Source organism: Lissotriton helveticus, chromosome 4_1 (assembly GCF_964261635.1).
Source record: "Lissotriton helveticus chromosome 4_1, aLisHel1.1, whole genome shotgun sequence".
Classification (NCBI taxonomy): domain Eukaryota; kingdom Metazoa; phylum Chordata; class Amphibia; order Caudata; family Salamandridae; genus Lissotriton; species Lissotriton helveticus.
In genome coordinates this window covers 20417807-20489895 of record NC_136063.1, presented here as the reverse complement: position 1 = coordinate 20489895, position 72089 = coordinate 20417807, and the positions used below count along the sequence as shown (strand labels likewise).

At 44.3% G+C, this 72089-nt stretch overlaps 1 pseudogene across 1 annotated transcript; it reads right to left on the bottom strand.

The window, feature by feature from the left end:
- Window positions 1–20753: 20753 nt before the first annotated feature.
- On the bottom strand, window positions 20754–44998 carry LOC144828290 (uncharacterized; annotated as a pseudogene). Its single transcript, XR_013610415.1, has 5 exons — window positions 44947–44998; window positions 41615–41737; window positions 40524–40679; window positions 25274–25422; window positions 20754–20996 (listed from the first exon to the last, which is right to left on the bottom strand). The product of XR_013610415.1 is annotated as an uncharacterized LOC144828290 (transcript).
- Window positions 44999–72089: the final 27091 nt, after the last annotated feature.

Below are 72089 nucleotides of genomic sequence, written 5' to 3'. Positions count from 1 at the left end.
TGCGCAGGCCAGCAGCTGAGGGTGCCAAGGGAAACCTTAACTTTGTTATTCCAGCAATGAGGCCTAACCACTCTTAATCTGTGCCTCTATGCTTACTGTGCTCAGTTCTACTTTGAGCACTTCTTGGTCTACCCCACTCTCTTCCAGCCACACACAGCAGTGGGACATGATTCAGTGGCTCCATCCCCCTGGCCGCTGTGCTATTCAGTCTGTATAAACCATTGCTCACAGTAATAGACACTGTGACTTGTGTTCGCTGGGCCTGGGATAGCCTGTGAATTTGGGCCCATCTCTACTGCTTCTATACAACCACAATGCCACTTGCTCAGAGCCGTCAGCTTCCTCTGTTGGAGGAAGGGGGTCCTGTCAGCATGCACACTCATGGGGCTTCTCTTGTTTGGCAATCTCTACCTCAATTAGCATTTCATTATGACTCAAGGTGCAGAGAGTTGCCCCCTGTCCACTGACCTTGATGCCTTTCTGTATCACCAACTCCATGTCAACTTTCGCATGCTGCATACTGCAGTTTTAGTGCCCCCACACTTCACACCCTAGACGGTATACTCACAACCACCATTCTTCAGAGGCTTATAACCCACCTACATAATGTAAGGCAGGTAAAGGCACCTATGTGCATCCCTGGTACTCGGAGTGCCTGGGTATTTGAACACAACTCTCACTATTTCCAAAGTGCAATGGACAGACTGATGCACCCAATCTATGGCCCTCTCTCCAAACTATTGACTTAGACTTATTTATTTTAAGTTCTTATTAGACTGTACCTCACATCAGCTCAATTGTACAGAATGGGACTTGGAGAAGATGCCCATTGTCTGTGATGTGCCGTTCAGGTGGCAAGCTTTTGGGCTGGCATCTTCAGTGAGGCGACCCAGATCACTAGTCATCTCCTGGAGTGCACACCATTGGTGCCCCTGCTGGGGTTTATAAAGGGGATGACCCCGGAGAAATTGGTGACTCACTGCCATGCTCCTTCTTCTGGCCAAGAGGATAGTCGCCATCCACTAGGGTAGGCGAAAAATGGCAAAAATCTATGATTGGCCACAAGATGCTGTGTACTGTCAGGAACAGCTTACACACTACTGGAAACTCATGCTGTTTCAATCCAGGTCAAGGGATATCTGGGGGCATTTGGTCCTACACATGGGAAAGCAAAGAGGAGGTGGGGATCTGGGTGACGTGGAGGACATGGCAGTCCTGGATACTACCTCCCGATTGAGGAGACCCGTGCTGGGGCTCAGTGCCGAGACCCAGCCTCCCGCTCCCATCTTACATATTATACGGGATAGACTGGTTATCAGAGATTGGAAATGTTGCTTATTATGTGCTCTTTTACCTTTAATTTGACTCTTTGCTCATCCTTTCTACTGTAGCATGCGATTACATGACTCCCTAGGCATACTCACCCCTGTGTGTCCCCCTCCGATTTCCCTATCTTTTTATCCTTTTTTTTGGATGTTGTTGTAAAAATGCTAATTAAAATTAATAAACAAAAAGCAATGGACTGACCAAAAGCCAACTCTAAGCATTGGAAATTACACAATAAACCTTCAACAACTAACCCTTAAAGCTGTCTGGTGGTGATTGATTTGATTTACTATTTATAGAGCACATATGTTTGCCAAGGGGACATCTTGACACTGCTCATGACAGGTAACTAGAACCAGAAATTGAAGCAATGACTATTACTGCCTAAAAAGCCAGGTTGTTAACACCTTCCTGATCCTGGTGGCTGTTTTTAACTACAGGGCTCCTTGAACATTGTGGCCTCCACAGAGTCAGAGGGTGAACATAGAAAGCAGAAACAAGACTGATGAGTCACAGACCCAGGAGACACCCTTTAATGCAACCACTTATTAAAAAAGACTTACGACTGGGCTGGGACCATAAGATAGTGGAAGGCTGGTTCGGTGGCTGCGCTGCACAACTAATTATTGCACTCAAGCACCAGTACATCCTACTGATGTACTATCCACAAATCACTCTTCATGCAGAGCTGGGGGTGAGTAAATTGTCTTTACCACCTGATTACACCTAAACCATGACTATTCTGCTTTTTTAATTTACCTTTGTTTTTTTAATACATTTATTTTTATCATTTTTTTGTTTACAGTCATACAAACATGTACATTAACTTCCCACAAAGATTGTAAGTAGGGTATGGTAAAAACATCTTATCCAATACCAGAGGAGACCATTCGTAAACATGCATCATGGATAGACGGCCATAGTAGAGATTAAAAAACTAAAGGGGTTGACCACTGCTTTCTGATTACAAGGCACAACGTAGGGGACTGTTTATACAGTTGGTGGCATCCAGTACATCGTAGTAGGAGCAGCCGGGCACATTCCCATAATTCAATCTGGTCCTAAATTCTCTATGGAAAGCAAGTAGCCTTTAGATGGTTTCCAAATATCTTTTGGCCATCCTGAAGGGGGTTGTACTGTAGTGTAATCTCCACATGTATTGTCACTAAAAGGCATATTTACAGTAGAATGGAGAAGCATGGTGTTAAGCAAACGTTGATTACACCACACATTCTGAAAAAGCAGTGATGTGCCGTATTCATAAGAATGCTGAGCTCCCCTGCATGTCCCCGAGCGCTGGCGTGGAGTTCAGCTGCCTAGCGCCAATTCAAGCCCTCTTGCAACATAGTGTAAGGGTGTCTGCATAGAGGGGAAGATTGTTTGTGTGCAGGAGGTCAACCTTCCTGCCCATCAACAATCTTTAAATACGGTTTTGTAACTTCTGTGTAAGCTGCTTAATGCATCTCACTTACAAGTAGCAATACGACTTTTATTAAAAATGAGAGTTTATGTGCAGGGAAGGGGGGCCTTAGGTAAGACAGATAAAAGAGATAGGTCTCCCTAGTATGCAAACTGAGCAAATTCAGTGTGAAAAATATATATCGCGTGGATTTTAAATGTGTTAGAAGAATGAGAGGATCAAGTCGAAAAAGCCTAAGGAGAGTTGCAGGCATGCACCTTTGACTGTAAACCCCAAGGCACTAAGGAACTTTTAAGCAACAAAATCAAAATCAGAATCAAAGGGACTTTTATTAAGACCACCTTTAACTACAGATTATTTTGAAAGAGGGAGGCCAATATAACGTTTGACATGGTTTTCGATGTTCAGTATTCTACTTGTAAAATTCCCATGGTAGGCAGTCGTTGATCTCTATTTTTTGTGATAGCTTGTACATAACCCATGTGTCTACTTAACATTTAAGGGGAGTTGTACACAATAATAGTGGGACCCAGCACAGCAAACAAGTGGCTGTGCTGCTTAGTGCCAGGAGCAGAGAGCATGACTGTCCATACATATCTAGGTACCACCTGGCACTGGTGCTTTTTGAGGGTGCAAATGTAATGGTGTAATGTCTAGCATAGTTCTTATACTGATCGGTTACCCTTTTCAATGCATTTTAAGACTCACAACTGCCTATATTTGCTGAGTACAGCTATATGATGCACAAAAGGCAAATGTCATACCTGTCGGCCTTAGGGTGCTCTTCTCCCATTTTTTTGCGTCCTCCTCCATTTTTTTGACCTCGTTTGTGTTGGCCTTAAGACTCTGCATACTTTACCATTACTAAAAAAGTGCTAAAGTGAATGTGCTTTCTCATCTAAACATAGTGATATTGGCTCATACAACAACTATGGAAACAACTGTTGTAAATGTTAATGGCAATCTGACTCGGTTCCGAAAGACTCAAGAAGCTGGTCGGCCAGTCAGAAAGGCCTCATAATCTCTACAGGACAGAGTTTGCTGTCGGAAAGTGTCTTCAGGGGCCCCTAGCAGGGCCCATTCCACCATGCCCTCCATATTTGACCTGGGGTGCACCATACATCCCTGCTCCATATTGCAGGCACCATGATGTTTTAAAACTTCTGTTTTTCAGTGGGAGCTTATGCTGCGAGTGGTTTCGGCACACTGCACGAGCTCAAATTGAAAAATGGAAGTTTGCTACTGCACCATCTATGGTTGCATTCTCATTGCGGTGTAAGAACCACTGACTTGATGTCCGTCAGAGATAACATCATAATCAGGGCTTCAGTGAGGTAGAAATACCACCCGGACTTCTTGGCCAGTGCTACATCTGGCATACGTTGGCAACTAATGTTGGCTTTACCTGAAGCCCAGATAATCCTGCCTGAGTCCACAGACCCCCTAATTGGTGGAGAGATAATCCTGAGGATGTGTTTGTTATTGGAATTTACCCTTAGGGGTCTTATGTTGCGGAATGTTTATGCACCAGGGATTGCGTCCTGGTCTAGAGAGTCCTAACTCCAATGATAGAAGGACCGGGGGATGATCAGATAATGCTGTCCATTAAATGCAAGATTCCCGAACGAGCTGATCCATTATGTGAGATACCAAAAAAAAGTCTAAGCGGGAAAATGTGCCATGATTAGTAGAGGAGAATGTATATTCTGTATCAGTCGGATGGCAAATGCGCCAGTAATCTATCAGCCTGTTATCCACCAATCTATCATTCATTAGTGCCTCTGTCAAAGGGACCCGTTTGATCTAAAATTGAATTTCTCATCAGATTTCAATCCCACCTAAAAGATACTGCGAGGCACCTACCTCTGTTATTAAGCGGCTCAATTGAAGAAGGAATGATTTTTTTTTGTTCCGGTTGGGGCGTAGACTGATCCCACCTAAACATGAGGGTCCACTATGTGCAGCTTAGTGAATGCATATCATCTATCTGGATCATTCCAAGTTTTGGACACTGTGGCTGGAAGACATTTGTGGATGAGGATTGCTACTCTACATTTGCAAAATATTAGTCTTTAAATGCGGATGGACTGATGCGTAAGGTTCTTTCTGGTGCTGCAAGGGAGGGTAGGAAAGAAGAGAGTAGGGGTTCGAGGTAAGTATATGGATGAAAGACAAGAGAGGGACCTTTGTTCACAACAGAGGTAATAATGTCCATTTCAGTGATCGCTGCTGGTAGTGTTAGAGTAAAAATCCTGGATTTAGAATGCGTGAGAGGTATTGTAGGATTTTGGTTTGTTAGAAAAAGGGACACAGAAAAGAAGAGGAGGTGGTGCTGTGAGAGGAATTGGGAATGTGTTGTGTAGACTGCTGTTAACCGCAGGTGAGGGCTCACTGGAGCACCGCCACAAGAAGGGGCCTCATCAGGAGGACAAGATTACAGGTAGGGCAAACACAAAAATAATTATATCCCATAGGACAGAGTATGTGTGATATAGGCTACTGGCTATGTTAAGTGTGTCTAGGCGTAATATGGAGTCATATGGTAATACATTAGGTATACTTGAAAGCACAAGATAGAATTACATATATTTTGCACAGTAAATTGATTTAGTGGCAGTGATGCCAATTAAATCAGTTGTGTTACTTTGACAAACATAACAAAGTTGTCATGAGCTAGATCTGAAAGTGGTACATACTGTGTGTATACCTCAGCATACTTTGAATATAGCTAGTGCAGTAAGTGTGGCAAGTATAATACATTGAAGAATATTACATTGGAAGTTAAAGTGTGATGAAATATAATATAATATGATATAACGTATTATAACATATTATATATGGCACTGATCTTAACTATAACAGTAGCAAGAACTGTAATCTACAACTGTAGCTTGGATCTTCATTGGAATCAATCCGAGTCTGAGGCGGACTTTAGAAGGGAGCTGGATGTGTTCCTATGCTTTTCTTGTGTAAAAACTGAAACACTTTTTAGGGGTGAAGTCTTATCCACCTGAGTGATGGTAGATCTTTCAAGTTTTCTGCCTCGGTTTTGGAAACTGCTGTTTTTTTGCCACCTAATGTCTGGTGTCTGCTGTGAAAGTCTAGAACCTGTTTTAGTTTGGTCCATCGGGGTATGCTGTGTGTCAGTCAGTTTTTTGTGGCGGAATGAAAGTTCTTGATCTCTGCTTTGTACTGAATCAAGATGGCCCTCCACTGCCCTTAGTCGTAAATCCAGTCCTTCAGCTCTTGTGTGAAACACCAAGTTGACTGCCCTTATCCCATACCTTCCAATCGATAGCTCACAGTTGAGATTTTCCTCAAGATGCGGTCCATGGTCTCAGCTTGAGTGGAGACTGTGGCAGCTGTGATGACCTGGGGCGAACTGCTTGCAGGACAGGTGTTTCCTTTTGTGGGGATATTACGTGATTGGTTAAGCACTTCTTTAAAAAGGAGTTGCTTAGGAGGTTTGTTCCCATGCTTGTTGTTAAACATTCATCCTTAACCCCGGGATAATGCGCTGTAGCAGCACAGGGGCAATTTCTTCACTTTCCTGCTCTTGACCAATTGTGTTTATCTTCCTTTGGCAAACTTTGGACGACCAGGGTATAATTGATGCAAGGGTAGGATTAAGGCATTGCAAAAATCCGGTAACTTTACCGCGAGGAATACCCTTCGCCTGCCAGCTCATGGGGCACGTAACATTTGTCGAACTAAGACCACAATAGGTCAATATTTTTCACGGTTTACCGAGGGCCAACTCATGCCCCGAAGCTCAAACAGGTGGCCAATTTTTGCTACCAGTTTGTAGGACTTTAGGCATACTACTTTATTATTATTATTATTATTATTATTATGCGTTCTTATATAGCGCTCGATTACCCGTAGGCATCTCGGCGCTTGCCTTGGGAACCCGTCCTGGCTTTTTCCCTGTGAGATACCCATACTGGGCATCCCCAAGGTGGAAGCCAGGCATCCCGCCGCGGGGGGGGGCCGTAGTGGAGATTAAGCAAGCTGATGCCCAGAGCTGCAGAGTGTGAACCCATGATTCGAGTAGGTACCGAAACGAGAATTATCAAGTCCGTGGATATTTGGGCTCAAGACCCTGCCGCGTCGGGAATTGAACCCTGGTCCCGGGTCTGACCTCTGCTTCAGAATCTACCTCCTCTAACCAGTGAGCCACACTTCTCCACTTTAGAACTGAGTATTATTTTGTAGGGACCACTAGAGGTCCTGATGAATAAGCAGTAGGGGACTGCTTATGAAACATGTCGACAAGGTAGCAGCTAATAGCTCTACCACAAAACCCCCTTTTTTAACGTTCCCAGCCAGAGAAGTCAATAAAATATATTTTTTCTACTAGCCAGGGAATTTTTATATATTTTTTATCTTGCACTCACAGATTTAGGTCCCTACACTTCACTGATAACACCTATACTGCACCAACACATAGACTTTTGTCACAACTAAATCAGTGCTCCCACGTAGCTCGTAGGTCTTAGCACGCCCCGCCCTGTGGAGGAACGGGAAGACCCCCATGATGAAGCATGACACTAAGGCATTCTTAGTGTGTGAGGGGTATTTTAAAAGCACATAGTGCCCTCGTCTTGTCATTCTAAGAGAGAGCCTAGTTCCACAATTATTTATATATTAGACATTCACCATAAAAACAAACAAAAATTAGTCACTATTACACATTGATAGAATCCTTTTGTTTATGTAGATTAGTTAGGAGGGTGATTCTATCATTACCTCTACCCTTCCTCTATTGTTGTTTTGGTATAATTGACAGACACCCGCATTTAGTGATTCTCTGTCACAGCTCTATTAGCGCTCACGGTGGGGGAAGTCATTTGTGTGATGTGTTTTTCTATAAATGTCTTTATCGGTCGTATTTCGAAGTAGTGCTGCCTTGGTTTCCACTATCTCATATTCTGGTGCCTTCCTGTGTAGGTGCTCCCTCCTGCCAGTCCAATGGAGGTAGAAAGAAGACTTTTTCTCTTAATTCTTCCTTTTTAACTAGTATTCTGGTGGTGGTGCTTGGTTGTGCTTGGTTGTGTGGTGGGCTGAACAAAGCCCTGATGATGCTGGCGGCGTGAGCGTGTTAGGGAGCAGATGCAAAATCAAATGAACTCAGTAGCTATGTGCGAAGAGGCACTATGGGTGGTTCAGACGGTAGGAGAGCTGGATTGATATATATGGTCTCAAGCTTAGTTCAACTCCTCAATTCTGCCCTTTAGAGCCTGACCTCCAGCATTCCCCTCACATTATTAAAGTGTTGAACGTTGGAAGGTGAGTTTAAGTTTTCTGGCACTCGGGCATACAAGAATTTTGATTATTCATTGGCTCCACTTGACTCAATCCGGCTTTCAATTTAAGCTACATTCAAAACCTGGAGGGCAAGCTAATATTTGTTAGTAGACAGTGGTCATAAGTCATTGAGCTTGCCTGCTGGGTGGGTGAAGAAAGTAGCCAGGAGACGTCTGTGGTTGACACCACTAACCGAAAGTCCAAATAATGAAATGACCCTTTGCCAGGGAAGATAAGGAATCACTAATGAGAGCCCATCGGATGCTATTTACTATTTAGGAGCAATGAGAAGATTTGAGTAATATGGAGAGCACGGACTCCATCAATGAAGGCCTTCAGGTGAGCTTCAGAATGCTGTGCGAAACAAGCCTCATAGGAAGCCCGGGTCCTGGTACTCACATGCCATGCAATGAGTAGGACACATTGTAACCGCTCACCTCCTTTCGTAATTCTGGACGCTGCAGCCAGGCTCAGCAAAGCTAATTTGCGAGTTTCAGAATGTGAGACCTCCTAAAGGCGCATGAGGCAGCTTCAATAGATACCCCCACAGGCTAAGGATTGCCCTCTATGCAGGAGCCACCACACGGAGGGCCCGATTCACAGAATGAACTTAAGACTCAATCCTAAACTTAGTACTATTTTGGTATTCACAGAATGAACTTACTAACTTTGGTATTCACAGAAGTTAGCATTTTGTCTTAAGTTTGTCTTAAGACAAACTTAAGACAGACTTAAGACAGACTTAAGACAAAATCCTAACTTCTGTGAATGCCAAAAGTAGTAAGTGCATTCTGTGAATACCAAAATAGTAGTAAGCTTAGGATTGAGTCTTAAGTTCATTCTCTGAATCGGGCCCTCAATCCCTAGCACTTCCAGCCTCCTGAATTTGGTCACCATTGCCAAAGGGAGCACCGCTTTGTTTGCCCAGAGCTCCGTATCACACGAGAGGCAAGCAGCACTGACCTACGCAGACAGATGCAAGGGGATCAGTGTCAGTGCACACAAAGGGCTCCTTCCTCCTTCCCCCTCTGGTCTCCACTTGTATCATTAGCGCGGGGATGCCTCCGGGTCACCAGGCGCTTTATAAATCGCTAAATAAATAATAAATAAATAAATAAGTAACATAAGGCCTGTACTGCCGCTATTCTCCTGAGAACCCCCCTCACTGGTTAGGGCCAGACTGGACATTATTTTTCCCTGACCAAGGGCCAATCATGCCTAGAGTCCCTAATGTTGTGTGGAACGCCATTATTTGAACCGTAATCATGCAAAAGAGGGCACCGTCTATGTCAGGCTCCTGATTCAGGTGGCCATTTTCCTTTGTGGCCAGACCATCCCCCCATGTAAATGTAGGTTTGCATCAAACCCATGGGTTGATGCAGAAAGCGCTTGTGCGCCACCCTTGATATTGTATATGTTCTTACATGGAAAGCATACAAATCAACAATTCTGTATCTTTGTAAATACCAAGCAGGACATTCCTTTGGAGCTGCATCAATAAAAGATGCAACTCTGAGGCTAAATCAATCTGCAGAGGAAATTACTTCACTGGACTTCCCATCATCCTTCGTCATGGAAGGAAACACTTTCCTGTACTTCCTGTAAGCTTTCGTACTGCTCTTACCCACACCCAGATTTCTCCCCATCAACAGCACCTAACAGCCCACTCTGTGACACTCACATGGTCCTATAACCACCAAACAGCATTCTGCAGACAAGCCATAGATATCTGCGACCGGCTGCATGATGATGCCCTTGGCCTGCTTTTCCTCATGGAAACTAGGTTAACTTTGTAACAGCACCTGACATTGCCATATTCATTCCCTTGGCTACAACATTGCCCAATAAGACAGACTTCACAAAACCAGAGGTGGAATTGTCATTATCCAGGACAACATCAGCCGCACACACAGAAAGGAGTCAGGCAAGGCAGCTCAAAGTGCTGTGTTGCATCACTCTGCTTCAAGGAGGCATTCCAGGAGCATTTTGGTGTGTGTTCCCATACAACACCCATGAATTTTGATGTCAACAGAGCATTTGTTTCTCCCTTTTTCTTCTTTTTTTCAGCACACATAGAACAAGGAAAATGCCTATCAGGACTGTTTTCATGTAGGAAGGTGCCCCTTCCTACACAAACACAATCGCACCAACAACACAGTTAAAGGCATCCAAAATGGCACCAGCCCATTGTGAAAGAAATGGAATGCACCATAAATACAGCCCATTCCTGCCCTTTCCTTTAGATGCATGGCAACGCAGCAAAGTGTTGCTGTGTTGCCCTGCACAAAAACTCAGAAATCTGGAATTAAATGTATGGCGTTTACCCCCCCAAAAGATGCTGGCTCACAAGAGGCTTGGGAGATACAGTATTGAAAAGGACCTCACAGCTTCAGTATCTGTGACTGGCGGACTCAAATGCATGGTGGGCACCAATTATCAGAAGCCAGCGTATGCTGAACCACAGGGCATCACAGAACGATTGTCCCCATATTCTATAATACCTGATGTCGATGTTTATAGGACTATACCTCTAAATCTGAGACCCATATTTTGCTGGGCATATATATGGCTAACAAGCAAGCTGTAACACTATACAAAATTCTTTCAAGATGTGCTAAGACCTGCTTCATCCAAATTACTTTGATACACTATTTGATGTCATAAATAGGCATTTTGGTTTTAAATGATTATGACTGCTCACCACATCAATCCCTCCTACTTGTCCTAAAATTATGAAATATAGGGAGCGTGTTTAAATGAATGAGTTACACTTTTCTCTGAACTTATTTTGAAGATTAAATATGAAGCTAAATTTGACTAGTTTCATGAGTTTGTGGATTATGCCGCATCTATCAAGGCCTTATACATGCAAGTTACACTACCCCCCACCTTTCTGATTTTACATGCTTTTGGGACAATAGTTATTGTTGAACACAATAATGCCTCTCATGCCAAAGTAAACAAGGAGCTTTTCTTGTACTTTTAGGGGGGAAATAAAACTCCAATAGGTAAATGGATTGTTTCATTATGCCGTTAATATGTGCAATATTCATTAATAGGGTTTGTCCGAGCAATCAGCTTGGAGGAGTGTGATACCTGGGCAGAAACCCACAGCAGACCCCGCCGACCTCAAGAACTACCGTCCCATCTCGCTCCTCCCGTTCCCGGCCAAAGTCATCGAGAAGACCGTCAACAAACAGCTGGCCGCCTTCCTCGAGACGAATGGATCCCTCGACCCCTCACAGTCGGGCTTCCGAGCGAACCACAGCACCGAGACCGCCCTCATCGCCGCCACCGATGACCTTCGAACTCTGATGGACAACGGAGAAACAGCGGCCCTCATCCTCCTGGACCTCTCCGCGGCTTTCGACACTGTCTGCCACCGCACCCTAGTACAGCGCCTCAGCAACATCGGAATCCAGGAGAAGGCACTGGAATGGATCACCTCCTTCCTCGACGGAAGAACACAGAGAGTCCGCCTACCACCGTACAAGTCAGAGGCCACCAAAGTCATCTGCGGCGTCCCTCAAGGATCCTCACTGAGCCCCACCCTCTTCAACGTCTACATGAGCCCCCTCGCGACCATCGCACGCCAACACAACCTCAACATAATCTCCTACGCCGACGACACCCAGCTGATCCTCTCCCTGACCAACGACCCCGCCAGAGCCAACCTGCACGAAGGGATAAGAGATGTAGCCGAGTGGATGACGACCAGCCGCCTGAAACTGAACTCGGACAAGACGGAGGTCCTCATCCTGGGCTCCTCGCCCTCCGCCTGGGACGACTCCTGGTGGCCCCCCGCCCTGGGCACCGCACCCAAACCGACGGACCACGCACGCAACCTGGGCTTCATCCTGGACTCCTCCCTCTCCATGACCAGACAAGTCAACGCCATCTCCTCGTCATGCTTCAACATCCTGCGCATGCTACGTAAGATCTTCCGGTGGATCCCCACCGAGACGAGGAAGACGGTCACCCAGGCCCTCGTCACCAGCCGACTGGACTACGGCAACGCCCTCTACGCCGGAACCACTGCCAAACTCCAGAAGAGACTCCAGCGGATCCAGAACGCCTCGGCGAGACTCATCCTCGACATCCCCCGACGCAGCCACATCTCCGGACACCTGAGAGATCTGCACTGGCTCCCGGTCAACAAGAGAATCACCTTCCGTCTCCTCACCCACGCGCACAAAGCCCTACACGACCAAGGCCCGAGCTACCTCAACAACCGGATCAACTTCTACACTCCCAAGCGCCTCCTCAGATCAACCAACCACGCCCTCGCCGCCGTCCCCCGCATCCGAAGAGCGACAACAGGAGGAAGATCCTTCTCCTACCTGGCCGCCAAGACCTGGAACTCACTCCCGACCGACCTGCGCCTGACCCAGGACCACCTCTCCTTCAGGAAGAAGCTCAAGACCTGGCTGTTCGAGCAGTAATGGCACCCCCCCCCACCCAGCGCCTTGAGACCCTACGGGTGAGTAGTGCGCTCTACAAATGACCTGATTGATTGATTGATTGATTGATTGATTGATTGGGAGGTAATGTGAGGTAAGAGGTATCATTAGAATAATCTGTATGTGTAGGAAATTGGTCTTTTTGTGTGGTTAGCCCTACATTTTTTGCTTTTTCCTCCTACTTTTTCCTGACCTGTGGTTTTTGGCATAAGGACTCTGGGCACTGTACCACTTCTGATCAGTGCTAAACATGCATATGATTTCCGAGTAAATTGTTATTGTGATTGGTTATCTATGCTTGGCAAAACACACAAGATGAAACACACAAGAAGATGGACGGAATGTTGCACAATGGCAAAACATTCACCTCCAGTCTCAGACATGGCCATATGTAAATCAGTCTTGACCCTGTGCCTCATGGGAACAGTCCAACAGAACTGCCAAGCCATGTCTTCCCTGAACCGGAATCAAGAATCCTAGGACCGGTTTCTGCCTATCAGCCTTCATCAGCCAGGATAGCTTGACTCCAGTGGCGCAGTGATTTCGGGACCCACATCTGGGCATACCCTTCCCACATGGGATGAACAGCAAAACACACAAGATGATGGATGGAATGTTGCATAATGGCAAAACATTGACCCCCAGTCACGGATCTGGGTTTAATCCATTCGATAATTTGCTCACCAAGCCACCCCAGTTTAGACATGGCCATATGTAAATCAGTCTTGACCATGTGCCTCATGGGAACAGTCCAGACCGAACTGCCAAGCCATGTCTTCCCTGGACCCGAATCAAGCATCCTACGACCGGTTTCTGGCTATCAGCCTTCATCAGCCAGGATAGGTTGACTCCAGTGGTGCAGTGAGGACGGGACCCACTGGGTTATCTATGATTGGCATATTTGATTTACCAGTAGATCCCTCGTAAAATGCACTGTGTGTGACAGGGCTGAAGACCCAAATTCTACTAGTGGGCTTGCAGCACTGATTCTTCCCCCCACATGACTATCCAAGAAAAGTTGTCTCAGTGTCTGTCGCAGTTTGTTAACTGCCATATTGACTTGGTAAAGGCACCTACTTGCCAGGCCTAACCCTTCCCGTTCTAACGTATTGGACACCCCTATGGTATGCCGAAGGTACCACCCTGGGCAGGGTACAGTGTATGTAAAAGGTAGGACATATACTGGTGTGTGCACCATGTCCTGATAGTGAAATACTGCCAATTTCGCTTTTCACTATTGAAAGGGCTATCTTGCCCATAGGACAGAATGGGGAATGCTGTCTAACATTGTAAAAGCATATCTTCCTATAGGAGTGAGATAGAAAAATGGACTCTGGTATCCCTGAACTCACAGTTTAGCAACACATCTTTTAGTAAGGTTGGTTTTTAAATTCTGAGTTTGAAAATAGCACTTTTAGAAGGTGGCTATTTCTTTTTATCACCTTTCTGTGTGCCTCTGCCTGGTTGTGGATTGGCTGTCTGGCTTTGGAGTGATATGGGCTGGTGTGGTTTCAGGAGTCTGGGTGAGTCAGCCTGGGCTGAATAGGTCTATGAATTTGGAGTGGTGGGAGGAGTAGTACCTGTCCCTGACTAGGGCTGTGCCTGCCTCCCCACAAACGACTGGCTTCACCTCCTGTGGTGCGTCTGAAGACCCTGGCCCACACTGACAAAGGAAGAAGTTGTGAACTGGCAGAGTACAACCAGAACTGGTTTGGACTGGGTTCAGGACCCCTTACACCTACACAACAAAGACAATTGGGGTATAAATATTAGAGCTGAACACCCTGAACCTTAGACTACCGTGTGATCAAAGAGGAACCTATGCGAAAAAAAATCATCTGAAGAGACTGAGGAGAAGAACTACCCTTGCTGTGTGTCTGGGGCTGGCCTGCAGTTTGCCGAAGCACTGAGGGTTTGTACCTGTGCTCAGCGCTGCTGAGACTGTTAACCTCGTGGCTCTAGCAGCGTGATCGCTGAGGCACGAGGAGCGCATATTTTCAAGCAGTGCTGCTGCGATTGTGACCCTTTTGGGGGCAGGTAGCATGACCGCCAAAGTACTTTGTGGGTGTTTTACTGTCACGGCCCGAGTCTGGAGAAGGAGCCGCGCTTAAGTAGGAAGTTGCGAGGCATCGCCTAACAATGAGGGGCTTGTCACCAGAGGAAGCCGTGCTGAAAGCAGAAAGTTGCTAGGTGTTGCCTAGCAAGGAGGCGCTCTTCACCAGGAGAAACTGCCGCTCATCGTGCCCCGACCAGCAGGTCACAGACAGCGACAATGAGGGAAGAGTGTCCTCCGCCGGGGCCTGAGTTCTGTACTACCTGGGGGGCGTCTGTGGTTCTGGCAGCTGCTCAGTGAAGGCCTAGGGTCGTGGGCGTAGTGGCCCTTTCGTCTCTGCACCGCCGACCGATGTTGTCAAGACTTCCTCCAGGTACGCAGATGCCCTAATCCAGCCTTGTATCACTGGAGAGGGTTCACCCGTACCTGACCCCAATCCGCGGGCTGCCCAGTGACTGTTGGGGGTACCTTCTAATACACGGCCCATACCAGCATAGTAGAGAGTTCGGTTCCGAGGCTCGTTCCACTGAACCTGTTTATTTTTTGTTCAGCATAATTTGGGGGCATATTATTAGTGCTACAATCCTCGCTACAGGAGCGGGATAAAGTCTGTTGAGGACAAGGGAACCGTGTAGAGGTCAACAAGGACAGGATCAGCAGTATTTTGAGTGCTTACCAAAGAGATATAACCTCTGCAGGTATCTTATTTTGCTAGTCTGAGACTGTTTTTGATCCCCTTATATTTTTCTCAAGGAAGACAGAAACTACACTTTTGTTTATGAAAGGAACATTCCAAGATTAATGTTTGCATTTTTGTCGTTTGGTCTTGCAGTATTTAGATAAAGACAACTTATTTTTATAACAACCTGTGTGGTGTCCATTTGTGGTGTTTCACTGTGTTACTGTGGGTGTTGATGCAAATAATTTACACATTGCATTGGGGATAAGTCTGTCTGCTCGTGCCAAGTTACCAAGGGGGTGAGCAAGGGTTATATATAGTGTGTTTCCCCCTTACCCTGACTAGAAACAAGGGTTCCTTTTGGTCAAAGGCACCTACTTATGCCCACTAGAGACTCCCATTTCTAACACTATGTCACACTAGTGGGTGGATTGTTGAAGAGGAAGGATATTAAATGTTCCCCAGAGGATCTGTTGAGATATGGATGAGGTATTCGTCAGGAATAAACATACCTTATTTTGAACATACTCTCGTGTGAGAAGATTATTAGATCCTTTCTGATTTTGGATCTTACAATAAGATATGAATAAAACAACTTTTAAATCTTTAAGACTGGTCATATTTTATTTTTCTTTCTTTTGGTAATATTTAAATTGTCATTAATATGACAATTACTTTTATCTTGTAGCATGCAATGTGTTAATGTTTCTTTAAACTATGCTGTATGTGTTTGTGAACATTTGTCCTATCTCTTAATTATAAAGTAATGAGACTCCCACTCCGACCCACGGATAATGCAACGAGGAAACAGAGCAGCACACAATAGCTGCCGTTCCAGTGGTGTCTGATGGGATGTCGTCTCTTGGTCCATAGTGCCCAGTTGTGAATGTTATGCACTTGGAGTTCACAACTATTTCCCACAAAGGGTTAAAGTTCACTGCATCACAATACATTACCCAATACATTACCTTCTTGAGTTTAAGGAAGGTGGGGTAATGTTTAATGATATGCAGGATACCAGTAACTCCTGAAAATGATTGTAGTGTTGTCCAGCAAACATTTTGATAATTGATTAGGAAGGAGCCATGAGTCACCCGCAAGCACTACCTAGTGTCAACCTTAAAGTTGTTTTGGTTTAATTTGTACTCAGGGCAAGGACGTGATTTCGGAGGTTGAGTGGGCTAAAATCCTGTTTTGCTGCATGGACACAGCAAGATGAAAAACACTTTGACCATGAAGAACAGTTCCATGGGCTTGCCGCGGACATGCACATCCCTGAAAGAACTACTCCTGAGGTATGCAAATCCTATGTGAATATTTGAAGGAAAAGGGACATCCAGATGACAGAAACCAATTACTACAGTGAATTCAACACGCCCTCCTTGGGCTAAAGAAACAAAATTATGCGGCTTAGGGACTACTTTGTAGAAGTAATTTGTATCCATTGGGAGCTTTGTGAGAAGAAGCCCATTAGAGTACAGCATGACATAATTCCCTGCTAAAAGAAGTATACCTCTCAAAAAAATGTTCACTCAATGCAAGACAGCAATGTACCTTGCTGCACGGCATGGAAGGGGCAGGGTGGGTATAGCACCATATTTCACATTATACAACATATTCCTGATCTCTGCCTGTGCTTTCACATAAAGTGCTGTCTTGCACCATGATGCAAGTTTGACCTGCATTGTAAGCAGCATTGTTTTTGTGCAGTGAGGGGCATCTTCCAGCACAAACAACAATCCTCTGAGGGTTTTTCCTCTTTCTAAGTATGCTGCGGAATATAGCACATCTAGAAGGAGGAGGAAACAAGGAGATATAGAGGTGTTCTGCTTTATTTTGTACTCAGGACAAGGAAGTGATTTCAGAGGGTGAGTGGGATGAAATCCTGCTTGACTACAGGGACACAAGAAGCTGAGCATCCCTTTGACCATGAATACATGTTCCCTGGGCTTGCCATCGACATGCAACTCCCTAAAAGATCTACTCCTGCAGTCTAAGAACCCTTTGTGAATAGTTGAAGGAAAAAGGACGTCCGGACGACAGAGACCAACTACTGCAGTGAATTCAACATACCCTCCCAGGGCTAAAGAAACAGTTATATGCGACTTGGAGCTTCTTTGCATAAGTAGGTCTTTTCCAGTGGGACCTAAGTGAGAAGAAGCCCATTAGAGTACATTATGCCATGCATGCTACAATAATGATACCTCTCAAAAATGTGTTCATATAATGCATGAAGGGAGTGGGCAGGATAGTGTCATATTTCACATTATACAACATATTCCTACTGTCTGCCTGTGCTTGCACAGAAAGTGCTGCCTTGCATCAAGATGCAAGTTTGTCGTGCATTGATAGCAGGATTGTTTTTGTGCCGGAAGGGACATTTTCTTGCACAAAACACAAACCTCGGATGGTGTTTCCTCTTTCTAAGTGTGCTGCAAAATATAACACGTATAGAAGGAGGAAGAAACAAGGGGATATAAAGGTAATTCTCCTTGCTATGCCACTCCTGGGGCGCTCAGCATTTTGACACAATCTGGGATTTCAAAGTGATCCATGGGTTGATGTGTGGGAATATACCTGCTCCACCCAAAGAACTGCTCCATGGGACAAAATAACGCAAAGCAGTGTTCCTCCACATTTACCAAGCCACCATGAGGCACGCTGGGTGCAAATGTCACTTGGCAGCTATCATTGTAGGTTATGGATTGCACTTTCATCCCCATGTGTTGCGAAAAACTATGCAGAATATGCCCAATTATCCTAATGTGGAAATCTGGCCTTCACAGATTTACCTAACGTACCATGCATCAACTTCTTTGACTGTAAAATGTTTATTTTTCCTGATTAGAGCTTTTACCTACAAAATCACCAAATTTATTCGGACCTTTCTCGATGCCACTCCAACTTCACTGAGATATTTCCTGATAAAGTCCGATGTCTTGCCCTGTTGAGGTATAGTGACTTCCATGTTGTACTCTTAGGGGCATATTATCAAGGATGGCCTTAAAATTATCGCTGGTTTAGTGGCAGAAAACTGCAGATAAATCGGCAATAATTGGCTGGATAATATGCCCTGGAGAATTCCAATAGAAGCCCATGTTCACAACCATATTATGAACTTCTATTGGATTTCTCAAGGGCATATTATCAAGGCCATTATCGCCGCTAGCTGCAGTTTTCTGCCGCTTAACCGAAGATAATTTTTAACGCCGTTCTTGATAATATGCCCCTTAGTCAGGAGGAAAAATCCTAGACCAGGCAGACCTGTTTGGTGTATCCAACCTCGAGGTCCATTTTGGTGCGCCATAAAGCCTGCTTAGGTCCCGGTGTACAATAGAATATTATTGCCACTAAAATGTACTTAACTTTTAAAATGTCATTCCTTTGATTCTCCTTATTTGATTTTGGTCATGTTGTTGACATTTTTTTTTTTTAATTCTATTTGGGTTTCATATTGTTCGGTATTTTGACTTTATTACTGTTTCAGTACTGCATAAATAATTTATGCATTTCCCTAGATTAAGCCTGTCTGCTCTGTGTCATTGGTACCAGGGGTTTGAGCTCATGTTTATTTTGTGACTCTTGCAGAACATCCTGGCAGTTGGTGTTAATATTCTGTAAGGGGGCGACTGACAGCCCCAGTTAACAATACACTTTCTTACAATATACCTGAGAGCATAGATGCATCCTTGCAGTATTATATAAAAATTAGCATATTTGGACTGTGGTGGTACAAGGGGGCTAGGAGCAGTGCAGGAACATTGTTTTTATGTACGGGCCACACAGGAGCAGCAGCAGCACCCCCACTCCCCAAAATCCAATGCTAATTGAAAATTGAAAAGAGCACTTTAAATCATCAAGGTCATTGGATTCCTGAACTGTGGAGCATTTATTTTGATCATTTCTTGCACTTGGAACAAAAAGATTAGAAATAAAGGTAATATAACTATGTTCCTCTTCATTTGCTTTCTGATTCTCCACTATAACCAATGTGTGCCACAGGTGGGTAAGACTTCTCCACATAAGGGGCCTCTATTTCAGCAAGGAAGTTGTTTTTTCTTTGTTATAGGTCAGCATCAGACCTAATAAGTTCTTGTTTTCCCCAGTCATGATAAGGAGATTTAAATCATGTTTTAAATGATCAATTCTGGCAGCAGCTTCAAAATAAATGTTAAGACCTAATCAGCTAACGGTAGACCCGGATTCCCAAACTGGAAATCACTTGTTGGAAACTGTAGTCAAGGAGTCAAGTTCATGGCAAACCTAAAGTCCACCATTTACTGATGTCTTGAACTTCACTTTGGTCCACCCCGTTCTCTTTCACAGTGATGGCAGTTTTGGCGTCTGCCATGGTTCTATGTCAATGAGGGTTCCATCAGAGGTCTAGTATATACGACTCTGGGTCTTCATTCCGTTGCCGGCATAGCGTTCATAGCATTGATGTTTCACTCTGTCTTCGAGATAAACTGTTCTATATGGGTGTCTATTTACCTTTATTGCTTTTACAGCACCTCTCCCATCAAACACTCAACCAACAGCAATCCATAAAAAACACAGACTCACAGTAGATGCAGCAGTGTCATTTTTTCAATGTAAATTCCAAAGCAGGTATATCTTTTTTAATGTAATAGGTTTTGCTACAGCATATAGCAGACCAATTCCAGGATTATAGAGGAAGTTAAAATAGTGGATATAACACATAACCCTTCTTTCTTCTGTTTTGGCATCTCGAACACCACGTGGTAGATATTTTGCATGATCTTATACTCCAAGAGGTGTCACCTCTAAGGCCAAGAAATAGAAGCAAGGCTGGAAAGGCTGGGAGCACCTGGAGTCCCACTGAAAGACACTGGTTAGATAGTTGGGAGTCTCCCGTGAGTGGTCACTGATGGCCTTCAATGTGGAAAGAAAGAAAGATGAACTCAAGGTCAGGTCTCAATGGCTGATCCAAAATTTCCAGCTGCATCTCAGATGGGAGGTGACACCTTGCCCTCTGGTTCAGGTACAGATGTGTTCATAATTAAACACCCTCCTGGTGGAAAGGAAGAGATAAAAGTGAAGGAGCCAGAGATTCAAAGTCAGCCAGTTTTCAAGCATGCTGAAGTGTGTTACACTCTTTGTGTATCACATGTCAACACAGGGACTTGACATGTGATATGCATTGATACTTATTTGCAGGATATACATTGACTGTACAATAATAATTTGGTGATGTTATTTAAAATAGGGAGGTGACACTAGGTTTCAGTTTAATCCATCCTTACAGATCAAGTCAGCATTGGTATCTTATCGGGAGGAGCACCTTTTTTGACCACAAGCCAATATCTATGGTTGGTTGAAGGGCCTGGTCATGGATCACTCAATGCATCAAACCATCTCATATACCCAGGAACCAAAGATGGCAATATATGGAGGTTGGTGGTCTGTAAACAGCCCAAACAGTACATAGCACACTGCCCACTTGTATTCCCAGGGAGGCTGACATGAGTTCATCTGCTTCCTTCTTACAGTGTTACACTTCACAAGTCCAGACTCTGCATGCCAGGCACTTGTAAAACTTTGAAAATGTTTCTACTGACAGCTACCAAGCTGGGGTATTACTGCGTCAGAGGTGTGACCAATGGTCTCACAGCTTCTTGGCAGGTGAGCACTGTAAATCATAAGTGAAAAATTGTGTCCCAACCATTTGGAATAATTGACAGTAATCGTGTGTAGAGCATCCTCTAATAGTATACTGTTTCACAACTTCACCTGTAGAAAAAACAAACAGACAATAATCAGTCATTAGTAATGCTGTAAGACGCACACACATGTCCGCCATGCGGGTATATCGTATGATCAATATTTAGTCACACCCAAAAGGTAAGAATTGCAAAGACTGAAAGTGTTACATTGTTTGTCTTCTACTTCTGCATCTTCTCGTCTCTTCCCCCATTAGGCAGGACAATTAAACATGACATAAACAGCAATCCTCTGAATTAATATTGATTAAAAGGAACAGAGTGGTGCCACTGACCTAAATTGCCCTACTTTGTATGGGTCCAGATAACTCTGGCAGCAGCAGGCTCTTCCTCCTATACCCATCCAAGATGGCTGACTCCCCTGGAGGGAACATGCCTTGCAGACATCTGGGCAAGCTTTGAGTCATATCACTGGCTCCCATGCCCTCCCCAGCCAATGTGGCCCTCAGACCTTTTTTTTTTGCAGAGTTTTTTATAGCGCGAACTAGACCCGAACTGAATCAGGTATCAGAGCGCTTTACATAGCACCAGTTACGTTACATGAGGACACACTTTCATTTTTGTTAGGCACGGGGAGATTAAGTGATTTGCCCAGAATCACAGGATGTTTGGTGTCGTTACCAAGACTCAAACCCAGATCCCCAGGTCCTTCTCTGCTTTTCGATGTCTGGACAGAACCCGCTGCCTGTGCCGCCCAATGAGATGAAATAATGCTGATTGTGGCAGGCACGACTACTGTCTCCACGCTCCTCAACAATGCCCTGTGGTGTTCTGAGAGTTGCACTCTGAGGGTCTGGGCATATTGGCTCCAGCACTGTCTACTAGAGGTGAGCTATACAATTTGATTCAATTCATTACCTTTTTTCAGCTAGTTCAATAACAGACATACAAGTGCATCAAGCATATTATAAACACTGTATGAAACTGTGTCCAAGTAACAGACATGATCATCAAAACAATGTTTAAGCATATCTAATACAAGTCAGGCGATTTGCTAATACATAACAATTTTCCTTAAATGTATGGCCTTCGGGATAAAACGAGCAACAGTGAAACACACAGAAGGGGAATTGAATGCTTCATAATGACATCAAATGTTCTTGGCAACTATTTTGGGTTTTAGATAAAAATGGCTACAGCTTAGAAACAAATTGCAAAACAGCAAAAACTGCAATGCAGTCTGTTTACTCTGACTATCACACATGCAAAAGATCATATCAGAGGGGCAGGACTTCATGTTAGGAAGAAACCAGCAAGTGATGCACTGCACCAAACCTTGTCAAAAGTGGGCAAGTCAGAGTTTGCAGATTTGTGTTACTCTGAACTCCAAAGTAGCTGGAAACTCCATTAGTTTGTGCCGTTTGCACTGATTTTTAGCACTTGGTGCCGCTCCTAGCACAAACGTCATAATGCACAGCTCAAGAGGACACTGCTTCTTTCTGCAGCTCAAGGGGATTTTCTCCTCGAGTGGCAGCTTCCTCAACGGGGATAGTTTCTGAACATGAGCAGTCGTGACCATCTTCAGCTGCTTGCAGTGGTCTAGCGTTGGACGTTACTTGCTCGCCAACGTTTCAGAGTGTACTTTTTCACAACTCTGTGTGATCAACAAAGCGCAAAATGCAGAAAACTCTGCAAACCCGGCGAACAGAGGGAAGTTCACCGCATAGGCCTAGTCAAAAGAAAATGGTACTGTATGTCGGTGACACAGGATAAATATATTTTGCAACCCTTTTCCAATTCAAGTGACGTATAAAAAGCAACCATAGATTTCATCATTTCAGTGCCCATTCTCCTTCCCAGTCTATGCTGGAAAAATGATCCTTTGATAGTTTTCTTAGTGAGTGACAGTACTTGGGTGGGGTCTGATAATATGGGCAGTTAAAAGAACAAACTAAAAGAAGATTTAATATATGCTAGCCGAGGGATATGTGATACACTATCCTGATTTAAGCCGTCAAGGATAATAGATTTGGAAACACTGGTTTCTTCTTTACCCCCTATAGAAAACTGTAATAACAAAGGCCTTGACAAGAGTCTGTCCTCCAAGTACTGTAGACCAACCTCCTGATGTTCGACCACAGGGAGGAATAATAATCATTTAAAAAACAAACCTATTTCCTCAACTTACAGTGCTGTACTAGGAGCAACGTGTTAGGCCAGTCCCATGGGAAGCAGAAGCCACCCCTCTAATGTGTCAGCTCCCTAGCTTAGATGAGAACCTATAAATCCCATTAGAGTTTCTGCTCATTTTGTCTTTGCCATTTAATATCTGTTGTGGCCAAGAGTCATTACCTGTACATAGAACCTCCAAGTAGGAAAAAGCATGTAAGTTAGAAATCAGATATTATCAGTAAAAAAAAATTACATTCTCTGGGTTTATGCCCACAGATCATTGCTAAAGTTGCAGATTTGTTGATCACCATATTTTTAGAAGACATAAACTCTTCAAAGGCACTCAACAATTTCTGCAGACCAACCGGAGTCCTAGACAGCAAGACAGCATCATCAGCATATAATAACACTGGTATAGGACGCCCAGCCACATAAGGAGCATCAGTTTGCAATGACTGCAAAGACTTATCCACCTCATTGATAAAAAGAGAAAACAGTAAAGAGGTCTAAACACAGCCGCGAGGAATGCCCTGCCCCACTGTGAAAGTGAGCGAGCACTAACCCTGTGAGCCAACCTGAACTTTTCTGGATACATTCACGTAAAGACTTGAAGGAAACCTATATTTGGCCTAGAAGCACCAAGGGAGATCAACAATTACCAAAGGATGGTATGGTGAACAAAATCAAATGTACTACTTGGATCTGCAAAACAAAGGTGCAACATTCTGATTTGGGATATTTCCGTATTAACAGGTCCAGCTTGACGTATTACCCGATAGTTCCAAGGCCTTTTCTGAAGCAAAACTTGTCTGTTGATAAAATAGAATATTCCTTAGAGCATTCCTGCAAACTTTTCATTAAGATCCTGTTCAACATGTTTACCAAAGTGTCCAGGAGCGAAATAGTACAATAGTTTTTGGGGCCTGATTTATGGCCATTGGCACATTAATAGAAGCACCCCAGGAGGGTGGTAATATGTTGACAGGAGCTACAATAAATACTCTTCAGAACAATGCACTTTTGTGTGTTGGGGTAGCTTGGGGAAATGGTTCATACTTTTTATCAAGAAGTTATGACCAGCAAATAGTGCTCTGGGGGGGTTATTTGCTGAAATATTTTCATTATGATAATGACTACACCTGGTTTGCTTTCAGATGTCCTTTATACATCCTAATTTATGATGTATAAGCTTTTTTTCCTGCCTCAGATACAAAGAAGACCCAGCTGGTAATTGAGCCTGATGACACTTTTGTAGTGCCGGTCACAAGCTATCTGGGTGTAGAATGGATGGAACAAGACACACATCTTTCAGGTGTCCTAGACTCAGTTTACCAATCACTGTGGTCGCTCTGAAGCTTAGCCTTAGTGTACTTTGCCTACGACCATGTATAGCACCTTTGTGACTTTTTGTCTGGGTTTGCACTAATCAAATACCACATCATCAGGGGATATTTGGTCAATGAGGGATGATTTCTACTTTAAATTTGGTGTAACCATTCAAGCTGGAGATATTCTGTTGGATGTTATGTAAATAATCACAACCAATTAGTGTGAACAGCATTTAGAGGTAGATTAGGATGGCGGACAGAGGAACATTAGACCACCATCATTGTAATAAGCAGACTTTCTGACAAGAGGTCAGTGGGCTCACCTACCAAATTAGGACTTAACTGCTGTGGAAGCGGTCAGAAACATGTCTATTTATATTGAGGCATGCTGTGCCTGTCACATGATGCAGGGATGTTTAGGGGGCACCAAGGTGTCCCCCCGGGTCCATAGTTGAGGGCCACATGGGTCAGGGGCCCTCCAAGGTGCCCCAAAAAAGCTTTCCACCAGCCATTTTTCACATTGGAAGACCTGACTTGAAATGGCTGGCAGAGAGGATGACCGTAATCCCCATGGCGGGGAATGTGATTGGACTGACTGCCCAATGGGCTCCTTGAGCCGGTCAGAAGCATTGGTCAGTCCCGGGGCTAATAGTGTTGGTCTGACCACATCCTAATGCAGCAATCTGACAGCAGTTAGAGATGACAGTGAGATCGACACTGACATCCTGTCAGTATCGGTCCCACAGACATCATAATCAGCCCCTTAGTTTGAAAAAAAGAACCACAAACCAAGAAGATTAGTGCAGTGGGATATAGAACTCATAAATACAAAATCTGTAAAGCTCACCAGGCCTGGAGGCAGTTCCAGTGAAGCTGGCACAGGTGTTGTGCTCCCCAGTGCACTGAACTTCTCCAGCTGCTGTACAGGTGTCGCAGACAGGCTAGTAAAACAAGACTCACAAGTATATCCATTGGGAGTCTCGTCTACAGCAGGCACTATAATAACACAGAACAGGAATTGAGAAGCTTAATTTTCCCACCCTAATAGCAATGACATTAAACACCCCACTTGTGGCACAGATTTGTTGATGTTATGCTTGCCCAGAATAACAATTATTTTCCACTTAACTGCTGTACAATTTAGTGTGCTTGAATTAAATCACTAGACCCGAACCCTTGCATTCTCCATGTCTGGGAGACGTGAGGGCAAAACCCCATCCACATATCAGCCATGCACCAGGTTGAGGTTAAAGTAAATAGTGTCAATGCCAATATATTGAGTGCGTTTTAAATGAACCAGTTAGCCCATGCTCCATGCCCCAAAATACCAAGATATTTTAAAGGAAGGGGAAAGTGGGCTCCAGATGTCAGGCAGCCCATCATTGCAGGCACCACAATGGACACACAGTAGGAGTCTTGATTTCCTCTTCAAAACATACTAATGTTACAGGTAAGTGTGCAATTTTGTTTAATGTCCTCTTTCTTATTGACATCTTTGTGACAAAGCAGGTGGCTTTATGTAAATACCACTTGTTCGTAGAGAGACAGGTGTTGCAAGGAGAAGAGACAAAGTGGTGTGAGAATGTGCAGCAAGTTGTGCTTTCACTTACTCTCTGGCCTTTGTTTCAAGGCAGCATCTTAAGCCCACACTGCTCATAAACATTCAGAACCTGATGAGAAGCTGATATCAGAGGAGGTTTTAGATCTAGCATATTCCTCTTCATTAAGATTGCCCTGAGAATAATCACCAGGATGAAGGTGGCAGCAGAACTCCTATTGAGGCAGAATAAAAAACAAATTGATGCTGACAGTGACAGTGTCTGTACTTGTGGACAGCATGGTAGTCTACTTTGACTACCAATCGATGAAGACTCTTTCATCATTTAAATTCCCACATGTCCTATTGTCAGCAGATAGAGCCTATTATGTGGGAGACAGGATTTTTATCTTTAGATGTTAGACAAAAGCCCCTGAGAATGACAATGTGGTGTTAACGCACATAACCTGCATTGGTCATATTAAATTAACGTATCCATAAAGGTCTGTTTCATGAACATATTCTGGCTTTAACTTCTCACTTAATGCATGAACTATAATGATGATAAAATTCAATATCTAATTTGGAACCTTTAAAGTCTAAATGTAGTCTAGGAAGGAAATTGGTGAAAGGTTACCATGATTGTATTTTTGATGTTTTTTGAAAGTCTATCTTGATGTGTCAAGGACCCCACAAGTCTTACTTGTGACCTGTAAGGCAATCCTGCAGAGACGACATGGACCACCACCGCCGGACCCACCTACCTCCCAAGCTGGCTATACACAGATTGAGGACGCTGATGGGCACGGGGAAGGAAGCCAAAAATGAATGTTGGATGGACCGGGGAGCTTGATGCTGTGTCTCCCTCTGTTTATGGGCGACACCCAACGTAAGGGCTCCCAGTGTGACCGTAGAAAAATCAGCAAGGCAAATGGTAAAACACGCTATGCACTCCTGCGCGATGGCAATGTAAGTGAATAACAAAATCAGCAAGGCAATAGGCAAAACAAGCGATGCGCTCCTGCGCGATGGCAATGTAAGTGAATAACAAAATCAGCAAGGCAATAGGCAAAACAAGCTATGCGCTCCTGCGCGGTGGCAATGTAAGTGAATAAAAAAATCAGCAAGGCAATAGGCAAAACAAGCTATGCGCTCCTGCGCGATGGCAATGTAAGTGGATAACAAAATCAGCAAGGCAATAGGCAAAACAAGCTATGCGCTCCTGCGCGGTGGCAATGTAAGTGAATAACAAAATCAGCAAGGCAATAGGCAAAACAAGCTATGCGCTCCTGCTCGGTAGCAATGTAAGTGAATAACAAAATCAGCAAGGCAATAGGCAAAACAAGCTATGCGCTCCTGCGCGGTGGCAATGTAAGTGAATAACAAAATCAGCAAGGCAATAGGCAAAACAAGCTATGCGCTCCTGCGCGATGGCAATGTAAGTGGATAACAAAATCAGCAAGGCAATAGGCAAAACAAGCTATGCGCTCCTGCGCGGTGGCAATGTAAGTGAATAACAAAATCAGCAAGGCGATAGGCAAATCAAGCTATGCGCTCCTGCTCGGTAGCAATGTAAGTGAATAACAAAATCAGCAAGGCAATAGGCAAAACAAGCTATGCGCTCCTGCGCGATGGAAATGTAAGGGAATAACAAAATCAGCAAGGCAATAGGCAAAACAAGCCATGCGCTCCTGCGCGGTGGCAATGTAAGGGAATAACAAAATCAGCAAGGCAGTAGCAAAACAAGCTATGCGCTCCTGCGCGATGGCAATGTAAGGGAATAACAAAATCAGCAAGGCAATAGGCAAAACAAGCTATGCGCTCCTGCGCAATGGCAATGTAAGTAATTAACAAAATCAGCAAGGCAATAGGCAAAACAAGCTATGCGCTCCTGCGCGGTGGCAATGTAACTGAATAACAAAATCAGCAAGGTAATAGGCAAAACAAACAATGCGCTTCTGCGCGATGGCAAAACAAACAATAGACGCACCCAGGTAAGCCAGCAAGACTACCGGTGCAGTAAGGCAGAGCGTCCTGAATGAAGTGGTTCCAAGAAGGCTCTTAGCGAAAGCGCGTCTCGGAGCGGTCGGGTACTCACGCTTCCGGGAAAGACGGGCTCGAGAAGAGAAGCGTGGCAGCGTTGCAAACGTCTCGGTGTAATGCAGGCAGGAACGCTGGCATATGGCTTCAGGAATCCAGAATCTAAAGCACAGAACGGGCAGAAACCACAGTTCTTAACTGGTTTCCCCCGGAAGTGCTTTGACGATGCCGGCGGCCTCCGGAGTACAGCTAGACCGCTAACTCCTTTAAACCGGAAACGAGGAATGCGCACATCGCTCGAGTACGGAGTTGAGCCCTCTCTGTCTGCATCCAGGAAACGCTGCCACAAGGTAAGGATGGAACATGACATGATGATCTTAAAGAATGTCACTACCTCACTATCATTGCTGGGAAGAAGGACAGCCCCTGAAAGAGTAGAGTAAGTGAAGAAGACAGTCATTCTTATATGCCTTTTCTGGGGCTAATGATTTCTACAGTTCAGTTGTTGGCACTGTTGAAGAACAGTCTAGTCCATAATATGATCAAGTCATGTAATCATACACATTATTTTCAGGAGATGCCAGAGGATCCAGAGAGGACATTTTTCCACTCAGCAAAATTCTAAGGGGAATTTTACCCCAGAAAGATAATATTCACATTAAACAACATGCTACATCAAAGTTTATAAAACATACACCCATACTCATTTAAACCTCCTTATTCAAGCAGTCCACAGCCACGACCTGCTGTACGTCTTTGTCTCTGGGTTGGCTTCTTCCACAGGATTCTCACAAGGGCTCTGGCTAATGTGATGAGGCAATGCATGATAGGGTGGTAAAGATGCACCTTTGCACTTTGACTTAATTGTGTATGCTCCAAGCAATGAACATGAGGAATATATATTGTATTACATTACATGATGTTTATTGGAATTCATAACACTCAAATGTCAGGGTTATATGCTCTTTTAGGAGGATACTGTTTCAGAAGTGTTGGATATAAAATTCATGTATGTGTAAGATTCAAAGACTTTTTTTATAGTTCGATTGACATGTTTTTCATGGGTGACAAGTTGCGCTAAAGAAAATATCCTTTGATTATTTAAGCACATTTCTGTTGTTTTGCTGAGACTGCAAGGTTAGATGCAGCCTAGAATATCTGTTTACAAATTTGTAGAAAGTGGTATTAATGATCATACTAATAGGTGTCATACTATTCGGAAGTGGAAATCATTGGCTCACAGGATGACTGTGAAGGAGGTATTGTCATATCGTTCCTTTCAAATGTGTGGTACAGTCAGTAGTTGATTCATTCCAGAGCTGTAACTCTTGCTTGTTATATGTGATATGCTTTCGCTGATGGAATCATGGTCTGTCCCATTTGAGTGTTCAGTGAGCAGTGGACTAGGCTTTAAAAGTGACCTGTCAAGCTATTGCCAGTAACTTGAAATGTGTCCTGGTGTGACTCGGCCCCACATCAGCAGAATAGGAAGCTGTATGGTAGATACATTTTTGTTTCACTATAGTTTCTTAAGTAATAAAATGAAAACATCACTATATAACCCATTGGAATACCCAAGGTGCCTGAAGTCATTACGCTGAGACAGGTAGATAAGGAGACTTCATGTTTAATGACCGTTTGCCTCCACAGCTCCCAGGAACTCACAGGCTCCTATCATTCAAACATGTACATTCTTTTGTCATGACAATGACATCACAGATGCCACTGAAGAGATAGAATAGATTATTACATCATCTCCTCTCTTCCTAATAACAACAAAACTAAGTGCAAAGGAGGCAAAGATAAAAACAAGAGAAACAGATCAGCAAGGAAGAAGACTACTAATAAATAAATAACGTGATAAGAAGATAAAGGATATGAATAAAGATAAAATGATACCAACTATTAGAACTAAAATACATTGGACAAAACATTTAGTTTACAAATCCATGCGATTAGGCGGAAGCATAATTGTACCACTCCACTCTACTCTACCATTCCATCACTGCTAAAGTGTCTGCCACATCTCCTGGCTCAAGGTCTTGTTGCTAAACTTCTCTTTTAGGAATTTTGTAGATCCTAGATAATTCTTCCCATTGACCCGGACAGAAACCGTGAAACAGCATTAACCTTAACAGGAGTACCAAACTTTGAAAGTCCTTTAGGGACGTTTAAAGGGGATTTAACTCTCACCCAATCTCCCACAGAAACATTAGATTCAACATTCTTAGAATTTTGAAGAACACACTGATCAACTGATCCAACTTTATCATGAGATTCTCCACACTTGGGCGGGGAGTCCCATTTCTTTATCAAAGCAGGGCACATGTGAAATGAAGCTTCTCTACCTCTGAGAAGTTTGAAAGGACTGGAACCTGTGATGGAGCTGGGAGTGGTACGATGTGCCCAGAGCATACTTTGAACAGCTTCTTTAATATCAGTCCTAGAAGAGATAGCCCATTGAGCACATTCAACTAGAATACGGTTGGCGCGCTCAATAAAACCATTAGCCTGTGGGTGATAGAGTGCCACACGCTTATAAGCAATACCAGACTGGCTCAAAAAATCAGACTTTTCTTTTGAGATAAATTGTACTCCATTGTCGGAGACAATCTCTTTGGGAAAACCCTCTCTTACAGAGAGACTCTGAAGAAACTTGATGACTTCCTGCGAATTGGGATCAGTCATAAATTGCACCTCCCACCATTTACTAAAATAATCAGCCACAACTAAAGCACATTTATACTTATTTGGTATAATGTTTAATGGCCCCACAAAATCAATGGCAAGCTTCAACCAAGGACCATTGGAACATACACTCTTGTACAGGAGGAGAGACAATGTGTATAACTTTGTTGCTGGAACAACATGTCACACAACCTTCAACAATTTGTCATTTCATGGAAGGCCACCAATAAGACAGCTCGGATACTTTTCTTGTATTGGTATGACCAAGATGGCCCTCACGGCCGTAGTCAATAATGCGACTTCTCAAAGACTCTGGAGGGATACATTTTCCCCCCAGATGATCATTTCTCCACCCTCCAAAGTAAGTTCATCTGCAAAAGGGTGAAGATGACCATCTACATGTTTTGAAATACAACTAAAACAGCAAACATCCACAGCAGCAATAAGACACTCCTCATCAGCATCATCATCAAGTTCTTGTTTATGCAAAGTACAAGGAAACTGGTGTTTCTTCCCCCAGTCATATGCGCAACCTCAAAATGATATTGTAAATTTTTAGACCTTAGTCTGACCAGCCAAGGCGTATGATTGTTTACAATTTTTCCCTCAAGAATAGGAATGAATGGTTTATGATCAGTCAGGAGACTAAACATCTTACCCCAAAGAAAACATTTGAACTTCTCCACTGCCCAACAGAATGCCAACAGCTCACGTTCAATAACTGAGTAATTCTTTTCACTTGGGCGTAGAGCCTGTGATGCAAATCCTACAGTGAATTATTTTTCCTGTTTAACTTGAGAAATCATGCCCCCCCAGACCATATAAACTGGTGTCAACAGACACAGTACACTGATAATTGGGATCACAAGGTTAAGGATCTTGCAAGGCCCTAATTCTTTCTTGAGCTGAGAAAACTTATCCATACAGACATCATCCCAAACGAACTTGAACTTTTTCTTAAGTAATTCTCTCATGTGTACAGTCTTGGCAGCAACATTGGGAATAAACTTTGTATAGAATTCACACATTCCAAAAACAAAGACATCAACTCTTTGGGAGAGGGAAAATGAGCATTCACAATGGCCTCGATAAGACCTTCTCTAGGAACAATTCATTCTACAGAAATACGATGCCCCAAATATTCAATGGAGTCTACACCAAAAACGCATTTAAGTCTATTGTCTACAATACATTTACCCTCTAACTTCTCTAAAACAGTGGCAAGATTTTGTTGTGAGATTCTTTGCAGTTACCAGCAACCAAAATGTCGTCTTGAAAAACTACTGTGTTAGTGACCCCTTCCAACACCTTTTCCATGATACGTTATAAAACTGAAGCTGCCGTGGCTAAACCGAAAGGCATCCTCCTAAACTGAAATGTCCCTTTGGGAGACACACAAGCGGTCAAATGCTTAGTGGCAGGGTCTAGTTCATTTTGATGATATGCTGATGCAAGATAGATTTTTGAAAAAAAGAATCTTGCACCAGTAAACTTGGACAGAATATCATCAATACGGGGAAGGGGATGTGAGTCCACCCAGATCTCTCTGTTCAAGCTGTGTAAGTCTATGCAAACTCAGAGACTCCTATTTTTTTTGCATGACAACAAGGGGGGACTACCAGTGGGAAGATTCAATAGGTTTGATGACCCCTGACTTACACATGCTCCTAAGTTCAGCTGAAAGATCATCTCTGACACTAAACGGCACATTACGTAACATGTGTTTGATTGGGACAGCACCTTCTTTGACCTTGATAAGATGCTTAAAACCTTTAATGCATCCCAAACTGTCACCAAAAACCCTAGGAAATATTTTGGACCAAGATATTAAAGTTTCCCCTTGATGAAAATCATTCACAACCAAAACTTGTACCGAAGTGCCAGGTCTAAGTGTCATGCCAAACAAGCCGTGATGGGACCACCCAAGAATGTTAAGACCTTTCTTTGCCACATACACTTCCCCACAGATTTGTCTGTCTTTAAATACAAGAGATGTTTAAAAAAAAACAGATAACTCAATTTTTCTGCCTTCATAGGAAACAAGACTTCTGACTGGAGGATTGCGGTGCCTGTACCCCCATGTCTTTTCAAATATTTCATCAGTGATCATTGTCATGCACGCACCGGAATCGACCAACAACTCAAGAGGCTTACCATCCACTACATCTTCAACAACAGGATCAACACAAACCTCAGAATCATCTTTTACAACCACTAATAAATCAGTTAATGAACTAACAACTTCACACACCGGAATACATTTGTTTTCTTCAGCATACACCACACTCACGCTGCAACGAAAACCACCCATCTTTGCAAAGTGACCTTCTTTGCCACATTTGCGGCACGAGGCATTCTTTGCTGGACACATCCTGGAATTTGGAAAATGAGAAGGAAAACCACATTTTGTACAAACATTTTTTGAAAACCCACTTCTCTTTTCATTTTTGTTTCTGATGTACCTAACTTGTTTTTGCTCCGATTGATTTGTGTCTTTATCCATGTGCGCTTTCTTAATTTTATCCTTACCCTCCCTAATAACACCTACAGCATTGTTCTCTGGTTTTAATTCCCGCGACGCTTTTTTGGAGAGCTCATTACTCTTAACTATGGAAATAGTTTCTTGTAACAATGGATTTTTCAGAGTAAGTAACTTTTCTTGGACTTTTTTATCGCTACAGTGAACAACAATCTGATCACGAATGAGTATACAATGCTCTTGTCATTGTCTTGTACTCTTGTGAAACATTTATGTCTGGCTACCATAAGACTTCTTTCCACATCAAATTGCTTCTGCAACAAACTGACTGCTTGTTCAAACTCATCTAGTATCTCTTCTCCTGGAACTACTTCCAAAGGAGGAAGATGCTCTAACACAGCTTGCCCCTCAAACCCAAAATTATGTTCTACACTGAATCGTTTTCTCTGCGCACTAAATGTGCTACCCCCATGGCACCTAAATATTTTTCAAATGCTCTGTACCAAACCTTCCACCTAACTGCAGGATCACATGTACGCTTTAAAAAGGGGGGAGAAAGTTGTACACTTTGCATGTTGAAAACTAAAATAATTTAAGAAATACCATGTTGAAAGTCCAACTGCAACGTAAAAGTTGGGTGTAATAAACAAACTTTTTTACTAAAGAAAATTAAGAGAAAAAAGAACTGTGAGGCAATGCTTGAAGACCTGAAAAGCAATAATTAGTTGTGAATAGCACACATTTTCCCAAAAGACAGGAATGCAATTATGAAAACAAACTGCAAAGGATCCATTTAGAGACTGAAAGTCACCTACAAAAAAAAAATTAACTGAAACAATAGTTTCTTAGATGTTGAAGCCACTGGAACCACTAATATCACTAGAATAACAAGCTAAGATGAAAAGATTCTTAAAAAGCGCCTTCCCACTACTACTAGTACAATTATCACTTTACTGAAGTTTGTCTATTACCTAAAATAAACACTTCAACGCCTCCTTAAATTCCACCACACTATCTTAATTAGATTAAATACGACACTTGAAGAAGTTCAAGTTACACACTTCACCACTTCCTGAAGAGCTTGAAAAATGTCACCTCTGTATTCCTTCAAAAAGAACTTTGCCGCTTTCAGCTTTCCTTCCTTGAAGAGAAATAATTACAGCAGTTTTTCTTTAAATAATGTCTCACTTCACCATCATCAAAAGGAGGAGGACGTGAGATGGAGAGGATCTCTGTGCCTTGAAATAGAAACAGCACAGATAGGAACCACCACGACTCAATGCAGCAAAACCAAGTCAGTAAAAAATACAAAAATCACACCAGGGATGGCCAGAAACGAGAAAAAAAAAAAACTCACAGTTTGGCAAAGTCTTCCGATTGCTGGCAAAGACACATTTAGCTTGAAACTTAAACAGCATGCAATGTCCTCGGTAAACTGGCAGTGACAAACTGTGCCTGAAACTTGAGATGCATCCGCACTCGACTGATTACCCACATAAAACACCGAGATGCGACATCCCATCGGTGTTAGAGACAGAAGGGTACAACTGAATGAATGGAGAAATGAGGAGGATGTCACCACGTAGAAAATGACAGCAAGCAGATGAAGTGGCGGAAGGACTAGGTTGTCAAATCGAGGCAAACAGAAAACAAGAGCAACACACGTGGGTAGAGGCACTCAACGGTCAGACAGATCGTCGCCAAAATGAAGTAATTATGCTGAGACAGGTAGATAAGAAGACTTCATGTTTAATGACCGTTTGCCTTTAAAGCTTCCAGGAACTGACAGCTCAAACATGTTTATATTTGAATGCACATCCCCCTCTTGAAGATTTCAGAGTCATAGACAGTACAGACCCTGAACATCCCATCTGTTACAGATGTTGTAGTCACAGACTGCACGTACCCTGAACATCCCATCTGTTACAGATGTTGTAGTCACAGACTGCACGTACCCTGAACATCCCATCTGTTACAGATGTTGGAGTCACCGACTGCATGCACTCTGCACATTGCCTCTGTTAAATGAGTCAGAGTCACAGGCTGTATGTATACTGTATACAACAAGGGGTGGTGATGGACAGAGTCTCTGAATTAAGCAGAGTACTCTCACCCAGTCAAAAGATCAGGGCTAGATCCAACACCGTTTTTTAGCTCATTGCACCATCCCAGTTTCAGAACCTGGCTGTATGCAAATTAGTCTGTCCCTGGCCCAGTGCATCATGGGAACAGGGCAGACCAGACTACAAAAGCCAATTCTTACACTGGGAAGGAAACAAGCTTCCGGGGACCGGTTTCTGCCATTTCAGGCGTCTTCGGCCCGGCTTGCTTGAATCCTGATGGTGCAATGAGCAAGGGACTCACATCTGAGTATACCCTTCCACGCTTAGGGTGGACAAAATTATATACAACAAGGGGTGGTGATGGACAGAGTCTCTGAATTAAGCAGAGTACTCTCACCCAGTCAAAAGATCAGGGCTAGATCCAACACCGTTTTTTAGCTCATTACACCATCCCAGTTTCAGAACCTGGCTGTATGCAAATTAGTCTGTCCCTGGCCCAGTGCATCATGGGAACAGGGCAGACCAGACTACAAAAGCCAATTCTTACACTGGGAAGGAAACAAGCTTCCGGGGACCGGTTTCTGCCATTTCAGGCGTCTTCGGCCCGGCTTGCTTGAATCCTGATGGTGCAATGAGCAAGGGACTCACATCTGAGTATACCCTTCCACGCTTAGGGTGGACAAAATTATATACAACAAGGGGTGGTGATGGACAGAGTCTCTGAATTAAGCAGAGTACTCTCACCCAGTCAAAAGATCAGGGCTAGATCCAACACCGTTTTTTAGCTCATTGCACCATCCCAGTTTCAGAACCTGGCTGTATGCAAATTAGTCTGTCCCTGGCCCAGTGCATCATGGGAACAGGGCAGACCAGACTACAAAAGCCAATTCTTACACTGGGAAGGAAACAAGCTTCCGGGGACCGGTTTCTGCCATTTCAGGCGTCTTCGGCCCGGCTTGCTTGAATCCTGATGGTGCAATGAGCAAGGGACTCACATCTGAGTATACCCTTCCACGCTTAGGGTGGACAAAATTATATACAACAAGGGGTGGTGATGGACAGAGTCTCTGAATTAAGCAGAGTACTCTCACCCAGTCAAAAGATCAGGGCTAGATCCAACACCGTTTTTTAGCTCATTGCACCATCCCAGTTTCAGAACCTGGCTGTATGCAAATTAGTCTGTCCCTGGCCCAGTGCATCATGGGAACAGGGCAGACCAGACTACAAAAGCCAATTCTTACACTGGGAAGCAAACAAGCTTCCGGGGACCGGTTTCTGCCATTTCAGGCGTCTTCGGCCCGGCTTGCTTGAATCCTGATGGTGCAATGAGCAAGGGACTCACATCTGAGTATACCCTTCCACGCTTAGGGTGGACAAAATTATATACAACAAGGATTTGGATCTAGCCCTGATCTCTTGACTGGGTGAGAGTATTCTGCTTAATTCAGAGACTCTGTCCCTCACCACCCCTTGTTGTAAATAATTGTGTCCACCCTAAGCGTGGAAGGGTATACTCAGACATGAGTCCCTTGCTCATTGCACCATCAGGATTCAAGCAAGCCGGGCCGAAGACGGCTGTAATGCCAGAAACCGGTCCCCGGAAGCTTGTTTCCTTCCCAGTGTAAGAATTGGCTTTTGTAGTTTGGTTTGCCCTGTTCCCATCATGCACTGGGACAGGAACAGACTAATTTGCATACAGCCAGGTTCTGAAACTGGGATGGTGCAATGAGCTAAAAAACGGAGTTGGATCTAGCCCTGATCTCTTGACTGGGTGAGAGTATTCTGCTTAATTCAGAGACTCTGTCCCTCACCACCCCTTGTTGTAAATAATTTTGTCCACCCTAAGCGTGGAAGGGTATACTCAGACATGAGTCCCTTGCTCATTGCACCATCAGGATTCAAGCAAGCCGGGCCGAAGACGGCTGTAATGCCAGAAACCGGTCCCCGGAAGCTTGTTTCCTTCCCAGTGTAAGAATTGGCTTTTGTAGTTTGGTTTGCCCTGTTCCCATCATGCACTGGGACAGGAACAGACTAATTTGCATACAGCCAGGTTCTGAAACTGGGATGGTGCAATGAGCTAAAAAACGGAGTTGGATCTAGCCCTGATCTCTTGACTGGGTGAGAGTATTCTGCTTAATTCAGAGACTCTGTCCCTCACCACCCCTTGTTGTAAATAATTTTGTCCACCCTAAGCGTGGAAGGGTATACTCAGACATGAGTCCCTTGCTCATTGCACCATCAGGATTCAAGCAAGCCGGGCCGAAGACGGCTGTAATGCCAGAAACCGGTCCCCGGAAGCTTGTTTCCTTCCCAGTGTAAGAATTGGCTTTTGTAGTTTGGTTTGCCCTGTTCCCATCATGCACTGGGACAGGAACAGACTAATTTGCATACAGCCAGGTTCTGAAACTGGGATGGTGCAATGAGCTAAAAAACGGAGTTGGATCTAGCCCTGATCTCTTGACTGGGTGAGAGTATTCTGCTTAATTCAGAGACTCTGTCCCTCACCACCCCTTGTTGTAAATAATTTTGTCCACCCTAAGCGTGGAAGGGTATACTCAGACATGAGTCCCTTGCTCATTGCACCATCAGGATTCAAGCAAGCCGGGCCGAAGACGGCTGTAATGCCAGAAACCGGTCCCCGGAAGCTTGTTTCCTTCCCAGTGTAAGAATTGGCTTTTGTAGTTTGGTTTGCCCTGTTCCCATCATGCACTGGGACAGGAACAGACTAATTTGCATACAGCCAGGTTCTGAAACTGGGATGGTGCAATGAGCTAAAAAACGGAGTTGGATCTAGCCCTGATCTCTTGACTGGGTGAGAGTATTCTGCTTAATTCAGAGACTCTGTCCCTCACCACCCCTTGTTGTAAATAATTTTGTCCACCCTAAGCGTGGAAGGGTATACTCAGACATGAGTCCCTTGCTCATTGCACCATCAGGATTCAAGCAAGCCGGGCCGAAGACGGCTGTAATGCCAGAAACCGGTCCCCGGAAGCTTGTTTCCTTCCCAGTGTAAGAATTGGCTTTTGTAGTTTGGTTTGCCCTGTTCCCATCATGCACTGGGACAGGAACAGACTAATTTGCATACAGCCAGGTTCTGAAACTGGGATGGTGCAATGAGCTAAAAAACGGAGTTGGATCTAGCCCTGATCTCTTGACTGGGTGAGAGTATTCTGCTTAATTCAGAGACTCTGTCCCTCACCACCCCTTGTTGTAAATAATTTTGTCCACCCTAAGCGTGGAAGGGTATACTCAGACATGAGTCCCTTGCTCATTGCACCATCAGGATTCAAGCAAGCCGGGCCGAAGACGGCTGTAATGCCAGAAACCGGTCCCCGGAAGCTTGTTTCCTTCCCAGTGTAAGAATTGGCTTTTGTAGTTTGGTTTGCCCTGTTCCCATCATGCACTGGGACAGGAACAGACTAATTTGCATACAGCCAGGTTCTGAAACTGGGATGGTGCAATGAGCTAAAAAACGGAGTTGGATCTAGCCCTGATCTCTTGACTGGGTGAGAGTATTCTGCTTAATTCAGAGACTCTGTCCCTCACCACCCCTTGTTGTAAATAATTTTGTCCACCCTAAGCGTGGAAGGGTATACTCAGACATGAGTCCCTTGCTCATTGCACCATCAGGATTCAAGCAAGCCGGGCCGAAGACGGCTGTAATGCCAGAAACCGGTCCCCGGAAGCTTGTTTCCTTCCCAGTGTAAGAATTGGCTTTTGTAGTTTGGTTTGCCCTGTTCCCATCATGCACTGGGACAGGAACAGACTAATTTGCATACAGCCAGGTTCTGAAACTGGGATGGTGCAATGAGCTAAAAAACGGAGTTGGATCTAGCCCTGATCTCTTGACTGGGTGAGAGTATTCTGCTTAATTCAGAGACTCTGTCCCTCACCACCCCTTGTTGTAAATAATTTTGTCCACCCTAAGCGTGGAAGGGTATACTCAGACATGAGTCCCTTGCTCATTGCACCATCAGGATTCAAGCAAGCCGGGCCGAAGACGGCTGTAATGCCAGAAACCGGTCCCCGGAAGCTTGTTTCCTTCCCAGTGTAAGAATTGGCTTTTGTAGTTTGGTTTGCCCTGTTCCCATCATGCACTGGGACAGGAACAGACTAATTTGCATACAGCCAGGTTCTGAAACTGGGATGGTGCAATGAGCTAAAAAACGGAGTTGGATCTAGCCCTGATCTCTTGACTGGGTGAGAGTATTCTGCTTAATTCAGAGACTCTGTCCCTCACCACCCCTTGTTGTAAATAATTTTGTCCACCCTAAGCGTGGAAGGGTATACTCAGACATGAGTCCCTTGCTCATTGCACCATCAGGATTCAAGCAAGCCGGGCCGAAGACGGCTGTAATGCCAGAAACCGGTCCCCGGAAGCTTGTTTCCTTCCCAGTGTAAGAATTGGCTTTTGTAGTTTGGTTTGCCCTGTTCCCATCATGCACTGGGACAGGAACAGACTAATTGGCATACAGCCAGGTTCTGAAACTGGGATGGTGCAATGAGCTAAAAAACGGAGTTGGATCTAGCCCTGATCTCTTGACTGGGTGAGAGTATTCTGCTTAATTCAGAGACTCTGTCCCTCACCACCCCTTGTTGTATGTATACTGCACTTCATCTCTGTTGCTGAATATACCTTCGCATTTTATTTTATGTTATCTCAAAGCTTTTTATAAAGCATACATAGCTGCCCGAATCGAGCTTCCGGTGCTGTCGTGAGAATAAACAACAGATGTGTCAAAAGAATGCCACTGGCGGTGTAGTTAAAAAAGATGCATTTTTAATTGCTCTCTAGAACTTGACAGAGTGTTATTAGAACTGAGCTGTATGGGAAGAGTATTCCATAATATGATAAGCAAATGAGCACCCTCCTCCCCTCAATCTCTTGATATTGGGTACTTCAAAGAAGGACAGATTGTTAGATCTTAGTGCTCTTGAGGCGGTGGAGTGATGAGATGTTGTAGTACATGAGAACCAGATGAATACTTTAACTTGTGGGCAATGCACAGGGCATTACATTATATCTGTCTCTTGGTGAGTAGCAAATGCAGGCATCCCCTCGGTTACAGATGTCAGAGTCACAAACTGGATGTACCCTATAGCTACTCTATGTTAAAGATGTTGGTGTCACTGACTGTATGTACCGTCCACTATTCCTCGGTTACAGATGTAGGAATCACTACCTGTACATACCCTGCAAATATCCTCGGGTTCTCATGTCGGAGTCACAGACTGCATGTATTATTTATATTGCCTGTTTAACGGATGTCAGAGCCATGAACATACATACCTTGCACATCTCCTCCATTGCAGAAGTCAGAGTCGCAGCAAGTTCTGCTAATTCTTAAAGAGGAAACTGAGTTTTTAAATGTTAAGTCTCTTCCGCAGGTTGCTTTGTGGGAAGGATCCAGACAGTCCTTGAATGCAGTTAGAATAACTTCACCCCCTGTTGGCAGAAATGCGTAGTGTGAGTTTTAGAGCAGACATGAGTGAGTACTACAGATAAAACAGCTGCCCCTGAAAAAGCAAGGGTTTGGTGTGTCAAAGTAACTTGTAGATTATTTTTTAGCAAATGTCAATGTTATGGTGGGAGAAAATGTCCTCTTGTACATTTGAGAATGGTCACATCTGGCACCTCCCTCGACAATGCTTACTTAATTGAATTTTGTCACTGATGTTACTTTCATGCCTTTATTATTTTTTTTTCACAATTCTAAACCTCAAATTTTTTTTGTCAGAGACTGTTTGCAAATTAGTACTTTCAAACAAGAGAACTGCTGCTAGCAAGATTGAGGAATTTATACCAGAAAGCACTCATTAGTGAATCACAAGTTGCTGCCATGTGGACGCAATGGAAGGGAATTTGGAAGGGTGATTGGCACCATCACATATTTCATATCAGAGGCACATGTATTATGGCAATCCACACGGTGGCTCTGTCACTCCACGTTTCAAAAAAGCACACAAGCAAAGTGTTTAATAATTCAGCAAAGGATTATTAAAATAATGATATCATGGTGCTTACTCAGGCCCTTCATACAGATATGGCTCACATATTAATAATAATAATAATAATAATCCACATTTGTAAAGTGCGAACAATCACCCGTAAGGGTCTCCAGGCGCTAGGGGCCATCAGGAAGATTAAGTAAGCTAGTGCCCGGAGTCACATGGTGCTGCGCTAATCTGCCGCCGATGGAACCTTGATCCCCAGAATCCAGCAACGGTCACCCTGGCCGTGGCGCCACACCTCTTCCCTGGCAGTGATGACAGTGGTTGCCGGCGTTGCAAGCTGCAATAGCCTCTTAAGAATTATCTTTGGCCAGAATGTTGAGGATTGAGTCACAGTACAGTACAGGTATGTGGGCATGTGGCACTCACCCAGCGTGTTGTTCTCCAGTTCTTGTTCTTTGACGCAGTGAGTGACGTCAGGAGGGCATTGCTTGAAGATACCTGAGCAATGGCTGCTGCCGATAGCAAGACACTGTTCATAAAGTAGGCAATCTGCTGAAAAAGGATATGCATTGTAGAGATGTGAGTATAATTGTACTTTCAATTCAAACAGGGTGAAATACATGTAAATAAGTATAGATTCTTTAACGTTAGAGTGGAACCCAGTCACTCTTTGCAGTGAAATGATTTAAGAATAAGGAGAAGCCAAGAAAATGTTTAGGCTGTATCATACATAGGGTGAATTTTTCTTGCTTACCACGGGCACACCTTTTAAAAGGTGTACCGGACATGAACAAGGAAAATGTGTTGTATTAGGATGAATGGTCTGGCCCCAGGGCAGCTGCCAAGTCATGTTGCATCGAGGGCTACGCTAAACCAGAGCGGCTGCTTTGAAGCTGCTCCATGTTTCACAGTGCAGGCGGCTACCTGCCTGCACTTCTAAGGGAGATTACAAATCCCCTTGCAGGCAGGTGTAGTGAGTGACTGTACCCACCTGATAGGGTATTTCTGGGTGGCGCCTAAGGAGCCACTTTCCACTTCAGAGGAGTGCCATCTGGTGATGCTCTGACAGTGTGACACGTTTTAGTGCACCTCCAGACTACTTTTCTACCTCTGCACCACATCTGAAATACAACACGGGCACAGAGGCAGAAGGATTCCCTCATTTGCATGGGCCGCACTCCCCGCATATGAGAGAATACCCTCTGATGATAGCACTGGTGCTTTATGTGAGCCAGCACAACCGTTATTACAGAAGGAGATACTCACGGTTCTGAGGCCCCTTCTGTAATACTAAAGGGCCCAGGAGCACACACAATGGGACAAACACTTGTTACACCCCAGGTGCACTTCTGTGATATGGCCCCTGGTGATCAGTGGTACAAAAGATACTGTAAAATAAAACAATTCTAGCTATTTAGAGAGTAGGAAAGTGTAGGAAAGTAAACACAAAATGGCACTTGGGGAGAGATGTAGGAAAGCAGAGGTATGATAGTATAGTAACAGACTGAGACAGAAAGAGAATGACAGAAAAACAGAAATGGATAGACAGAGAAAGATGGACAATTTAGAAAAGGGCAAATACAGATACAAAGAGTTAATTAAATATAGAGGGGCAGATTCATAAAACCTTGGCACAAAAGAGGGAAGCAACCAATGCTGATGTGCTGTGTTGCATCAAAGTGAAGAGAGCAGACCAGCACAATGTCTACATAGCTATTGTGCTGTTTACCTCTCTGCCTGTGCTGGGGAACTTTTGTCTACCTTGTGCCATGCACACGCACTTGCACCATAGTGCAAGCAGTGAGTGTGATATCTTGCATTGCTTGCGTACTGAAAGTTACCCTTCCTGTACAAAAAATCTATGGTTAGACATATAGTATTACACAACTGTATGAGTATTTTGCATTTACACTCGAAAGGAAAGATGGAAGTGATTGGAGGAAAGAAAAATTACATTATGTCAGATAACAATTATATGACGTGTCATGTGATGCAATAAACACTGCAACCTACAGATGACATTTAAGTTTAATACCAATGGTGCATTTTATGGGTCAACGTACTTACTGAAGGGTCAATGATATGAAGCCAGTTTGCAACAGTTTTAAGACAGAACACATATTGTTGCATTGATGCACAGTCCACATAGTCATAATAGCAGAAAAATAGGAATCCTTAATATAATAATAATATAGAGTGACCACTCTGCAAAAGCAAATTTACTATAGTTGGGTTCCCCCATTTTTTACTACATGAACTTCTGACCTTTTCTGTGAATCCGACTCGCTAACCAAGCCTTAGTCACAAATGTTCAGCTTAAAAGAGCAACAACCTATAGCTAATGTGATCATAGCTGTCTATTTTATAAGTAAACTGTTGGATTGAAGTTTAAACCTTTCTCCTTTACACCTAACACCTAACTTGCTTTTAGATTGCTATGCTTTCAGGAGAAAGGATGGCTAAGCTGTTTTCATTGTGATATCTTAATTAAGACTTTGATTAACTAAACTTTGGTAAGACGTTCTATAAAAAATCAAATTGCAGTAAAGCAAGAGCTCAGTAATCGTGCAGCATGAAAGATTTCACACTCTTATCTCATCTCATTTCAAGGAAAATCTGTTTTTAAAATATTTAGCAGACAATCTGCACTGGCAGGATAAAGACTCTGAACTCATCTGCCTTCGAATAACCTTTTTCATACACTATGAACTCGAGTTGGGATGCAACTCTCATGTTTGCTGGAGCCAAAGTCAAGGAACAAATTATACTCGTTGGTAAAGTTTTTTTCTTATATTTCATGACAATAACGACCATCATTACGAGGAGGTTTGTCCAACACAGGACAATATTTTTTAATTTTACCACTGGGCTAAATGAGACAACAGGATAGATTGTACCCCTAGAAATTCCTTGGACGCTGAGTCACACAGGCGTTACTTCTTTGAGGAAACACCGAACAATTATAGTTTTTCAATCTGTATTATCAGCAATGCCGTAATGGTTCTGCCGATTCAAACCTGACACAATCCCAGCATCAACCCACCTGAGATGGAGGAAGAAGTTAAGAATCACTAACTGCCTTAGAGGGAACTGTGGAAACAAGACTGGGGCAACGTTTGTTTCCAAAAGTGCCTTGACACTGCAACACAGACAGCCTGTACACTACCTGGTTGAACTAGCCACTTGCTTCTCCACACTCCCAACTTTCAGGCAAATGTATTTTGCTGATCAACTTATGGAAACTGTGACAACAGATGCTCTGAAGGTGATTACCCTCAATGCTGCACCTGTCGCGATGTTTGAGACCATAACTGACTGCATTGTCACATTGTCACAAGTCTCAGGGCACAGGACTCAAACATTTACTAGGTCCAGCCAAGGATAGCCTCAGACAGGCACCCAGGTAAAGTTAGGCACCCTCTGAATACTCCACGTCACTTCAAATAATTCTACTTATAGCCCACCTTGGAGCACACCACGGGGGGTGCCTAGGACAGCACCAGATTTTTGGTTTGTGGGTGGAGATTTCCCTGCAATTAAAGGCTGAGATAAACATTGGAACATACAGGGAACGACAGGGACAAAGGGAACAAGGGCAATCCTATGATAGTAGATAGAGTCAGCTGGGGACATTTAAACTTACAGCTAATTTCAGGGGGAAGGGAAGCTCGGTCCTGATCATAACTTTCTTCTTATCTATGTGCACCTTTAAGTGAACTTAAAATAATTAAGACTGTAAAAGGGTACGCTCATCTTACCTCCAGTTATCAGTGCCTGGAGCATGACCACAGCTGCAAGGTTGGCCCTCATGATTGTAAGAGAGTAAGGAGAAAGTTGATGCAGTCTTTCTGTTGGATCACGTGCCTGGGTCTTCCGTACATCTCGTGCTCAGGGCATGCCTTTTATACTGCCCCAGAAGGGCGGGGTGCATGATACCTGAGCTCTGTACACAAGATGTGGCTGCACCCTTTGTGTGTCACTGGGTGCACTTCTCTAGTTGCTTACATAATGTCTAGGAAATGTATATCCAATAATTGTATGACATGATGTAAGGCAGAATTATTGAGTAAATGCACAGTTGTACTGTCGAGTATTTGTAAAGCGCAAACAATTTCCCGAAGGTGTCAAGGCGCTGGGGGCCGTCGGGAAGATTAAGCGAGTTATTGCCCAGAGTCACATGGTGCTGGGCTGACCTGCCTCCAGCCCCAGGGATCGAACCGTGAGATCCCGGGCTCCGGAGTCAGTTGCCCTGACCTCTGCAACACACCCTGATTATACGTTCAGGCTCAATTCCAAACACACAAACATGGATACATATTTGCAGGAATCTTGACTATGAATAATATGTTTTCTCCTTAGAGACGGGTGGAGTCCTTACTGCAGAGGTTAAATATCGCACGTTTGATACATTTTAAAGAAAAATGTCAAAAGAAGCAAGCATGAAGACCTTAGGCTGGTAAATACTGCATCAGTATGTGTCACCACACTACCAGGGCCATAACCTGAAATAAGAGGTATTTAACCAACCCAGAAAATACTGCACTCTGGATATCTTCTTTCAGTAATTATGCTTTGCAGTACATACCTCCTCCATTCCATCCTGCTATTTGGTGTGGCTCCTGCAATTTATGCTACAGATGCCATTTTATGTATTTTACATCAATGATTCATTCATACATTTAAATAAATGTGCAAATTGGGATTCTACCACCTTAATTCTGATACCTAAAAAGAGTCTTTTATCACATTTATATGGTACATTTCATATTTTTAATTTCCTCTTTAGGTATTCCTAATCTCTGGTTTCTTGATCACCTTAACAACTTCAGAAAAAAACTGAGGAGTGCAGAGCCATCGCGTTTTACCTTTTTTTGTCATACAGATCTGGCGTTCATCAAGGCGGAGAATAATTTATTACAGTAATGAAAGGCTTATTCTCAGTTTACCTAAGTCAGAAATCAAATGACTATTCTTCTCTCCATTTACCGCTGACAGCATCACCTTTGGTGAGGGTTCTGACCAATTTTCCGACTCTAAGGGAGGACCAATTGGAAACAACCCCTCAATTAATTTTTTGTGGGATACTTGTAAAGCGCACTGTTACTCTACCCGAGTGTCCTGGCGCTGTAGACCGCTGGGGAACCTGTCCTGGGTTTCCCTGTGAGATGGTCCCTTTCTGGGTATCTCCTGGGTGAAACCAGGCATCCCCGGCATCTGTGGGGGGCCGTTGTAGAGATGAGGCAAGCTTAATGCCCAGAGTTACCAAGTGTGTTCCCTGGTTAGAGTAGGCACTGAGGCGAGAATTATTGAGCCCGTTGACCCTGGTCCAAGACCCTGCCGCGTCGGGAATTGAACCCTGGTCCCGGGCCGTTCTCTGCTTACAGGTCTGCCGCCTCTAACCAGTGAGTCACACCACTCCACCTCTCCACCTCTCCAATGGCTACTTCTCTACACTGGCTGACCATCACACAGTCGTTTATGCAGGGGTAGAGAACAATTAGCCAACCAAATTATTATGGCCAGAAGGTAAGTGTGGTTAGGTCTGTCCTAGAGGTTCAAGGGTGACTGTGTTGTAACATATTTTAATAATCTACATACACCAAGATCCTTTCTAAATCATTTCCCCAGAGCTCCTCTTATAGGAACATAAATTACACAATTTCCTTTGAAGTATTTTTATAAGCCATGTCTATTGTTTAATCTAGAATTTCCACCGTGCATAAGAGAGAATCTAGATAGATCGAATTTGTCAGAAAATATTAAATGAGGAAGGAATTTAAGATGTTGGAACATTTTTGTTGTAGAAATTGACAAGCAGAACACTACCCTTGTTTGAAAAGGTCAATTCATGAGTTTGCAGATTTCTTCACACCGTGCGATGGTCTACCATGGCACAAATAAAGGCTCTAAAGACCCAAGTAATTAGTCTACCTTTAGATCTTCCTGAAAAAGATGGAATAACAGGCAAATGAGGAGGATCTATCTAGAACATGTTGTCCCTAGACAGGATTTTTTGTAGGAGTACAATGTCATAAGAATTTATACATTTTAATCAATCCATATTTTGCAACTTAGAGTCAATGCCATGGCAATAATGTAATATGATTGATAAAGGAGTCCCTCAAGTTCTCCCCTCCTAAATTCAAATCAGCACCATCCACTTACCGAGTCAGTGAATGGAAAGCTTCCTTTAAACAACTCAGTACAAGAGTACACTTAATATTATGATTAGATGACAGGTTAATTGACCATCAATCATGTGTATCCAGCAATAAAGAGGACAATGAATTCTCTACTCAAACATTATATTTGTCAGAAAGAAAAACATTCAAAGTAAGTGGTTTGGGATGCAATCAGAAATCAAAACTGCAACTGTTACCTAGAAAAGAACTGTCTCTGAATTTAGGAATTACACAAACCCCATCACTTTCTTTTTGGGGGTATCTGATACAGCTTAAATGGCTGATGATGATAAAGTTGTGAAAAGTAGGACTGAGTGAAATTTAAATAAGGCAGGTCTAATTCCCATAATTTTGCTAATTTTGTGTTTCACTTGGTACAAATGTTTTAAATTATGTCATTATACCACAATTGGATAGAACCGCATCATTCAGAGTAAAAATGGATCACTAACGCATGGGAACAACAAACCTTGAGCCGCTGATATTCACAATGATTTTGTTTTTGTACTATTTTTAAAAACAAAATAATTAACTTGTTGTCAGCGGTCTCTTCTTTTTTTATTTAAGTAAAAAATGGTTTGGCCCTTAGCATGTTTTTATGCAGTAGCTAATGTGTGGGGTAATGCATTGCGAAGGCAAGGCAGAACAATCTTTGTTGCATTTTATGTTGTTTGTGCTTTTAATTAGTATAAGGTCGTTTAACTGTATATCAAAACTTTACTAAAAACTTTAGCTTTTTACTATTGTAGATCAGCCGTATCTTATCTCCAAATTTTAAATAGTCCTGGTATTTGTTTTAATCAATCAATCAATGCAACTTTATTTCAGCCAATGTGGCTATAAAAGTAAAAACACACTATGATACATTTCATTAAAGTCAATTCTACATAAAACAGTACATATATGACATATAAATGTGGTGTACAAACATTCAACATTGGAATCAGACCTGTCCTACTGCCTGGGTTAAAGTGCATCTGCAGTACAAATTTATACTACCGGGCATAATAAGCCTAGACTCTGGCCCGCTGAACAGCTATTTTAGTATCTTTTTGTAAAGTGCTTGTGTCTGTCAATTAAAAACAGTCGACGTAAACATACACCCATATCTTAGGAACACTAATCTGCTTGTTGGTAGTCCTGTGTGCTTTTTACATAACATCAGACAAGAAATACATCTGTGAATGGGTAAAATAAGCTCTTAAAATTCATAAATAGTATGTACAAATAAAAATGACATCCATAGTCTTTTTTCAAAAAGAATATTTCACAGCAGAAAATCTACCAGAATACTTAGGAATCAGATTCATTATTGTTTTTCAAGTACTCCACATAGAGAATGAAACACCTGCTACTGAAAATGCTTCAGGGATGCATGTATCATACTTCAGTTTCCTGAAAGCCTCTGAACAATGACTGGTTCCCTGATTTATGCATAACTGTATCAGGCACCGTTTTCTCACCTTCTTATATCCAAGATAGAAGAAAAAGACATGCTGTTCCGACTCATCTGCATTATTACAGGCCGGGCATCCCAACGTTTGTGAGCCTGTCTATTTATTTCTGTATGCTCGCAAGGGCAATACCCCATGCCTAAACTGCTAATATAATTTCCTTGTAGCAGCCGGGTTAATATCATCCAGTACAGACTCAAATCTGTACTGTTCTTTTATCTCCAGACATGCTAAGACAAGTCTGCCTATTGAGGGGCCCCTGGAGGCGGGCACTTTGTTTTTCAAATAACCCTCCTTCAATTCCTTCCTTGAGACCATTGGACAGGTTGTTTCCGGGGTGTCCCACATATTGCCCAATCCCATAGTCAGAAAAGAATTCTGAACCATGGTCGTTACCCTGCCTCTAGTATACTCAACACCTCTCTCAGTTCATCCCTGTAGTCAGCCAGTTGTGGAGTAACCCACAGGCGTCGCCAGAATAAAAGAGGTCTGAGGGTAACTTCTTCTGCAATTGATCTGCCCCCAAGCCGAGACGGATCAGTATGAGGGGGGAACTATGCGGGAGGCCAAATATGTGTCTAACAAAGGTGTTATCTGCTTTTGTTAAACTGTCCAAGTGACAGTGTACCCAGATTTCTGCCCCATAGAGAGCAGCACCTCATGCTTGCACCTTGTAAATTTCCATTTCTGGGCCCACTGGTTTGTGAGTAGAATTTCGATATACCTATGTCAGGCCCTCCTGTATTTGGTTCAGCTTTAAACTGCCATTTTTGATTTACATCCTCCAGTCCATTTTTTGGGGAATCGTGATGCCAAGATAATCAAATACAGGTACCCTCTCCAGGTTTCTGCCTTCCAGACACGGGTTTGGTTGGGTACTATTGCCTGCGATAAACACCATGAATTTTGTTTTTTGTAGATTTATCTCAAGCCGCCTTTTCCTTACAGAAGGCATCAAACTTATTACAAACCCTTTGTATTCCCATAGGTGTCTTTGACAATAACAGGGTATCGTCAGCAAACATCATGGCCGGAATTTTACCGTTCACCAACTTGGGTGCATCCAAGTCCTTCTCAACATTTATAAACCTCAACTAACTTTTTTATAAATAAACAGTAAAAGGGTCGGGGCAAGAAAATATCTCTGGCGAACACCTCTATCTACAGAGATGGATGAAGTAAATTCCCAATGTTTACCAAACCTAATTTGTGCACAATGTCCTACATGTAATCGCTTCAGAAATTGGCACAGATACACCGGGACACCCACTTCCAGTAGGGTTTTATCCCTCTGGACCAGATAAAATGCAGATTTTTGGTCCACAAATATTAAGTAGAGAAAGCCACCCTCAATAAACATGGCCTTCCAGTGTAATAATTGCAGCCTAAAAATCTGGTTTAGTGTGGACATTTTTTCTCTGAACCCAGCTTGGAATGGACTAAGAATATTATGCTTCTCCGTCCAACTCTGAAATCGACCCAGCAATACTTGGGCAAATAATTTTTGACTGATGTCGATGAGGCAGATCCGTCTGTAATGTGTGGGGAGCAACTGTGAGCCTATTTTATATACTGGTGCAATTTCTGCACCAGCCAAAATGGCTGGGATTGCCATACCTAACCTTCTGGCATTAAATAAAATCCAGAAATAGCGTGCCCAGACGGTAGGTTCACTGCAATAAAGGTCCCCATGAGTCTTGTCAAGCCCGGGGGCCTTTGCTGGAGCTATTTTATACAGTGCTACACTTATCTATTTCATTGTTTTCTCAGGGATGTCTTTTTCCTCCATGAAGGTTTTCATATTAGCCTTGGGGTCTTTAACCTGTGTAAAAAAGGGCTCATTATCTGATAGAATGTCTCCTGCCTCAGCCCTCAAATAAAGGGACTTAAAGTAGTCTTTCCACATATCTGCCCTTAAATTTGGTTCTATAGCTGACTTGGATTCAGTGCTACCCATGTTTACCAGCTTCCTCATATCTCAAGTACCCAGAATGTTTCTCAAAGTCTCCCATTTGTCTTGTTCCCACCCTTTTTTGGAGTCATCAATAATGTCGCTGTAGGTCACTCTTTTGGCATTAATTATTGGCCTAACCTGTGCCTTAATGGCAGAAATCAAAGCTAGTTTGGCCTTACAACAGCTTTTGTGGCACCATGGATGCAGTGGTTTACTCTTACTCCAAGAACTTTTCATCAGGAAAATAAAGTTAGCCATAGTGGTTATCAATTTAGTTTGGTTTAAGGCAACTTCTGGGAATGCAGTTGGGGTGCCCTCAGTTGTATATGCATGTATCATACTTCAGTTTCCTGAAAGCCTCTGAACAATGACTGGTTCCCAGAATTATGCATAACTGTATCAGGCACAGTTTTCTCACCTTCTTATATCCAAGATAGAAGAAAAAGACATGCTGTTCTGACTCATCTGCATGATTACAGGCCGGGCATCCCAAAGTTTGTGAGCCTGTCCATTTATTTATGTATGCTCACAAGGGCAATATCCCATGCCTAAACTGCAAATACAATTTCCTTGTAGCAGCCGGGTTGATATCATCCAGTACAGACTCAAATCTGTACTGTTCTTTTATCTCCAGACATGCTAAGACAAGTCTGCCTATTGAGGGGCCCCTGGAGGTGGCACTTTGTTTTCCCAATAACCCTCCTTCAATTCCTTCCTTGAGACCATTGGACCGGTTGTTTCCGGGGTGTCCCACATATTGCCCAATCCCATAGTCAGAAAAGAATCCTGAACCATGGTAGTTTCCCTGCCTCTAGTATACTCAACACCTCTCTCAGTTCATCCCTGTAGTCAGCCAGTTGTGGAGTAACCCACAGGCGTCGCCAGAATAACAGAGGTCTAAGGGTAACTTCTTCTGCAATTGATCTGCCCCCAAGCCGAGTCGGATCAGTATGAGGGGGGAACTACGCGGGAGGCCAAAAAATTGTCTTACAAAGGACTTCTCTGCTTTTGTTAAACTGTCCAAATGACAGTGTACCCACATTTCTGCCCCATATAGAGCAGCACCTCTCGCTTGCACCTTGTAAATTTCCATTCCTGGGCCCACTGGTTTGTGAGTAGAATTTCGATATACCTATGTCACGACCTCCTGTATCTGGTTTAGCTTTAAACTGCCATTTTTGATTTACATCCTCCAGTTCATTTTTTCGGCAAACGTGAGGCCAAGATAATCAAATACAGGTACCCTCTCCAGGTTTCTGCCTTCCAGACACGGGTTTGGTTGGGTACTATTGCCTGCGATAAACACCATGAATTTGGTTTTTTGTAGATTAATCTCAAGCCCCCTTTTCCTTTCAGAAGGCATCAAACTTATTAAAAACCCTTTGTATTCCCATTGGTGTTTTTGACAATAACAGGGTATCGTCAGCAAACATCAAGGCCGGAATTTTACGGTTCACCAACTTGGATGCATCCAAGTCCTTCTCAACATTTAAAAACCTCAACTAACTTTTTTATAAATAAACAGTAAAGGGTCGGGGCAAGGAAATATCTCTGGCGAACACCTCTATCTACAGAGATGGATGAAGTAAATTTCCAATGTTTACCAAACCTAATTTGTGCACAATGTCATACATGTAATCGCTTCAGAAATTGGCACAGATACACAGGGACACCCAGTTCCAGTAGGGTTTTGTCCCTCAGGATCAGATCAAATGCAGATTTTTGGTCCACAAATATGAAGTAGAGAAAGCCACCCTCAATAAACTTCCAGTGTAATAATTGGAGCCTAAAAATCTGGTTTAGTGTGGACATTTTTTCTCTGAACCCCGTTTGAAAAGGACTAAGGATATTATGCTTCTCCGTCCAACTCTGAAATCGACCCAGCAATACTTGGGCAAATCATTTTTGGCTGATGTCGACGAGGCTGATCCATTTGTAATGTGTGGGGAGCAACTGTGAGCCTTTTTTATGTACAGGTACAATTTCTGCACCTGCCAAAGTGGCTGGGATTGCCATACCTAACCTAATGGCATTAAATAAAATCCAGAAATAGCGTGCCCAGACAGTAGGTTCACTGCGATACAGGTCCCCAGGAATCTTGTCAAGCCAGGGGGCTTTTGCTGGAGCTATTTTACACAGTGCTACACTTATCTCTTTAATTGTTTTCTCAGGGATGTCTTTTTCCTCCATGAAGGTTTTCATATTAGCCTTGGGGTCTTTAACCTGTGTAGAAAAGGGCTCATTATCCGATAGAATGTCTCCTGCCTCTGCCCTCATATAAAGGGACTTAAAGTAGTCTTTCCAAGTGTCTTTCCACATATCTGCCCTTAAATTCGGTTGTATAGCCGACTTGGCTTCAGTGCTACCCATGTTTACCAGCTTCCTCATTTGACGAGTACCCAGGATCTTTCTCAAAGTCTCCCATTTGTCTTGTTCCCACCCTTTTTTGGAGTCATCAATAATGTTGCTGTAGGTAACTCTTTTGGCTTCAATTATTGGCCTATCCTTGGCCTAAATGGCAGAAATCAAAGCTAGTTTGGCCTTACAACAGCTTTTGTGGTGCCATGGATGCCGTGGTTCACTGTTACTCCAAGACCTTTTCATCAGGAAAAAAAAGTTAGCCATAGTGGTTATCAATTTAGTGTGGTTTAAGGCAACTTCTGGGGATGCAGTTGGGATGCCCTCAGTTGCAACAGATTGCATCATATTCACTGTGATATGTCCATCCATCTCTTTCTGCAGTTAGTAAGGGTTAATCTGTCGTCAGCTGGCATTTCAGGGCCAAATACATTCCCTGAACTTGGCATGGTCATCTCTAGGATCAGGGCGTTATGGTCACTATTGTGACGAGGCATTATCATAAAGTCAATGACCGGTTGCTAAGATTTTTTATAAAGATTAAAATGTAGTCCAGAATAGAAACATGTCCAGTTCTGTTAAAGGTGTGTTTACCTGGTGAGTCAGATTTTGTTCTAGTGATTGCATGCTCTCAATGAATGTTTTAATGTACATGAGTTCTGCTGTAACACCAAGGGTGTCCAGACTACTCTACTAGTAGTCTCAGTGATGGCCCAGTGTTGAACTTCTTCACTGGAGCCACCTCCATCCATGCCCCCCAAGGGCTCGCATTGACAATTGAAGTCCCTGCCAAGAATCACAATACAGCTATCAGGGATAGTAGACACAAAATATGTTAGCTCCTCTAGTGTCCTTGACTCTTGGCAATGACTAACCAGTCTAGACTAGACACTGACCAGCGCAATTACCATCCTCGAAGGGAACTTCAAAAAATACCTAGAAAGTCTTTTGAGGATGTTGTCAACTGTTCTACTAAACAACCCAAATGTACGCCAACCCAGGTAAAGCACCCCTGAGGGTCTCCCCTGGCCCCCTGATGTTGCAGCTATGCTAAACGATGCATAGCCAGATTTAGAAATGTCCCCCCTAAACCAGGTTTCCTGAAACATGCAGACCTTGTGCTGTTCGAAGAATGCGCCCCAGTCGGGATTTTCCATCTCATGCGCCAACCCAGCTACCTTCCAGGATAAAACCTGCAGCCTTGGTGGGTCCAGCCTGCTGTTTATAATGGTAGATAAAGGAAGTGGAGGGTATGAGATCCCTGATGCACTCAAATATGGAGTTAGATAAGTTTAGCGGTAATCTAGTTGTTATGGCCCCATTAAGCCTGTCTATTTTTTCCAGTTTCTTTCCACCCAGCTTCCCACTAATCTCACCCCACTTGGTACCTGGGTCTGTTCAGAGACCTCCCCTATTTTCAGATGTCTCTCCTGTTGCTCTCTCAGGGCATAGGACCCCCCCGACAATGTCTTTCGGAGGTGAGTCAATCTACCCCCTCCAGGGCGCCATATCTGTTTGATTTTGATATATTAAAAAGTAACTGCCTAGGCCGTTTGCAGTCTAAGTTGATAGGTCTGAATGATCATTGCATCCTCCTAACCATTCTGCCTTCTGATTTGTGGTGGTCTCCTTGGAAGGTAACATAGCCCAGAGGAAGGGCCTTTATGGCCTCCTCCTGTCTGAAATCATCCCAGCTTAGAATTTCTCGGGCTACCGGAGGGTTTCTGAATATAATCACTATACAATCCACCTGTATATTTTTAGGTCTCCATCCCACCAGCCAAATCTGCATGTTAGAAGGACCTCACCTGCTTCTTTGTAGGAGAATGGCCTCTGTTTGGCCAGCCAAAACATACATGTATTTTTTAATTCCTGTTGTGATTTACTCTGTCCCCTCCCAAACTCTGGTCACCTGGCAGAACCGCAACATATGGTGTTAAGGCGGGTGGTAGATTAATACATGGCAGGGCTGGGCTTTCTTTATTTGCTTCTACACATCTAGCTAAACCTTCCCCCACCGTTTGTCTGTGCACCTGCCACTGGCCATTTTCATGGGCTTGTGGTAGGATTGAATTAACCCTATTAACCCTATTTTCACTTGTTGTGTGCGAATTAGTTTTACTTGGATCGATAGCAGACGTTGCATTCTGTGCAGGTAGAGGTACAACTTACATGTCTTGTCCCCCTCCATTCTCGTTTCCCCCGTTTAATAGTATTCTGTTACCCATCCAAGTCTCAAATGAAGCAGCCAACTTGTGCAACCACTCCAACAGCAATTCAGGCTTAGTAATTTGCTCTTTGCTAGTTTGTGGGATTACTTATGCCAATGTCAACACGCTCTGGTAAGAGCTTAAGGGGGGGAGGCAGTTGCGTGAGTGGCACCATGGACCAATTTATTACCCATGTTGTTACGGTCATTGAGAAAGAAATTGCTATGACCGAACGTCGTCTTTCTCGGGAACCACTTGCCATCAAACGTTCATCTTTGGGCCCTTTGGCATTAGATCCCTCTCCAGTACACTTTGTTGACCCTATGGTTAATGTCTCTCCTAGTACTGATCACCCACGATTAGCTGCCATTTGGACTAGTTTGGATAGATTAGAGAGGCTGTATGTTGTGGTGTCATGTAGGGAAGGGACCTCCCTGTCAGACTCACAACCTGTTGAGCCTCTTGTTTCCCAAGTTTCCCCACCTGCTTCACCTCGTCATGAGAATCTTACTCCTCATCTCGTGACACCACCGTTGATAGTTGATGGAGTAGCCCCCACAAAAAGGAAACGTATTGCTAGTCCTTGAAAAGGTGGCTACTTTAAACTTCACAAGAAACCGAGGAGGAACGGCATTGGGGGGATTTGATCCCCAAGGGCTTGGGGGCGGGAGCCAAACTTTCCCAAGGGCTGGTAGGGGGAGCCGTTTCTGGTGTCTCAGGTGAGAAGACGAGTGTAGGCTTTACATCTGCTCCTGCTGCAGGCCCCTCTCCTGAGATTCCATCGATTGCTCAGATTGAACATCTAAAGAAATTCCTGATCCTCCCAGTCATAGAGAGAGTTAAGGGGCTGACGGAGTGGTTGGACAGATTTGAGTGAGCAGGATACCCTTGACAACTTCCGTTCCCTAAAATCCCTAATTAAACTCCATTCTAGAATTAGGGAGGATGGGTTAGCAGGGACTACCGTGCTTCAGGCACCAACTACTGTTGCTATTGCCCTGATAATTCCACCAGGGGTGGAGGTAAACCCATCTACTGTGCACTGTGGGAACTTTTCTGGGGATCCCCTACCCATAGAGGTGGTTGCTGTGGATGCTTTAGTGCAGCCTACAGTGCCCACGAGAAGGGAAGAGCCCCCAACGAAGGTGATGAAGTCTGCAGGTCCTGGGACTAGTGGTCTCGCTAAAACCAAGAACCCTAGCAAAGGTAAAGGTTCCGATACGACTAGAACTGGAAATTTGACTGCAGCTCCTGAATTTCAGCCACTAGGAAAATCGGATGCAGTCACAGCTCCCATTATCAACCTACCCCCGGACTGCCAGCCGCTCGTAATTGTTCTCACTGGGGTCCCTGAACTTATAAACAAAATCATATTTTGGCTTAGGGAAAATAGACCTTTGCCCAGCTCAATTGATGGACGGGTTATTCATGTAAGAAGGGTTAGCTGGATAGGCACTAGGCCTAAAGATGTAAGGGGTGATTGCATCCTTGTCAATTTCAAAGATCCCAGGGTGGTTGGATTTATTTGCAGCTACGATGCCGGTGAGAGTAGCACTGGAATTAGTACGCGTGACCTTAGCTACTTCAACCCCTATCCCGCTACAGCATGGCCCCTTAGATCTACTGCTAGGGAGGGGGGGCTAACAGATATTTCCACCATGATTTACCTCCTTCTAACTTGTTCTGCCAGTTCTCATATCTGAACTCTTACTGGCCGTGGTCGGGTTACTGACCAGATGGTTATCAACTGCCTAAGAAGATACTTACTGTAGCTCCTGTACTCGAGAGCTGCAGTTTGTATCTGCAAGGGGTCACGCCGGGGCTTGGCTGCAAAGACCAACCAGCCCCCGCCTCTTCTTCTCCTGGTCCCATATATGGGGAGCCATCTGGATGTTTTGCTTCCGGCATGCCTGGTGCCATGGTATTAATGGAAGGTGTGTCAATGGCCCCTGGCTTGGAGATTAGTACACCCACACAGAGACCTTTTGCCGAGCATGAGACAGTTGATAATAATGATTTCAAGATTGTCAGCTGCAACTTAGCGGGCATTTCCCGAAACCTGGGTTTACCTGAGTGGAAGTCCTTCATTGAGCATTTCGGAATATGTTTCTTTCAAGAAACCTGGTGTTTGGAACCATGCCACAAGGTTGGTTATACTACCTACTTTGTGCCTGCTATGGCCCCTGCTGCAGGGAGAGGCCGTCCCTCTGGTGGTCTGCTCATTTGGGTTAGCATTTCATTAGGCTTTCAGATTAGGTGCAGAGATACTAAGTCTCCTGACTTGCAGAGACTGTCAGTGAGAGGGCCTCACAGTGGGCGGACTCTGGAGATCCTTAACATTTATGTTAGAGGCCCCAAAGGGGGGTTGTCCTCTTCGACCCTATCGGGTCTTGAGTACGAACTTAGTTTGTGTAGCCCAGAAAACTACATCATGCTTGTGGGGGATTTCAACTGCACTTTTGAGCCCCTGGCGACAGACGATATTTTGTGTACCTTAGAGGAAGATGCCAGGAGAGGTATACCATCCTTATCGATAGCGCCTATTAGGAGATGGTCCCAACGAGCCATATAAATGAATGCTTTAACCCTGTAGCATGGCCTGAGGGCGGTAAATTGAAGAACAGCTTCGAATTCCTGTGGCGCCCACACTTTCAACAGGATAGGCCACTCGTCTAGAATTGATTATCCTGTTGAACTTTAAACTCTGGGCACACTTACTAGATATGGCTGTCTTACCTTCTACGGACAGCGACCACAATCCACTCTCTCTGTCACTGACCCCTTTATGGATGGTGGACAATAATCTTCAGGCATCGCCCGTGCTGAGATCAACAGGCGAAGTCTGTCCCTCGAACTGTGGGTGACGCGTGAAATGGAAGTATGTTGTTATGGACGAGGGTAAGGTTCTGGAAATACGATCAATCATGGCCAAGGATCCGACCAGGTTGGAATCTACCACCTTAAATGCCCATGAGGTTTCTACTCTTTTTTGTCGAACCATTAAATCTATAGGTGACCTTTTTATTATACAAAGCCAAAACACTAAGGCTGGCAAGAGGGGGCGCCCCAGGGGAAATCCAGGTTGGTATTCTAATTCTTGCCGGAAGGCAAAGAAGGATCTAATTAATGCAGTCAAAACAAAGGGAAATGGGCTGATTAGTATTGCCAGAAAGAAGTATAGGGGTGCCATTTGCAAAGCAAAGGAAGAGTGGGAAAATCAGTTCTGGTGCGACTTGAAGTGCTGGAAGAGATTCTAGGGGTTTTTGGGATCTAGTTAGAGCTAAGAACAAGCCTATTGATTCCCTCATAACATGCAATATCCCTGAGGCGTCATGGTTGGACCATTTCTCTCGACTATATACTTCAATAACGGGTGATGGGCGGGGATCTTTTGAGATACTACCACTAGACCCCCCTGGGCTGAGTGATGATTTATTGTTTACCGGTAAAGAAGTAGAGAATGCGATCAAGTCTCTTATTCCCAATAAGGCTGCAGGGCCTGATGGGGTACTGGGGGACTTGTTTCGCATTAACTCGTTAGAATGGGGGAATCTTATTGCCTCGCTGCTTAATGCAAGTTACCATGATTCTGCTCTCCCAGAATTTCGGATGGGTGCTGAGGTCGTCCCGATTTTCAAAAAAGGGAATAGGGACGACCCAGCAAACTATCGACCCATAAGCTTGATAGACTCATCGCAGAAAGTTGCAGGGAAGGTGGTCCTGGGGAGGGTGCTACAGTGGGTAGAGGACAATGGGATCCTATCTGACTTCCAAGCGGGCTTCAGGTCAGGCACCGGTACCATTGAGCAGTCCTTTTGACTGCTGTTGCTCTATTGGAAGGTGGTTGTACTGGGCAATGGCAGTCTGTATCTTGCTTTTATCGATTTGCGGACTGCATTTGACGTAGTGCCCCGTGGTTGCTTATGGAGGGTATTGTCTGACTTGGGAATGACCCCGTACTTGCTGTCATTACTAATAAAGCTCCATGCTGAGAACTTTGCGCGGGTTTGGTGGGGTAAACAGGGCCAAAAGACCGCTCGAATGACAGTAAAGAGGGGTGTCCGCCAGGGGTGCGTTCTCGCCCCCACTCTGTTTTCATTGTATGTCAACGGAGTGGTGGAGCACCTCCTTTAGATGCTCCTACACTGGCGGGCAGGAGAATACCCACCTTACTATTCACGGAAGATACCCTTTTGATTTCCAAAACCCCAGTTGGGCTACAGAGCCTGCTAGATAGTTTTCAATCCTTCTGCGAGTCTCGGGGTTTGAAAATTAACACTGAAAAGACCAAATATTTGGTCCTGAATCCCCCGAAAAAGTATGGCCGGCCACCTCTACTGAATATGGTTTCCCTCGAAAGGGTTAGGGTTTTTGATTATCTAGGGATTCGCCTGTCCGATACTATGAAGTGGAGTTGCTATCTTCAAAAGATGTTATTGAACCATAAAAGGGTGGTGGGGGCCCTACTTAAAGAACAGAGGCTATCTACTCTCAAACCTATCGCCCCGGTGCTAGACATCTACAAGGCGAGAGGTGTTAGTGCGGCGCTTTAAGGAGCAGAGCTTTGGGGAGTACAGAATGTGGATCAGTTATCTTGCTCAGAGAACAAGTTCCTGAAGGACTTAATGGGTCTCTTGTATAATACCCCCACCTTACCCTTGCTCTTAGACATGGGTTGCCAGGCCAGATTACGACCCCTTCTTCTCTGGGCTCGCCTATGGAGAGTCCCTGAACTTGCCAGCTACGCGGAAGGGCTAAAGGAGGTCTTATTGTTGTCTGGGTGGTGTAAAATAGGATGGCTAAGGAATGTTAAGCATCTGCTTGGAGAATTGGGATTTGGCAAGGCTTGGCACTCTATGTCCACACCCCCTAAGGCAGTCTTAAAAAAAGCTCCTTGGAAGTGGGTACTGAACAAAAGAAATACTAACCCTAACCTGTGTAGAACCACTAGAGAATTTTTATTAGTAACGGAAATAACCCTATGCGAACCATATCGCGATGCTATTTCAAAACCTAGAGATAGAGCTTTATAATTCAAATTGAGAATAGGAGTGCTTCCCTTGGGAGAATTGACCGCTCGCTGGAAGATTCCGACACAGACAAGTACGTTTTGTCCTTTCTGTGCCTTTAGGACTGAGGTCGGTCCCCCATTTTTTATTTGAATGCCCTGCCTATAAAGCTCCTCGTCACAGGTGGCTTAAACCTTTGTGTAAAGAGCTGGGTACCAGACATTATAGCGAAGCTGTGAGAATATTGAAATCTGATACACAGCTCCTATTTGTCTATGGTATGGCAAAGTTTTTAAGCTGGGCATGGCTAATCAGATCAAAAAGGCTTACGTATATTGCTTAATTTTAAATCTCTATGTTGACTATTTTATGTAAATTATAGATGCCATTCGTACTCCATTTTGTATGATTGTATTTTATATGGATTGGCTCTTTTATTTTTTTATTATGTTTGTGTATTGCTTTTAAAGATATGTCTTATATCAAAATAAAGCCAAATTTGACTGACTGACTGAGTTAAAAAATATATGGAGGGGAGACAATATGTTATTTAAGCTGTCCTACCAGTAGGTGAGTGATTTCCTGACTTTAGCTACATTGAATGCATTGAGAATGGAATATATGATATTGTGCTACTTATACATGGGACTGGGAAACCGGAGTGCATTGTGTCTGTCAAGAGTGAACACATTCAGGAAAAAAAACACATTCCAGGGACAGAGCTTTTGGAGCTGTTCACCATGCTGGTACGAAAGAGGTCCCGCTTTTGCTGCTTTCCTGCCACAAACCTTCGGTGCTGGTCCCAGCTTCACACTGCCCTGCATTCTCTGGTGTCAGCAACAGCGCTTGGAGAAGCCTTGAAAACCGGCACGTGATCACGCAGTGCGGGAAGCGCATTGATGTGCCCGGGCCAAGGGCGGGCCCGTCTGCACCCATCAGAGCCCGGAGGAGGCTGGGCTGGGCCATACCATTTGGGTATTGTCCCAAACAGGATTTACTCATTACACTACATCCGTTCCTGCATTGGAAAGCTAGTATCCTGATTGTGTCTAGCGCCCGATAGGATTGACTCTGACACTGAAGGTACAGGAGGAGTATAGAACTGAATTGCGTGTATCGTCTGTAAACTTTAAAAAAGGGGGTTACATCTTCTACGCCATTATGGCACAGAAATAATTAGGCAAGAAAAAAATGTTGCCAGGACAAAGTTGGTAGGGACTCTCGATGGCTTCCTCCAGAGGGCTGAATCAGTCTTTATCCATGGAATTACCCTCACAGAGCGCAGACTTTTCCTTGAACCCCATTCCCAAACCCTTCCTTTACAACATGACACCTCTGGCTGTACATCTATAGGTATTCTTGCTTAATCCCCCACATACATAACAACCACTAGTGCGCCCACTAAGGTTCCAGTGTTAAGTGCCATCCCTCTTTCAAGCAAAATGATCATCAGAACAAAAGTTCACACCAGAAGCCAATTAAGTAAGTCTACACAAGGGGGCATTTGTTTACCCCAGTCTAAGAAACGGAAAGTACCTGGTCTTAGTGAACAATCATATCCTTCATTTGAAAGAGGGTGTAGAGGTGCGGTAAGTGGGGTTGTTGAGGAAACAGAGGATGCAGTTGAAACTATTATGGTTAACCCTATCTCCTCCCCATTACTTTTACCCTCATGTCACCCGTTGATAGTGAAGGGTTCTGGTCTAAACTGGGCGACGTTATAACAGTTTTATTGAATCCTCTGATAGAAAAGCTGTTTAAAATGGAAAAGGAAATCAAAAAGCTTGCAAGTGCTGTTTCCCTCGACATGCAGAAGCAGCCAAATCTCAAGAACACCTACTCCTCACAGCTAACCCAGGTTAGTTCTACACGTTATATGCCTGTTCAACACACTGGGTCTAATCGTAGTTCCAACAGTGATTCTCTTAATGTTGGTCCAAGTCTAGGTACAGCTCTCCCGGCGGTCTCTCTTAGGAGTGAAGATACTACTTCCATGGGGTCAATACAACCGAGGGAGACAAACTTAACCATTGCTCCAAGTACACAGGACCAGTGTCAAAAAAACCATAAAATATCTCTCCCTAAACATGCTTGCACTGAGGAAATACAGTCCCAAAGGAATCTCTGTGCTTATGAAAAATTAGGAAGTGAGCATACAGAAAACGATGTAATTGATTTACCCCGGAAGCTACACCCTAGACGATTGTACTAGCCAATGTTCCCAAACTGTCCCCGGGAGCACTTGAACATTCGTTTCACTTGAAAAATAAATCCTTGAGTTGAACATGAGGACCACTTGCCCGCTACCTGAACCGGACTGCTGTGCCCACCGATCCATACTACCAAAACAAAACTTGGCTGAAAAAGTACCTGGATTCTCGACCGCTGCAGCTCTGATCGGTGCCTTCACCGCCCGGACCCCAGCGCCACCTGGACACCAGCGCTGCTTGACTTGGCTGGTGTCAAGCCTCCAGAGTGGTCTGCACATTGCCTGGCAGTTGCCCATTGCTCGGGGAGGACGGAGCTCCTATGGAAAGACCCTGACCGATGGCATCTGGTCCCTGGTCCCCACTGTGACTCCCCCGGTGAGTTGACCTTGGCCCATCATCCTGAACCCTGCGGCCTGCACCGGGCCCGAGGCATCACAGCCTTGCCCCTGCGACTTGCACCGAGCTTGGGATCGGCCGGCGCGGTGATATGAATAAATTAATGAATGAATGTGCTACTTTTAAAGCGCAAACCTAGCCCAAGGGCATCAAGGCGCTGATATCCGCTCGTTACGTGCCTGCTCCTCCCGCTCTGCTGCCACAACCCGATTTTGCCGATGCCGTTCTGGCGAGCTCCTCTCGGTCCGTTAGTGGTTTTTGAGCCAAGTTTTGAGTATGCGGTGCAGCGCAGCAGCGCTTGGTTGCCACGACACATCTTCCCCTCGTTCATTGACTGTCGCACACAACGCGGCTTTGCCTGGATGCTGTACCATATCTTCGCCTGGACCTGGAATGGCGGCGTTGCTCTCACCCGGTCTCCCTGAGTGACACTTCAGCGCTTGGAGCTCGGCTGTTAATGCTGAAGACAACGACCGCTGTGGGGGCCGGAGCCCTGCCCTGCCATGGGAAGCCAGAGCCAGCTCCTGGCTGTGGAGGCTGAGGCGTGTACCGAGGCAGAGTCGGCGGTGGAGCCTTGGTGTTCTGACACGGCGTGTGAGGTGATACAGTGGCGAGGCTGAGCCCTGTTGCTCTGGACGTGCACGGTGGATCGCGGCTTTGTGAGGATGGGCTCGGGGATGATAAGAGGCTAGTAACCATGCCTCAGAGACTGTGTCTGGCTGATTGAGTTGGGGAGAGAGTGTTTCCATCAGCCAAGGAGGAGCTACGTTGAGCCCGCAGTTCCCTGCACCAGCGGACCTTACTGGGGCCTCGATCTTGATCTGGGCCAGCTCCCCCACTCGTTACTGCCTACAAGTGTAAGGGGAGGCCCCGTGTGACCAGGACTCAAATCCTCCATTTTGGGGTCTCTGCTGCCATAAGAGCACTCGACTCCATGGGAAGACCCCACAATAATGAGCATAGAAAGAGGACTATATACACAAAGGAAAAGCGGCGGCCATCTTGGAATAGTGCACAACAACAGCCTAGAACAGAATAGTTTGGAATAAAAACTCCAACAACTCTACAGTGTCAAGAGACATGATACTGCTAATGTAGCAGTGTAAACTAAAGCAAACTCACCACATACAGGGCATAAAAGGGCCCCTATCAAATTGCCAGCCATCATACAAGGGCTAAATCATACCCAACGGACTCCCTTAACAGCTCCCTTCCTCTCTGATGACCTTCTTCTAAATTTGATCCCTTGTCCCTCCCCACACAAACATCATGTTGAGCCCTGGCCTATCCTTGTCTGGTGACAACTCCTATACCATAGTTTCCCCCCAAAGCTCTCCAAAACTGCCACTAAACCATTCAAACACGCTACCCTAAAAAGAGACCCAGAGACCCTGATAACCGACCTGCGCTACAGCACGGATATAGGCACCGTCATTAATGACCTTATCTTCTTTTCCAGAAGAACCACCTCCTGGCGTAAAACCCTTGCGCACCTTCTCAATATTCGCTTAACCAGGAACATTCCATACGGCACCAAGCTCACAATAGCATCCTCCCCTACCTTGCGAGCTGACCTCACCATCATCCTCTACAAAAAAGACATTGTTCTAATTCAAGCCTCAACCAACATTCTCAATAAATTTCCAGACCTTTTCCCCCTCCACATAAACCACGTGAATAACTCGGATAGAGTACCAACACCCGCACCAATGACCCTCCGTCCTGCCAGCCTAACATGCCTAGCGGTCGTAGCAAGCCTCAGCCAGACCCGCTAGTGCAAGGGGTGCGCCCTTCCCCGCACAAAAGTCCTCAGACCAATAGGAAGAAGTTGGCACCGAAACTGGAATAGAAAAAGTAAGGTTTATTACACCTCATGAGGTGGTGCTACGGTTCAAACAGTACCCTTCGGTATTGAAAGAAGTAGCACCACGAGCTAAGAAAGCATGGTTTATTTATACCTGCACAGGGGCTCAAAAAGAAGGCGGTACAAACACAAGAGCACAACTTATGTACATATAAGGTAATATCGAGAAGCACAATCGATCAGTGGGAGGAGCTAATAGTCTTGGGGACTGACAAACACATTCCTATATGGAACTAATCACTAACAGATGTAGACCCTGACGGACATGAGCAAAGTGGGGGATGCTAAATATAACTTGTTGCCGGGCAGATTCCAAGTGCCGTGAACAGGGAGATAGGACAAAGCACATGGTCGACACGAGGTAGCATGTAGCAAGTAAAATGGCTGCCATGAATACAAAGTAGAGTCGACTAAATGGCAAGATAACGGCTAGAACTAAGATGTCTTCTGCTAATGCTTAATCTAATCGCTGTTAAATTACAACAGACGACCCTTTCAGCATTAGCTGAAGACATTCGCTTTTCTGGGATAATCTAAATATTCATCCTGTATATTTATACGCATCATGTCAGCTACTTCCTTATCTAGTATGTGTTGTGCTTTCATTTCTATAGCATCCTTCCTGGTTGATATGCAAGCAGTAATGCACATAGAACATAGCATCGGGCCACAATGGATACACATACAACAGGTGAAAATCACTGCAATTACAATACAGAGAATGGTCAGTAATTTCCAACCCCAGACAGAGACTAGAGCCCAAAACCATTCAACAAAAGACCAGGTGCCATTCTTAGTGTGAATGTCTGTAGCTATCTTATGCAGTTTAAAAATTGTATCATATACTGAGGGTGAATTATCAGGAATAAAAACACAACAACTACTATCATTCTGTTCTGGAGCGCTACAATTCTGGCAACTTGTAATTCTTCAGTGATGTTTCCAAGTGCTATAGCAGTCTGATTAGTAACAGCTTCCACAACCCTAGTTATCCGTTGCACTTTCCTGCTATTTAATGCCGCCCCCACAAAAGAAAACATACCCAAATTAAAATCAACATATTGCTGAAGATTAGTATCTGTCTGGTCTACTTCATCAGTACTTATTGTCCTTTTGTTTCGATTTAATGAAATATTCTTGAACAGTTTAAAATCTTGATGATATGATACAGGTGCCAGAAAAACAGGAGGTAACAAAAAAGATACATAACATACACCTGACCACCCAACTGGTAGTCAATGATATCCATGACTGCCACATAGTAGATATGTGTTATGCGAAGCTAAGAAAGAACTATTATTATTGACTTTTTCTGCTTACGGAGACTCATATCTCCTGGAGTAACCGGGGTTGGTTGAAAGAACTGGGCCTTGATCTCATTGCTTGCACATGACAAGCTACAAGAACTAGGGGGGTGGCCATACTGGCTAGGCGAGGGGTATTCCTGAGCTAGTAAAGGAGGAAAACCTAGACCGTTGGGTGATTGCCGATCTACTAATCAAAGGGGAACCTTATACTATCTGTTCTTTGTATGGCTCTAATCTCGATGACCCCTCCATTTTAGATTTCTTGAGTATTGAGCTTACCCTGTGGCCCTCTCCAAAAGTTGTTTGTGGGGACTTAAATATACATTTGAATTTCAACCTCGATTTATATGGTAGATTTATATGGAAGTGCAAGACATTTAAATCCATGTGCTGGCTTATTCGCGAACATGTCTTGGTAGATGTCTGGCAAAAACTGTGTCCAATGGAGCCGGGTTATACTTTATTTTCTGCTCCCTAAAATAAATGTATGCGTTTAGATTATTTTTTTGTCTCAGACCCAATTCAGGAAGTTAGAATTTGTGAGCTTCATCCCAGGCTAATCTCAGACCACAACTCATTAATAATCTAAATACCATCGAACAGCTTCAGACAAGCAGCGGCAAGCTGGACATTCGAACTTAAATTTTTGTTAGATCAAGATTATTGTAGACATATGTCAAATTGGATAAAAGGACTTTTTTTAGTTGAAATCGGGGGTCTGCCCCGGATCTAATTGTCTGGGACACCTTTAAGGCTGCTGTTAGAGGGCAACTCTCAGTTTCTTCCTTCATCGTCAGAAAGTAATTAAAGAGAAGGTTAATGGCTGGATTAACCAGCTTCAAGAAGCTGAAGAGGAGCTCATTCGAGTGATCACAGATGAGTTTAAAAGAGAGGAATGGCTACGACGTATAGCTATTGGTAAACGTTGGATATTTCAATATTATGGGGAGGAACTTGCTGCTAAATTTATCCAGCACAATATGGATGTCTATAATTTTGGTGAAAACACAGGTAGATAGCTGACCAAAAGGCTACAAAATAAGGCTGCGGAAATAGGATTTGTCAAATTAAGGACATAAGGGACCAGATTCAGGATCAACCTGGGAAGGTGATGGAGGTATTCCAAGAGTTCTATAAAACACTATACTCTCCTGATCGGGGTGAGAAAGCTATATCTGGTGAGGAATTTCTTGATGATTATACAACATCCATGGTTACACCAGAACAGAGTGTCCTACTCTCTGCACCTATAACCAGGGATGAGATGGAACTAGAAATAACGACACTCCCATCTGGAAAGACCGCTGGCTCTGTCGCATTGCCTCTTGAATTTTACCGTACATTCAGGCACACTCTTTTTCCAGATCTCGAGTCTTTGTTTTTACCAGCACAGAGCGGCCAGACACCTGACTCTTGGCATAAGACCACGATAATGGTTTTCAAGAAGAAAGATAAACCAGGACGTAGCCCCTCTTCCTATCGCCCAATTTCCATAATTTGCGCCAACAGTCAAATTTATGCTAAAATTATGGCACTTAGATTAGGGAAGGTTATTGCTCCTCTTGTATCCATTCATCACCACAGGTTTATACCTGGTCGTGACACATCAGATCACATCAGGAGGGCAATTGCACTATTTTACTGGGCTCAGGTCCGTGAACAAACTTTGGCAATGATCCTGTTGGACGCCGAGAAGGTGTTCAACAGGGTATCCTGGGACTTTTTATCGCTATTTCTAAAAATCAAGGGATTCCCACAGGAGTTCATCACAGCCATACAAGCACTCTATCTGTCCCCAGTAGCCTCTGTTCAAATTGCTGGACAAGAGTCCTGCTCCTCCTATATCAGCAGAGGAACCCGCCAAGGCTGCCCATGTTCCCCTCTTTTATTCTCACTTTACATTGACCCATCATATATACATGACAACAGAAGGGACAGGCAACAAGAACCATCAGTCAAAGAGGGGAGGGCAAGTTCTTCTCTACCGGGTCACGTTGGGGCGCTACCGGAACTGATCGAATTGGTAGTCTACAGAGTTTCTGGATGTTTCAGACTGAAGCTGGCGTCAGCATGAAAGCACCACCATCTCGTGGCTCCGTCGTGGTCATTCCGCCAGCAATCATGGCAGCCGCTCCCCACCGGAAGCCTGCAGGAGTCGGGGGCCCCCAAGACTTTTGTACAATACTCAAGGCTGAGGGAACGCTTTCGAGAATGGGGTCCAAGACCTAGCAGACTAGCGTCCGATTTCCAAGGTGTCCCAGGGCCATTTCAGTGGACCAGGCCCAAAAAGGAAAGAGCCTGCCGCCATTTTGAGAGTCCTGTGGCAGCCGCCTATCGCTGCACCGCAAGAGTGGGCGCAACTCAGCTGAATGGCGGATTTTGACACAGTGGACCAAAAGCGGACGGAATGGCAACTGAAACGGTAAAGGGGCGCCCCACTACAGCAGACGAGCCTCCACCTGGGGAGGCCCGTTCACGCGGCCTCACCCCCCCCCCCGGGGCGCCCCACGCCGTTATTCGGAGGGCGGCAACTTACTGGACATCACCTTGGTGCCATCGTTCTGCTGCCTTGGAACTATTCGCACAACAGACCGCTACTGATGACCCACCCCCCGCGACGCCCCACGCCGGATACCGAAATCAGTGCGGCACCCAGGCAACATCACCTGGGTGCCGTCCAGAAATCTGGACGTTGTGCTGCGTTGGGACTATTCGCACAACCGACCGCTACTTCCTTCTTTTTCCCTAAAAATGTTTAAATGTTTTTACTGTTTTTGTTTTGTTGTATATATTTATAAGTTATTAAAGTTTTATAATCCTACTACTTTGTTGGAGTGCTATATATTTTTAATGTGACACATAATTGTAAAAACTTTGATGTACAAAGAGGCATCCCTGGAATCTTCCGCTTCAGGCTCGGTCCCCTCCCCAATCACAATACAGAATGGTTTTCAGATAGTAGGAACGCGTGTGGTGTGACGGATCTCATCGGGTGTGGGCCTTGATCTACTATAACTCCTTTGAAGAGGGGTGATTCTTTACAGCTGGGGCCATAAACTACATCTGCAGGGCTAGCTGATAGCCTGGGACCGGCCTGGACAATCGGACACAGAGGAAGAGGAGTGTCAGAGGGTGCGGTAGTGAATAGGGCGAAAGGGAGGTGTCGGACAGGCACAGGGTGTGATTCTCAGGGAAGAGCAGCGCAGATGGGGGGAGGTTTATTGCCCATGCGTAAGACAGAGAGCGGGGGTGACCAGTGCCTGGGGCAGATGCTTGCGAGGGTGGGGAGCCATGCTAAGGATCGACAGCGTGCAGAGAGTGGGTCTGGTCAAGGCATCTAAAATGGCTGCCGTGCACGACAAAAGTGTGGCATTTGAAAAAAGGCAAGATGGCGCAGACAATGTTTATCAACACTTCCTGATTTCCTTCGAATCGAACGTTAACAGACGTTATCTCTACCACACTACCGGTCCCCCTGGGCTTAAACACCGAGATGGTAGGGACTGCATCCCGTGGAGATAGGCCGAGACGTCACTCAGCAGAAAAAAAAGAAAAAAAAAAGTCTATAAACATACAATAAGTTAAAAGTCAATCATTCTTGTTTCCTTGTAGTACGCTCCCCAGGCCCGCGGGGCCCTTTTAAAACCTCCACATCAAACCTAGGGGGTCAGGGAGGATCTACTATGCCCCCTTATGGTCATTTGCCCCTTCGCTTTGGCCTCCTCTTGTCTCTCGATCCTACCGAGTGACAAGATGGCGGCCGCTACGGACTGTTTGGAATGTTTACAGACGCCGGAGAACCAATCAGCTTCGCTTCACAAAGCTCCGTAACGCGAAAAGTACGCGAAGCGGAGCGCTGCCCGGTCCGCTGTCACAGATATATATCTTTTTTTGAACGTTAATTTCTCAAAATCCACTGGAGCACATATATTGAGACATAGCAAAGGCACATCGGGCTACCAGTACCTACAATTTTGCCAAGTTTCGTGCAAATCCATTCAGCCGTTCGATTATTATTTTTTTTATTTTTTTGCCCCGCGGGGCCCTTTTAAAACCTCCACATCAAACCTAGGGGGTCAGGGAGGATCTACTATGCCCCCTTATGGTCATTTGCCCCTTCGCTTTGGCCTCCTCTTGTCTCTCGATCCTACCGAGAGACAAGATGGCGGCCGCTACGGACTGTTTGGAATGTTTACAGACGCCGGAGAACCATCCGGTCCGCTGTTACAGATATATATCTTTTTTTGAACGTTAATTTCTCAAAATCCACTGGAGCACATATATTGAGACCTAGCAAAGGCACATCGGGCTACCAGTCCCTACAATTTTGCCAAGTTTCGTGCAAATCCATTCAGCCGTTCGGGATAAAAGTGAGGCCAACCGCCCTATGGAAATTAACATTGGAAAAGCGTGTTTTGGGACCCCCCTTTTTTCTCGGCCCCCCCTTGACAAACCCCCCCCAAATTTCCAGGGGCTGCTCAGAAACAAAATGTTCAATTTTCCTGAAAATTTCTGCCAATTCCGTCCACAAACGCCAAACTTATTAGACATAGAATTTTCAAAAATCCCATAGAGAAAAAATCCTAACTATATATACCTACTGGCGACCGCCAGTAGGTAAGTACTGGCGACCGCCAGTAGGTAATTACCTACTGGCGGTCGCCAGTAGGTAGTTATAGTTAGGATTGTTTTCCATAGGAAATCCGCAACATTCTATTGGGAATAACTTTGGTGCAGATTGAGGGATCTGCCTGTAACTTTCCAAAATTAAGGCCAGCTCCGCTCTGCTCCTTCCCTGAAAGGTTCGGGGGGATTCGTGAAGTGGGGGCCGAGAAAAAAGGGGGGTCCCAAAACATGTTTCCCCATGTTAATTTCCTTAGGACGAATAGACAAGGCTACAGCCCGAACCGCTGAACGGAATTAGACCAAACTTTGCAAAATTGTAGGGACTGGTACGCAGAAGTGCCTTTTCTATATTTGGTGAAAATTGCTCCAGTGTTTTTTTTTTTAAATTAACTTCAAAAACACATATATATCTATATGCGCGCTTCTAGCGCTTACCGGTACGCGTACCGGGGAGCGCACCCTGCTCGCCACGGAAGTGCGCGAGGGGAAAGCTGATTGGCTCTTGGGTGTCTGTCAACATTCTAAACAGTCCGGAGAGTCCGCTATCTTGTGTCTCGGTAGAATCGAGACACAAGAGGTGAAAATAAATGGGTGGAAATGATTAAAAGGGGGCAGGGTAGACCCCCCTGACCCCCTAGATTTTCTGAGGGGGGCCTAGAAGGACCCTGAAGGGCAAAACAACTATTTATTTTTTTTAAAATTTTCGCGGGGTAAGCGCTGGGTGCGTTCCCATGTACGCTTCCAGGTACGCGTACCCTGAGCGTAGCACAGGGAAAAACAGTGAAAGAAAATAGTGTAAAATAAGAACTTGGAGTGCTTAGAGGTAGGGTAGCTCTAAAAAGAGCTGTTGTGTTATGTGGGTGATTTAAGTACCTACAAGTAGGTACCGATGCAGAGTCTAAAATTCAAGAGAAAGACTCTGTTCCCCTCATCTGAGAAATGTACACCGTGTCCTCTGTAGATATCTTGCATGTTGTAATGCAAGTTATTGTGGTATATGGAACTCATACCATAATCTCTCAGGAAAGCAGGAACTGATCCTTTTGGGACCGCCTGAGAAGGCCTAGGGGGTGAGGGGTACTCTACTTTGCCCCCTTTTCACGTTCTGAACTATTTTATTTTACTCTCTTCTGTAATTACACAAAATGGCAGAGATAGGATGCATCAGATACAGACAGTGAGAGAAAGGAGGCCGGAGATGAAGAAGAGATGTCAAATACACATTGGAGATAATATAGTGGGAGAAGGGAAGTAAATTTGAGTAAACTTACTATGTAACATAAAAATGTTGCACTCTATACTATAAGTCTCATTTTATACTACAATCACTT